The sequence below is a fragment of the Procambarus clarkii genome, chromosome 13, assembly GCF_040958095.1.
Source record: "Procambarus clarkii isolate CNS0578487 chromosome 13, FALCON_Pclarkii_2.0, whole genome shotgun sequence".
Lineage (NCBI taxonomy): Eukaryota > Metazoa > Arthropoda > Malacostraca > Decapoda > Cambaridae > Procambarus > Procambarus clarkii.
In genome coordinates, this window is record NC_091162.1 from 15,424,649 (window position 1) to 15,496,737 (window position 72,089).

Below are 72,089 nucleotides of genomic sequence, written 5' to 3' on the forward strand. Positions count from 1 at the left end.
AAGATATCAGTGCGGAAATGTCAACTATAGTTTCTAAACGGAACTATTAAATTATGTATCAAACTGTCAGCGGGAAAAAAGACTAATTTGTCAAATCTTTTTTTTAGCTGCAGCATACATAGGCGTTGTCCAGCATGATGAGGCTGGCTGGATAGGTTAGGATAAGGCCCAACATATAAGGATAAGGATAGTACGACAGTTTCTTGACGTTGGGAATGCTCGCGTTGGACGATACGCACATGCATCTGAAGATGCATGTACGATGCTGCAACGCATCCTTAATGCAAAGTGTAATAAGTACAATTCGTGACTGCTAGGAATAGTACATAATTACATTTACTTGTGCAGTTACATTTACCTCCTTATATATATTTTCGTTTTCTGTTAAAACACTCAGAATTTTAGGATGAAGTTTTTATGTTCAATTCTATATTCACAAGTTTTATATATAAAGAATTTCTTTTTCAGTTTTATTAAACAAGAGAGATTTTATACAAAATTTTAAAATATCCTGAGTTACTTTATAATTTATTGAAAGATTTTAGTTTTGTTTTATAAAACTGTAATATCAATATAGCTATAGGTTTAGTACTAATTGTAATTAAGAAGCAATAAAATGCTTGTCCTCATTCACTAAGGTGGTTAGGTTAGGTCGTGGTTTTCTATTCAGCTTCTCAGGTAAACTCAAATATTCACAATATTTTGGTGAGATTCTGGTGATTATTTGACAGTACGGTTTAATACTAAGTGTAATAAGTACAATTCCTGACTGCTAGGAATAGTACATAATTACACTTACTTGTGCCGTTACATTTACCTCCCAATATTCGGAGGATGGGCTGGCAATGCCTGAACTTGAGCTAGACCTCTGGTAACCAAACTCTGTTGTAAAGACCGCACTAATTAAGGAAAATTGGGGACGACCGAAAAGCAATAACCAACACTCAATAGGAATAAAGCGCAAGTATTGAGTTATGTTTAGAACCGATAACTATACGTACGGACCGTCCGAAACATCCACCCGACAGTGGGACATTCTACTTGACAGAATTAGGCTAGGATATCAATACCTATGACAGGCGGCTGCAGGTAGTGAATCCCCTGATGGAGAGTATTACAACGGTAAACTATGTGATCAAGAGCTAGGACACAGTCTCCACCATTATATTTCTGAATGCCCTGTTATCAACGACTTCAAACCAAATGGTATGAGATACTTTGAGATCTGTAAATATTTCACATACTCACGAATATTGGAGGACATTGGGGGGTAGAAATAGCCTAAGCTACTCTATCCCTTTGAGATGTATTTATTGCTTATCTCAATAAACATACTTGAACTTGAACTTGGAGGACATTCTTGTGCTCTACCCAGAGTTTGCTACTGCAGGTTAGTAGACTACACTCGCATGCAGACGATGAGTCACAATAACGTGGCTGGAGATATGATGACCAAACCACACGTCAGAAAATTAAGAAACGACGACTTTTTGGTCCGTCCTGCACTATTATCAACTCTCGTCTCATGTTTACTTCTGATTCCATGTATGACTAACCATCCAGTGAGATGGGTAGGGGGGTAGAAATAGCCTAAGCTACTCTATCCCTTTGAGATGTATTTCTTTATCTCAATAAACATACTTGAACTTGAGATGGGTACATTAGATGTGCTCATAGCTCGCATTTGATCTATACACTCTAATCCTTCATAATATAATAGGGTAGCAGTATATTGAGTGTGTAGCGTGAGTAGCTTGTTAAAAAAAACTACAACCAGACTGGGGCTTTAGCCTGCGGCAAGCCCGCTCTATAAAAGTTCCCCTTGAGGCAGAGCTGTCTCCATGGTGAGTGTTGATCAGGGTGATTGTATTAGGGGTGACAGCGTAACCGCCCTGGCTGGCGCGCCATGAACACGATCCTTCAATCGTTTTACATCTAGTTCTCCAATTACTGTCGGTGTATAGGAGCGAACAATTGAAGGAACGGTGCCCAAACGCCCCAACCTGCCCAGGGGTTACAACCCAGGAGTAAGCAGGTGAGTTAAAGTAGCTGTGCATTTTATGATCCTAAGAGACAGTAGTGCCATCGCATGAGTCTCGGCCAATTTTCGCCCTCCAACTAAAGGAATTTGTTGCCTATTTAGTATTGTTGATTTGGTTGTTATAAGTTCTGTATTTGTCAAAAAACATCCTTCTTTACACATAGATTTTCTTGCAGTATATTTATTGAAATAGGCTAATACAACAAAAAAAAAAACAATTTTAATTTTAAATTTTTTTTAAGGTGAATGGTTTTTGGCAATACAGTTCCTAATCCATTTTAACTGGATATCAATTATCACAATTGGTACATATTCTACTTAAATGGCTAGCAAACATATTTGTCTGTTAAGTAGTCATGTAATTACCCACGGAATAGTTAAAACACATAGAGCAGTGGGGGTTCTTAGAATTTAGTTTTTAGAGTCAACAGATTCTGTAACTTTATTTTAAAAAATCTTAGGTTATGTGTTTAGGAAAAAAAATAGAAATCAAATAGCTTAGCCTAGCAATGGGAGTCAATGGAATTTCCTGGAATCAATTTATTTTACAATAGTTAAATTAAGAATACTGTACATATAAAAATTAAAGGTATTAGGGGCTATTATTAGTTATAATAATGAAGGCTTAAATTTGATTGCTTAACTGGAAAATAAGCAATTGCCACTCATGGATAGCATTATAATGTTCCACTAGTGGCGTCATTAATACCAACATATCTGCCACCATATGAAATTGGTGGCAGGATGTAGAATGATATATGTAAGCCACCTGGAAACTGCTGTGATAATGTGTACCATTCTGCTAGACAATGTTTATTGATTTTATTTATTTATATACAAGAAGATACATTGAGTTATGAGAGTACATACATTCTTGCAAAACCACTAATGTGCGTAGCGTTTCGGGCAGCATATTTCTATATATTTCTCAGCACAAAAGTACTAGTTAGAAAATATGAATTACTAAAATATATCGCAGTTTACAAGAAACTGAATGTTGACACCTGATGACCTTCAATCGAAGGTAATCGAGTTACACCAATAGTTATTAGTGTGCCTTATAAATGTAATACTACAAGATCAACACAACCCACCTCAGCAACTATACAAGATCAACACAACTCCCCTGCTTATGTTTCCTATGTGTCTCATACAAGCAACTGTACAAGTTCAACACAACCCACCTGCTGGGGTTACCAGCGCCTGACACATGCAACACTACAAGATCAACACAACCCACCTGCTGGGGTTACCAGCGCCTGAGACATGCAACACAACAAGATCAACACAAAACCCACCTGCTGGTGTTACCTGCGCCTGACACATGCAACACTACAAGATCAACACAAAACCCACCTGCTGGTGTTACCAGCGCCTGAGACATGCAACACTACAAGATCAACACAACCCACCTGCTGGTGTTACCAGCGCCTGAGACATGCAACACTACAAGATCAACACAACCCACCTGCTGGTGTTACCAGCGCCTGAGACATGCAACACTACAAGATCAACACAACCCACCTGCTGGGGTTACCAGCGCCTGAGACATGCAACACTACAAGATCAACACAACCCACCTGCTGGGGTTACCAGCGCCTGAGACATGCAACACTACAAGATCAACACAAAACCCATCTGCTGGGGTTACCAGCGTCTGAGACATGCAACACTACAAGATCAACACAACCCACCTGCTTATGTTACATTCCTCAGCCTCCAGCCTCTGGTGGAGGTGGTGGTGCGTGGAGCGAGATGAGGAAGTAACAAGACCCAAGCTACTGGCTGTAGCTTGCGTGTGGAGGAGGCTACACACACACACACACACACACTAGTTACTAGTTACTAGCCTGGCTAGTCCTAGTTACTAGCCTGGCTAGTCCTAGTTACTAGCCTGGCTAGTCCTAGTTACAGCCTTGTTAACTTGCTTTCTTATATTAATCCCGTGCCGTTCATAATTTTTTTCAGCCGAAGTTTGTGTTCGTCTCTAGCCTCTTCACGTAAGCAATGTGGATGTCACAGGGTTCCAATTTTCAATGAGGAGCATAATGATCTATGGTTAAAGTTATGTACAGAGCTTTTGCATGAACTCCCAACGTTAACTTGTTACATAATTAAGATCAACCTCTTAATTTGCTAGCTTTCACCTAGCCTCTGCTAGGAAAGTGAACTAAAGAAAACAAAATTAAATTTCGTTAAACATCATAATAAACTATTTGCAAGGGAAGAACAATATACGTTAATCCTAATAATTATTGTCACTTTCCAGAGAAATAAATTACTGACAACGAAGTTTTGTTTCACAACACTGTATTTACTACAGTAATTTTCCTGTCAGGCACACTGCCTACCGTTCTATACAATTTCAAGATAAACTTTGTATTCTGCAATACTACCCCCCCACCCCTCTCCCCCTCATCTTCCCCAAAACCGACCCGTATATGGCAAATACCTCCATATAAAACTTCCCGGTTCCACGCCTCTCCGTTTTTTTTGTTTCCTTTAAGTCCTCCGAGCTTATGTTAATTAAATAGCTCATAAATAATATCAAACTATTGCATATAAACTGAACAAATGACATTAAACATAAATTACTCTAAAAGTATTCCTACTGGAAGTGTCAATGTGCGAGGCAAGAGTATATGGAGTCTACAACAGCAGGCGGGGAAGCTGTTGTAGTCTGTTAACACTACGACTCGCTAATTTGACTATTTAGTAGTTTTAATACTAAAGTTTATAGCCAAACCTTGCAGGAAGATATAACGCTTTATTACACTCCCCCCCCCCTTCCTTCCCCAGCCCAGCCCAAATGTCTTATCTTATCTACGTACTTCTTAATTAATCTTCCTACTCAGTGTCACTTCCGGCTTCATGCCTGGCTTAAAACGTTAAATTACTGCTGTGACTTCTATACTGCTCGTCACCTGCCTCAATCTTGTCTATATTGTCCTAGTAGAATATATTATACATGTCTCGTAGCATTTTATGGCGTAGCCTAGTGGAATATTAAATTTTATTTTATTTGCGTCCCGTTTGATTGCCTGCTTCAGTCTGTTATAATGCTACATGCATCTAACCTTGCCTAAGATAGAATCGGCTAGTCTTATCTAATGTACTATTATGTGCCTTAAGTCTATTCCTATATGATCATTTATGTGGCATCTAGGCCGTATTATATTAAGCCTGTGTCTTCAATAAGACTTTTTAAGTTTCTGTCTCTCACCTCTCGTCTACTTCATATAATTTGCGGTTACACAAACTTGTATGGAATTATCAATTATGCTGATCATAGCTCTAGCAACGGGTCCGTGATAGTCCTGGGACGACGCGAGTCCTCAGTACTTACAACACAGTGAATTACGAATAAAGTTGATGGGTAAATATGTAACTTTCAACACATAACGCAAATTATCATCACTGCATTGACGCAAGAGGCACTTGGCGAGATGAGTAGTTCCTTCCAGCACTAACCACTTCACTGACGTTAGAATTGATAACGCGTTGGTTGTTATATTAGGGACGACTCCAATCTATTGCGTAGCGTCCGTGACTCGGCGTATGTCAATATATAATTCACTTCATTGAGGCGAGGGAGAGGCGCCGGGAGCACACCTCCTCTCCACCACTGACTGTCAGCAACTGATCACTGTTTACCAGGCCGCGCGCCCCCTCCACATGCTCAGTTGCCAGCCACGGCTTTCTTTTTTCTCTCTCCTTAACCGCTTGAAAGAGAGCAGCAGTCAGTTTAATGCTTTATTACCTTTATCCCTTAATTGGTGATAACCCACCCCATATGGATCGTCAATTCTCTTGCTGGTTTGATCAATTCTTTGTAATGAGTGGCAGCATCTTGTAAAACAAAAAGCAGGAAGCTTATATAGGACCCGGCTTGGAGATTAGAGGGGACTCTGGAAACCGACTACGGGTAAACTACAGGTTATCATCGCTACTTGACCTTAACAACCGCATGATTACCATGTTACATGCGGTGGCGTGGCGTCACATGCAAGGGTCTTTACCATTGTCTGGGGCAGGAAGCCTGTTAGGTTGGTCCACCATATCCTATTGCTTGGTCCACCGTCCCCTGTTGTCTGGTCCACCGTCTCATATAGCCTGGTCCACCGTCTCATATAGCCTGGTCCACCGTCCCCTATAGCTTAGTACTACACCATTCCCTGTAGCCTAGTCCATCATCCCCTATAGCTTGGTACTACACCGTACCCTATAACCTGGTTTATCGTCCCTATAGCCTAGTACACCGTCCACTATAGCTTGGTACTACATCGTCCCCTATAGCCTGGTATACCGTCCCCTATAACCTGATCATCCGTCCAATTGGATTGGTATACCGTGCCCTATAGTCTGGTCCCACTAGCCTGGTACACCGTCCCCTATAACCTGATCCGCCGTCCCATAAGACTGGTACACCGTCCCATTAGACTGGTACACCGTCCCATATAGTCTGGTCCCACTAGCCTGGTACACCGTCCCCTATAACCTGATCCACCGTCCCATAAGACTGGTACACCGTCCCATTAGACTGGTACACCGTCCCATATAGTCTGGTCCCACTAGCCTGGTACACCGTCCCCTTTAACCTGATCCACCGTCCCATAAGACTGGTACACCGTCCCATTAGACTGGTGTACCGTCCCATATAGTCTGGTCCCACTAGCCTGGTACACCGTCCCCTATAACCTGATCCACCGTCCCATAAGACTGGTACACCGTCCCATTAGACTGGTGTACCGTCCCATATATATAGTCTGGTCCCACTAGCCTGGTACACCGATGTGGTCCCACTAGCCTGGTACACCGATGTGGTCCCACTAGCCTGGTACACCGATGTGGTCCCACTAGCCTGGTACACCGATGTGGTCCCACTAGCCTGGTCCACCGTCCACAATAGCCTGCTGGTACGCCACATACAAGCTCTAGGATGGGGAAAAAATGGTGGAGTTGAGACGGAAGAAAGTGTATGATTGTAAAACGTCAAAACAGCGAACGTTCGAGGGTGAAACTGATGCCTCTGTGAGTTATATTGATTTTTTTTAAAGAAATGGTCTGGATTAATGTCTTTCAGTTCGTTATTTTCTTCTCCAGCCTAGAGCTTGTATGTGGCGCACCAGCAGACTATTGTGGACGGTGGACCAGGCTATAGTGGGACTATGTATACCGTCTCCTATTGTCTGGTCCATCGTCCCACTAGCCTGGTACACCGTCTCCTATAGGCTGGTCCTACACACACACACAAAGATTTGCCACCAGACTAGTACCCGAGCTGAGAGGTTTGAGCTAAGAGGAGAGACTGCGGAAATTGAACTTCACTTCGCTGGAAGACAGAAGAGTTAGCGGGGACATGATCACTACATTCAAGATTCTCAAGGGAATTGATAGGGTAGATAAAGACAGGCTATTTAACACAAGGGGCACACGCACAAGGGGACACAGGTGGAAACTGAGCGCCCAAATGAGCCACAGAGATATTAGAAATAACTTTTTTAGTGTCAGAGTGGTTGACAAGTGGAATGCATTAGGAAGTGATGTGGTGGAGGCTGACTCCATACACAGTTTCAAGTGTAGATATGATAGAGCCCAATAGGCTCAGGAATCTGTACGCCTGTTGATTGACGGTTGAGAGGCGGGACCAAAGAGCCAGAGCTCAACCCCCGCAAACACAACTAGGTGAGCACACACACACACACACACACACACACACACACATACATACATACATACATACATACATACATACATACATACATACATACATACATATATATATATTTATATATATATATATATATTTATATTATATATATATTTATATTATATATATATATATATATATATATATATCCGCCAAGATAAGAATCCCAAATCCGCCAACAAAGAAACCAAATTCGCCGACAAAATAATCCAAATCTACCAACAAAAAAGTCCAAATTCGCCAACAACAAAATTCTAAAAAATCCAAAATCCGCGAAAAAATTTGCCAACAAAAACCTCCAAACCTGTCAACAAAACATTCAAAATCCGCCAACAAAGAAAATCCAAATACGCCAACAAAGAAAATCCAATTCCGCCAACAAAAAAAATCCAAATCCGCCAACAAAATAATTCCAAATCCTAAAAAAATCAAAATTTATTTATACTCGAAAAAAAGGAAGATGGTGAAAGGGAAGAGGTCCGCAGGAGAGGTTGAGGTTGACCCTCAGGACGTGAGGGAGAGTGAGGGTGCTGTTGGGACCATGCAACGTTTACAATACAATTACAATTACCAAGTTTGACGTTTACAATAATGGCCAAGACCTTCCTGTGCCCATGCATATTTTTTTTGTTATCCGATTTCTTTTTTAGTAATGTCTTATTGGACTTTAAAAATGCGGAGACGTCACTGCATAAATATGCATAGATAAATATATTTATATAGGCAAATATATGTATACTGTATTTAATTTTTCAATTGATGGAAGCTGAAAATCCGGACTTTTAGACTAATTGGTGGTCTGATCAACCAGGCTGTTTTACACAGCTACTCACATCCTTTGGAGATGTTTATTAAATTCTCTCTCGAATAGCATAAGAGGTTGGCTAGATATGCCCCTTATGTTTAAATGGAATGTTGGAGTCCTGGGCCCTTATGTTGATATAATTCTCTCTCGGCATTCCTTTTGCATCTCTTCTTTTCAATGGGGCACTTCCTACCACACTGTCTCTTGGAACCACTCTCTAATATTTTCAAAGTGTAAGTTATTATCTCTCCTGCCTGTAGGGAAGGATGGTACCCAACCACTTGGACTGGACTGTACAGCGATGGTCTCACTTCATGCAGGGCAGCATTCAAACCACTGACTATCCAAGTGGTTGGGCGCCATTCCCTTTCCCCATCCCATCCCAAATCTTTATTCTGACCCCTTCCAAGTGCTATATAGTCGTAATGGCTTGGCGTTTTCTTCTGCTAATTCTCTCCCTCTCCCGCCTGCACTCTAGGGAATACAGATTTCAAATTACTGTATATGCGATCCCAATAATTCAGATGATAATGAGGAGTCCACTGTATACAACACTGTTTCGACTGGTTAAATCGCAAGATTTAGAGTAAAGACAGTTTGAACAATTTATAATAGGTAAAATTAAATAAATGCAATAAAATATTATATATTTAATTAAACAATATATCTATACAATGATGTTTGTGAATCATGATACAATGATGGTATCATGAATGTGCTAATGCTTGTGAAAGCTAATGAAGGAGTCCTCTCAGAAAAAAAAAATTCACTTCAAGTTGTCATTACTTCTTGTTGCGACCTCTCTTCTTGCTACCCTTGACAACACCCTTTCTTGCTCCTCTCACTAGGCTGGTAAACTGTCCATCGTACTTGGCTTTCTTCCTGCAAGAGCAAATACAATGTCTTAGAATACATTCAACAGTAATTGGTATATATTCACACACTAAGATATGTTTATTCATAAATGAAAGTGTTGTACATTTTTAATTTTTTCAATATGACTTACTATACCATAATTTTTTTATCCACATAATTACCAGTTACTGCTGTTGCATAGTATGAGCAGATACCAAAAAAAAGGTCATAATTCCCCAGCATAGCAGAGGAAACGGCCTCTTCCTTTGTTATTCATCACTGCATATCACATATTATGACCGGTATGGAGTTCAACCCAGACAAATGTCTGGACACCACCACCAGTACACCCTCCACCCAGCCCGAGAGTCCCAAGCTGGCTGCAAGACCTGTCGGTTCCCTGTTACATATAGGTAAACCACCGGATACAGCGCCGGCTCATTGTTCCAAGCCTCGGTAACAAAAGATGCGACATCATCATCAGGGGTATAAATACCCATGACCTTGGTCACTTCATTAGTCCCATCAGGTGCTCAGGGGAATAAACGTTACTACCTCCGCACGACACTTGCCTCCCGCTTCTTTGTGTGCAAGTTTTAGTGTTATTATGAAAATACTTCAGTGTCACCCATATTTTTTTGTTCACGTAAGTTTGTATATGTATTTCTGTGATTATTATATGTCTTGTGTGTTAGCCAAGTATGTCAACTCCAGGGTGTTGTATATTTTTCATATTTGTTCATTTTGATATTAGAATAAATTGTCATAACTTTTTGCTTGAGTATTCCTTCACTTATGTGCAATTTTCACACTGTAAAGGCCAATGTGGCACTTTTTTTTTAATGTGAAGTGCGTGCCACATTCCATCTGCCTGGTATAGCCGCACTACTGGGTCACGCTACAAGTCTAAATATTGTAACACAAGCATAAAGAACATTTATTTATGACATTTTCCATCATCAGTAGATTCAGCACCTGGCCTAAATCAAACTAATTTTGTATATACAGCTTGTGTAACAGAGATCCCAATTTTATAGTAACTAGATACCTGGTTACCCAGTGGGCACAATATCCAAGATTAACATTAATTCAACACGGAACAGCATTATGAAGATTGAATTAATGTTACTCTTTAATTATACTGTGCCCACTAGGTAGGGGTTATCCCTACAAAAACAAGTTGATGTACAGGACCAGTTGGGTGAGAATTTGTCATCCACCTTACATCTCATGAGACAGCCACAGCATATAAGGAATTATTTCTAAAATGTTTGAAGTTTTCCTGCAAAGTCTGAGGTAGTTACCAATGGCTGAAATATGTTGACAACACTAGGTGAAGGCACACCATGAACAAGTCTACGGAGAAAACACTGTGCTAAAAAGCAGATAAGAGTATACAGAATGAGAATGATATTTAGCACCTAATTGCCTGTGATATTAGAAATTTGTTCAAAGAGAGGTTAGCAATTAATTTTTTGTTTTGTGGTAGACACACCAACATTTTTTTTATCATGAAGATGACGCCTTTAACATAAGAAAGATATCAAACACTTGTCTAATAAACTGAAAATTGTGACCATAAATCTGGTACAAAATTATAAAGATAAGTATGATGGAGTATTAATTCTGAGACCAAGAACTGGGATTTTATATTAATGAACTCTTTTGTACCATTGTACCTCATTACCATATTTTCTAAAATTTATACCTAAATTTATATACTTTATAGAGCATACCACATCCATACCTTTTATTTAGTCTGTCCTTTGAAAACTGCACATAGGCATATGGAGACATTTTGCCTTTCTTCATCATGTCACCGCCAGCCTTCTTAGACCGAAATTCTGATCCATAGTCGTGGCGCTTCTTGGTTGCCCTCTTCTTGCTGTCTGTGTTGGGACCTGAACTGGCAACCTGCATAGAAGACAACAGTAACTATTTTTTCTTGAGGTATAAAGAAACTACAGTAATACAAAGAACAAATTACTACCATGACAATGGTTTCCAATTACTTAATGAAGAACCTTTATGATGAAGTCACACCCAGGACTACTTAAGTCTATAATTAGGCAGATGTCACAATTACTGTACTCTAGCTAATACTAAATTCTAAAAATAAAAGCTGAACAAACCCCCAGGGTTGGGGGATCCCTGGGGGGGGGGAGCCCCTAGAGAGAAGGGGGGGGGGGGTGGTGTTGGGTGCAGAAGTGTATATTACCGAGAAAGGTGAGAGGGAAAGGAGGGGGGGGGGGGGATGTCGAGAGTTGTGTGAGAGAGCACGTGAGTGAGCGAGCAAGTGGGTGGTGTGTGTGAAGAAAGCAAGTGGTGCATACAGAGGCATGGGGAATTTGTGGGTTGGTACTTGAAGTAGGTGGTGGTGAGAATGGATATAGGTGGGGCAAAGTGTGGTGCAAGTGGGAGTTTTGAGATCACAATATATTTTACCTTGTTAGGAGGTTCTGTTTGTTCATCGGATCCGCCACTCAGTTTCCTCTTACGATTCTTGATCTTCCCGTCCTGAGCTCCCTCTTTCATGCCAAGGAACTCATCGATGTCCTCCATGAAGCTCATCTCTGTGAGAGCAAGCCATGCTATTATTCCTTCACTCAATATTTCTTATTTAAAGAGTTCATGTGTTCCAGACACATGAACTACACTTTCTCAATTCTATTCAACACAATTCATTATACACACATACAATTGTAGCTTAGATCAAAGTAACTGGTCATAAAATATTTGTATGTAGGACTGTGCCATCACATGACTCTCAGAAGGACTGAAACACATGTAGAAAGCAAGTAGCTTTGTAACATCACATACATACACACACAACATCCCTTACATTTCATCTACTGAAATATATTGTACCACACTAACAAACATTACTTGGATTTTGTAGTTTGCTATTCAAACATTATTATGCACCAACTTAACTATATTTCTCACACTTGGGTAAAAAGTAGTCTGATGAACAGAGAAAAGTGATATGCTGCAAAATGAATTTTTTCTTATGTTGAGAGTAATGTATGTGTTGATGTATATCACTCTCAATGAAAGGATTCAGAAAGCAACTTTTAAAATGGTCACTATTCGCAAATTTAGTTTTATTAATAAATTACATTATTCCCCAAATACACCAAAGCATGAGGATAATTATACAGTATAATTTTTTTTTTAATTTAACATAATTATCCAAACAGTTAATTTTCTACTTATTGTCAAAACTTTATAAATTACAAGAATCTAGAATTAAAACAATATTTATAAAGTAAATTTAACTTCCTTCAAACAGCAATATAAAATCTAATGAACACCAAAGAGTAAACAAATTTAGCCTAATAGAAGACCAAGAATAACAACACACTTACTTGTGGTGCCGTCTGTCTTCTCTACACTCCCATCGTCTGTAATGATCAGCTTTCCCGTGATCTTGTCCACTTTGAAGCCACCACCACCTGCATCACCCTTTGTGGACCTGCTATCATAGTTTGCCTTCATAACAGGACGCTTGGAGACAATAGACTGGCCAGCTGATGAGTCTAGGAAATCCACTATATCATCCTGCACCAAGAAACAGTGAGAGTAATGATTGAAGAGACCATAAAAACACTGGCAATCATGTAGACACACCAAGATGTGAACTGATTTTATAATGAAATAATTTACACCTTTAATGGGCTTTATAAAATATAATTTAGATTTGCCCTTACAGGCAAAAATACCTCACTGGTAATAAATTTTCTAATTAGAAATGCTATCTTTGTTTTCAACTGTAAATGGTTAAAAAGATGAATAAACAAAAAAATTGCCGGAATAATTCTCCTTTAATATATTTATAATAAGTGAACGAAAACTTGTACTCTATGGAAGCTCTAAATCTCTCATCATTTCGTTGTCTCAATTACACGCTTAGTCTCCACGACGCATTTGTCACTCCTTCAGCATACAGTATTTAGCACCACTCATAACCTCCATACTGGAACAATACAAGCCAACTGTCATGGTTTATCAGCTGCTTTTATTTCCTGCTCCAAACTTTTATTAGAGGGACCACGTTCCTTTTAACCATTACCTAAACCTATCCTTACGATTTAATACTACATAACAGTATAAACAAAACTGAGATTAAAGAAATAAAATAATTCTAGTAACAATAACAGACATAATGGCCTTACACTGTCCTCTTTTATCCAGGTACTCTTCTTATTGGCTTCCTCTCTGCCTTTACCTTTAGGTCTGGCTTTCTTCTTGCCTTTTCCCTCCTGCTCCTCCTCATCATCGTCATCATCAGTGTCTATCTCATCCAGCACTTCATCCAAACTACAAGGTGGCAAGAAAGCAATTATCACTATTTTACTTGTTGTTAGGTATTTGGAAAAACACACTTGGTACCAAAGGTAAGATAAGCCTATTCTGAAAGCAGGCTTCAAACCTCTAAGGGAAAAAAATAGGCTGCTGAAGTATATCTAAATGTGTGTATACAATGGTATCTGGTATATATATAGAGTGAACTAAGCTAATTCACATTGTTTTAGGTGCATCAACATAAAAAAATTGTGACAAAACTTAAAAATATCAATACAGAAATAATTTAAGTGTGAATGACCAGCTAACAAACTTTTTCACTGCAAAAAGTGACCCAGCCTCCTAGATATCAGCTCGCTGATGCACATAAATCTTTCGTATTATTTATGGCAGGAGAATTTTTGGCCCAGGGTTGGTTGAAGACAAGATTCTGGTCTCAAGCCCTATCGTTTCTACCCCTCCAGCCTATAAAGGTGAGGGTGGGGCTGGATTTCATGGTAGGTCTACCTCACTTCCAAAACCTGCATTATGCAGGGTGGCCTTGCTGTTGAACTTTGTAACAGCTTAAAAGACCAAGCATGAACTCATTAAATGGCAACTGCTTTAGAGCATGAGGAGACCATGACCAATGCCAAAGAGAAAGACTAGGCCAAAAAAGGTTGATTAGCAATTACACATCTGATGCACACACCCAAGGATTACCTTGAGGTGGTTCCAAGAACCAATGTTTTAATTTCCTAGTCTCTTCAGGAATGACTGAGGCAACATGGGAGACCTATTGACTTTGTGGTAGTTCACCTCAACTGTGGGTTATTCTTTGATCCCCATATGCTCCTCTGCCCTGTATAGGGGGAGAGAGGTGGGGGAGGTTTAGATATTGGTCCTTGCTCTTGTGGGTCAAGATTGTTACAGGAGCCTAGTGCATCAACTGTGGTTCAAGGGTGCCAGTGCTGTACACTCTAGGAAGCCATTAAGTAGGCTGACCCAAATATATGGTTGGGTTCAAGGGGACACAGAGGTATGATACTGCCACCTGGTGGTGGTCAGTGTAGGCAGCCAGGCACACAAGTAGTTAGTGAATACCATCGTTAGTGGTCCCAATGATGCCAAGGGAGGGATTGGAAGCACCTCAAGCGTTTATGAACTGCCTCTTTCAGTAATTCTGGGCAGGATCGGGTATTTCTTCAGTGCCTCTCTAACATGCAAGTTTGCTTGAAAATTTCTTGTAGCACCGATGCTAGTAGGTTTACCGACGTTCTGACTCTGCATGATCCTCCCCAAGGACACATGAGAAGCAAACCTAAAGTAGTAATCAAAAGTGACAACTCAGTGCCAAATGATACTAAAATGTTGGAACACTACCTAGCAGGGAGAGCCCGAGATTTGAAGTCGTCATCGTCACTCATGCCTTCGCTGTCTTTTCTTGCTTCCCGTTCTCGCTGCTTTCTTGCTTCTAATTTTCGAAGGTTTCGGATGCGTTTATGCAGTATAGTATCACCTGATGGCACCAGAGCTGGTAATGGAAAATGTTATAGTTAGATGTCAAGTACTTATACTATGGGTCTGTGTACATCTAAGGATGTGCATACATGTGTGTGTGTATATGTATATGTACGTTTGTGTGTATTCACCTGGTTGTGCTTTCGGGGGTTGAGCTCTGCTATTTTGGCCCGCCTCTTAACTGTCAATCAATCAACTGTCACTAACTACTAACAATTTTTTTTTCCACACACACACACACACACACCCAGGAAGCATCCCCCGTAACAGCTGTCTAACTACTAGGTACCTATTTACTGCTAGGTAACAGGGGCATCAAGGTGAATGAAAGACACTGCCCATTTTGTTTCTGCCATCACCAGGGATCGAACCCGGATCCTAGGATTAATTTCGACCAAAAACATATTTATAATCTTTCAAGTGTTCTGACATCAAGTTTCGTGTTACATCTTTCATTTTGGTATCAAATTGTGTGCACTCTAAAGGCGCTTATTTTGAAACTATCCCAAAGTCGATCGATAATAAATGAATTTTATACAAATATTTTTTTACCGGACGCACATCATGTCCGATGCTCGGACTTGAGAGAAAAAAAATCGGACGCGATGGTCATTCGAAGAGTGCGATAGTGCTAAATTAACATTTTAATGCAACAAATACACATTAACTTCTCAATTTCTTACACTTAGCCAACTGCTTTATGCAATAACGTACTCTTGTTTTGATTTTTTAGTCACTGTTTATTTTGGAGTGGTGTGTGTTGCTTTTATCATATCCATACTTTATCATATTTTGGATATGTTATATAGGGTACATATATATGTACCCTATATAGCATGTCCACAATGCTATATATGGTACATGATATAATGGCAATGAATGGACAGGTATTTATTTTTGTTCAATATATATACCACCACTTTCCACAACTACACAATATGGCTAATGCTTTCCCACCCCTGTGAGTAAGAAAGGGGATGATGATGGTGATGGTGATGGTGATGGTGATGATAATGATGATGATTATTTACCTGTTCTTTCTCCACAAGAAACATGACTTCAAATGATTCTGAGAAGAACAATTATTTACTCACCCGTTATGCGATCTGCACCAAACTTGCGCATCAATCTGACCAAGATGTCACGCGTTTTCAGCCTGAATTTTCTTTGACAATCTGGTATGATATTACAAAGAGCCTTAACAATTGTATCTATATGGCTGGACATGACAGGAACAGGGAAGATGATGAAAGCCGATTTGATGAAAGATAAACAGGAGCCAACAATTTCCCGGGAGTTGCAAAGCAGCTGGACGCACATGTTTTGCATAAGCAATTCAATCATATCATCAGATATGATATCTGTAAAGAAAATGAAGAATGACAATATTAATTATATAATTCAATAAAATCAGGCAAAACACACACAAAAATGTATTAGCAGTTAAAATTATTATTAACAGATCACATGGAAAGAAACAGTTTCAAAGTTTCTTTGATACAGTATATTGTTAAAGCCTCAGTTCAGCCTCTACATGGATAATCCTCCCACTCCTGCTAGTTTATCCGTCCACCTAACTACTATCATTATCCCGACTCTCACCATGCTGCTCCCACAGTCAGTATCTCACACCATCCACCCAAACACAACCACTATATTTCAACCTCACCCCAATTTCCTTATTATTATCCACTCATCCACTTCCCCCTTCCATTATCCTCACTTATCCCTATGTCTTCCCTATTACCCACTCATACACACCTTTCATTATTATCCACACACACACCCTAATATCTAACATCCTTATCCTCTCACCTTCCCAGATATACAATAATATTAATACTGTATTCTTAATACATCTGCACATACATGTTCTTTAATTTACAGCTGTTGAGTAAGAAAGAAAAATGCATATATATACCTTTATACTGGTATGTGAGTGAAGTGATGGCCAAGATAGAGTTGGCTGCAAGAACCGGTGAACCAGCCAGCCCCGCCAAGAGCAACTTCAGGCAGTGACGTACAGTGTCCTCCCCTGAACACTGCAACAAACCATTTAATTAATGTGAGGAAAATATAAATGTACTTGACATTCCTATGAGGGAGCACAGTTTTATACCAAGCCTCAAAGAACATGGAAGAATTTAGCCGTTACACTGGTTTAGTGTTGCTGAATGGATTATCTTTGGGTCTACCTCAGAAAATGAAGAAACTGACATTTCGGTCCATCCTGGATCATTATTGACTCGACTCGATAATGGTCCAGAACAGACTGAAATGTAATCAGAATAATAGTCTAGAACAGAAATGAAATGTGACCAGGATTTTGATAATAGCAGCATTGTACCTATAATTAGGAATGTGCATAGTATAAATTCTATGATACAAATACTAATATTACTGACAACCCAATACAACATTGTACTTGAAAAATCCATGGTAAAAACATTCAAAATACTAAGAAAATATTATACTGTACAATATATTCAATATGTACTGTTAGAATTTAGTGCAAAATATGCATGATTAGGATGAACTCTGATAACCAGTTATAAGATTACATATTACACTCGCCAGAAACACTATGATTCATAATGGTGCATGAAAATGTAGTTAGATATACTGTACAGTACTGTATATATAAATAGTGTATATGCAGCACAATAACAGCAAAAAGTTTTACTGCTCTATGAATATAATAATTGTACCACTAATATGCACACCATATTTTTTAGTATAGTGATGGTTCACACATTTTATTATATAAATTTATCGCATTATACACTAATGAATAATATTAATACAAAAGAACAGTGACAAACAATCAGACATTGAAATAACCAAGTAATAATTTCTTTAAAAGACAACCCCCAGCCACACAGCTTGGCTGGAGCAGACCAGCCCAGAGGTGTACTGACAGCCCCGGCCTCTTGCCACACTTCCTCGTCCTATCACAGCCAAAATATGTCACATACATTTTTTGTTTTTTGCTCCGTGATCAGAGAAAGCATTTTAACAATATCAGAAGGATTTTATTTATTTTCTTGCACACCAGGATCAGCAATTAATAGCTGTGCAGCCCAGGAGTTAAAACAAGTAATATGAGCTAAATGAGCATTTAAGATGAATATGAGACCTTTTTGGTTAGAATATGTGGCTGTGTAGAACATTTATGAAAAAAGTACAAGGTAGGTAAAGAATGTCATGTGAATACAGTACAGTATATGCAAAAGATAGAAAACATGACACAGTACAACACACAATTAATAAGGAGTCAATCACAAAGTTGATTTTGAAGATGAATGAAAACTGATGTTTAAAATATCATTAGGAAACTGAGAAAACTAATTGATCAGGATAGAACTGGAAAATGCACTTGAAAGGTGCATCAGTGTATCTTACCTGAAGATGCTTCTGGATTGTGGAACCAACTTCTGACAGAAGGAGAAAGGCTGCTTTACGTGTGGCTTCAGACATGCTCCTTCCACAGCACATGACACACTCCCCCACTACTTGGTTCAGGAGGGCATCTCTACTTGATGTTTCCATGTCACTTCTCAACTGCAGCACAACTTGTCTAACACATCTCAAACGTGGAGCACGTGAGCTAGGAGCTGCAGTGGAGAGCGATTCCAACAATAACTTACAAAGTTCATCCAGATTATTCATTATGAAATCCTGACCACCCTCTGATCCCACACCTAGAATTTCCTCCAGCAGTCTATATGCAGCTTTTTGCTCCTTGTGATCTTTTGCCGAGCCGATCAGTGGTTTTACTTTCTCATAGAGGCGATACAACAAACTACTGTCCAGGTAAGGAAGAAAGGCCCTGGCCAGGTCCAAAAATGCCTGTTTTTTGAAGCTGTCAGTTTCATCATTATACTTAGTCATGATAAGTCCTAGATATTCTTTACATTTTGCCATAGGGATGATCTGTAGATAAGTTCTGAGTGTGTAATGTGCAGCTTGTCTTTGACCAGAACCTATAGTAACATTCTCTGTAGCTTTTTTGCCTTTGTCCTTAGGTGGAGTAAGATAAACATTGAATAAAGCAGGGATATAATTTTTAGAGTAAGTGAGTAATCGTCCAGGATTTTCTATGTTATCGTTGATCATGTTGCGCAGAGCTAACATAATGTTTGACCTCGTGTCATCGCGGAATTTGATGTGGTCACATAAAATACGTGCAAACTTTTCATTGCTGAGAGCCTGTTCTACATCAGTTGCTTTATCAGCAAAACTTGGCAGCATAGCCCAGATCTGCCTTTCCACTACCTGGTAAGCCTTAGACAGAAGAGAATTTTCTTGGCCTTTTTCTTTGAGCGAGTTCAGAAGCATAAAGCATTTGCCCGCTATATGAACAAAGTAATCTTCAAAGTAACACAGCTGCGTATTCTTTACATATTTATTAAGAACAGGGAGAACCCAAAAATGTTTCTCATCTTCAGCAATATTGCCTGTCACCTCAAGCGGCACTAGAGCCATTAGTGACTTGGGTCCCAAAACACTCACTGCTGCACCTATGGCTTGCTCTATATACATGCGGTGAGGCAAATGCGAGTTTTCCATTAACTCTGTTAGGTTTTTAAGACAAGGCTCCACCATGGATGCAAAGTTTGGGCCAATTACTGTGAAACACACATTCAGGCACTTGAACACTTGATCCCATGCGGATTGGAATTGGAACGAGAGTCCCCCTTCGACAGCCCGCATGATAGTTGCCACGTGTCCCTGGTTGCTGGCGAGAAATTCCTTGCTGCAGTTGGCTACACATTCTTGCAACAATACTTCAAATGATTCAAACACCTGTGCCAATAAAAAATAAAAAGCAATTAAAATTCTGAACAAAGAAAAACATTTGTGCCTTACAATAATTAAATAAAACAATCCTGCATACATATACAATGCAGAACAGGAATGTATGTGCTGTACATTTTTTCAATAATTCAGAACTTCTAATTATTATTATGGTTCACAGTCCTATGGAAAGAGGGATATAGTGGAAACTAATGTTAGAACTATATCAGCTAGCCATAGTGAGAAATAAAAAGGGCACACTTTTCACGTACTGATGGCTCTCTTTCTTTGGCTACATGATGGCTCTTGGTACCATTTGGTGGTCTACCCATTTCTCTAGCTCCACCACTACCTATGTAATAAATATATATTTTTTATATTCTTTGGCGTTATTCCTTGAAAAATGCACTGTGTCCCCCTCTTTCCTGAGCTAGCTTGCTTGGTCTGGGCTTCAAGCGAGGGTTGACAAAGACAAAGACACCGTTATGGTAAAAGATGCTGCAACCTGATAGTGGCATGGATAACTTTGACTATTAAATGGTAGTTACTCAGCCTGTCTTTCTAAGGTTTCCCAACATCAAGAAAATGGTCAATTTAATGAAGTGTCCTCTCCTAACCTACCAGAGGACCCAAAACAGAAAACGGGACAGTACATCAGTTTCGTGAGCCGCTTCCATTTTCTAGTACAACAATTTTTGGCCTTGGGTAATGCATATGAGCAAAATGCAACAATCTTTGTAGGACAGGTTGAGTTACTAGTGATAAGTTGAATTCTTGAGTTTCTGATTATCACTTGCATCGGTGTTGACAGTATTGCTATCTCTTGAATCATAGCTAGCAGGTCCCTCAGTAAAGGCTCAAGTTAGATCATGTCCTTTAAAAAAATTTCTTGACAAGACCATTTGTAAAGATAATCATCATGATAAGAGTGTCTGGTGTGTGATATTAACCCTGGGTAGACCTCATAGGCACTGAGATTAGAGAGTATTCAAAGGGCCTTATCTTACACACACTAGTTAAAATAATGTGAAATTATGATGAGAAAAATAGTACCATAAAGTATACCCACCTTTGATTGCACTTCACTGTGGTTGCTCTTCCAGTAAGGGACAAGTTGCTCAAACCATGAGGCAATGAATTTCATTCCCTGGTCCTCATTTAATCTGGAAAATAATGGTTAATGTAGAAATACTAAGTGGACATATTTCAAGTACCTGTAGACAATCTAAAAGAGTAGCCATAGATCAGTTTATATGAGACTACAGTGGTGTAATGAGTACAGTGGGTACAATGTGTACCCCATACCCATCCAGTGAGTTAATGGAGAAAGGTTACAGAGGTACATAATGAGCTCAGAAATTGAACCCCATTTAAGGGGCCCAGTGCTCAGAAATATTTGTCTAAATATGAAATACAGTATAGTGAAAAATTTTCAACACATCTCCAACTTACTGGCTTCAGCACTGTGAAAGTTTCATCCCAAAATTTTCAGAAATGGATTTCGGACAAATTTTTTAAAAAGAACAATGCCTATTAACTAGAACTGAGGGATAATACAATAATAAAGAGATGCAAGTACCTGTTAACATCTGTTACTTTCATCAATGTCCATCAATTTTTTTTGAGGGGGGGGGAGGGATTTTTGTTATTTTATTTACATTTTTATATTTTAGAGGGATATTTTAGTTTTCTTCTTTGTTTATTATCTGATTTTACATCATCAGTGTACATCAACAACTGAAGCACTCAATAGTTCTGATAAAGGGCAACTTTCCTAATGATCCTTAAAAACTTACTGGAAGAGATTAATATGAGCTACTGTAAGGACTGTTATCCAAGCACTGGCTGGTTGTGGATCGTTCATCCCTGGGATTACTGCCAATGAACGACTGGAGGCACCAGCTGCCTCTGTTGTCAAAGCACTGATGAGAGCAGCGTTAATGTCGGCTGGAAATGCAACTGGTGAAGGTTTGGAAATGAAGAGGCTGTAGAGAGCTTGCATGGCACAGGTGTTGGTGAGGGATTTGCCCAGTTGCATGATTGAGAGAACACACTCACACACACACTGTTGGGTGAAATATATTTTGTTATTCACAATAAGTTGCAACAGTTTAGGAATGAAAATAATGCCAGAATAATTCACTGGTTAAATTTGAAAGACAACACATATGGTAACAATATAAAGCAATAAGAACATAAAGATTGATTTAGGAAGATAAATATGAAGGTATTAGAAGAGAGGTGGTGCATGCCTTTCACCATTAATGTATGGGTATTTGGTATCATTCTATATTTTGTTATTCAGTGGATAAGATGTCACTGAAGAAGACATGGTACACAACCAACAGCACATAAATGGCGTGAGACAATGAACAAGTGGAGGCATCTAGAGAAAACAGCTTGCTCCATAACTTTTTTTTGCTTCACTTGTGTTTGTGAAAATAAGTTACTAAATTTTTATTTGCTATGAACTACAATGCCCCCCCACAATGCCTCCAAAAAAGGGGGCTCTGTCCAAATTACTAAGTCCCAAGCTCTTGGCAAGCTCGGCCTAGAGTTGGAAAGGGAACAATGACTGATGAGCAAAGATGTTAAGAGCATCAGCCAAGTGTGTGAGAGAACCTAGGTTCATTCCTACAAGATGCTGCAGCAACCAAAGCTAATTTTAACACTGAGGAAATCCTCCATCAAATTCCACCTTTTAAGGCTCTGAGAGCAGGAAACCATGAAGTTGTAAACTTCTGAAAGGTCATGTCATCCAATCTCCCCCCTCCCCCCAACCCTCTTTCCCCAGTCCACAAACACCTAACCCCCACAATCAGGCAACAGGGGAAATGAAGACAAAGCCTTAGACAAGAAAACATCCCTAAACACAACCTGTGTATACCCACCAAGTGCACAAGACAACACCACCACCTCAGAAAAAATAAGCTACTGTAATTGCACTGAACATGTAGAACACTTATTCTGCAACAAACTTTGTGCTTTCAAGTAGGATATAACTTTACATTTAATTTACTTTTAACAACAATTAACATTTAAAACTGGCCTTTCTGCAATTAATAATTGTTGTATAAATGATCAAAATACAGAACACTCTGAACAATTACCTTTAACTGTTTCCTGGGAAAAGCCATTATGACTTGTCTAAGAAGGACAAGAATATGTAGAGTAGTTTTGGTATTTCCCATCTCAACCGCAGCTCGGAGTTGAGAAATACAGAACTCGGCCACTGCTCCTGCCCCTGGATGACTATACTTGGGCACATCATCACCCACCATGAAGGAAGAACCCTTTAGAATAGCACTCAGGTTATACTGTGCCGTTTTCCTGATCTGAAAATTGAAAATGTGAATAATTGTAAATTGGTTTGGTGAAAATTTGTGCACAAAAATTATACTGTATCTAGAATTTAACAAGCTTCACACTTAAGACCAAGAACAATTATTGGCAGCATAACTCTTTCATATACACCATGTGTTCAGTGTGTATACATACAGTATTTATGTAGCATACTGTACCAATCAAGTACAGAATGCACTTGATTAGAGAAGTGAGAATGAAATTGTGTTTTTAAGGGTAGCTTAGAGTATTAGATTAGTATGATACCTGCAAGTTATGGGAAAAAATTTCCACTACAAACCACTCGAGAATAAATTAATAGGTGGAACTGGTGTGTACAGAATAAATAACAATGGCTATAGACTGAAAAATTTAGGTAACGAGAGTACAGTATGCAGATTATGTACATTACCGGTAAATAGTAAGTAAGAAAAATAATAAAGTTACCCACATCATAATGAATGCACAAATGTGCTTAGGAAAGAAGAATGGAAAGACAGATAGGACTCAATAAGTGGGGCTGTTCTGGAATAATTGTCTGACTCTAGAGTGAGGATATTCAGAATTTGGAACAAGGATATCATCAGACTCCAGATAAGGAAGAGGGGGGAGGATTTTTTAATGCTTTCGACCAGAAGGAGGTGTAGGATGGAGAGGAGCAGTGGTCACAATGCAGTTCACAATGTCAGTAAATCTCAACCATTGGACAATGGATAGAGGGGGCAGGAATAAGGGTGGATGCATTGGTGGAGATGGAGCCTGGAGGGGCCTGCATTGGTATTGCAAGTGCTGAGTGAAATGGGAAGGGAAGGGAAGGTAGACCTTTCTTCCCTTGAGGTTATCTTGAGATGATTTCAGGGCTTAGTTTCCCCGCGGCCCGGTCCTCGACCAGGCCTCCACCCACAGGAAGCAGCCCATGACAGTTGACTAACTCCCAGGTACCTATTTACTGCTAGGTAACAGGGGGCATCAGGGTGAAAGAAACTCTGCCCATTGTTTCTCACTGGCGCCCGGGATCGAACCTGGGACCACTGGATCACATGTCCAGTGTTCTGTCCGCTCAGCCGCCGGCCCTGTGGAGGACAGTGGCCGAGAGAGGCACTCCCAGCCAGACTGTGGAGAGGCAGAAGACTTGAGTTCTCTCTCTTTGCCTACTAGCTAGGACCCAGCTGACAGAAGCAATTACAACAACAAGGACTGCATATCTCTCCTACAATTCTTGAACTCTTTTATAAGTTACAGTACTTACATGGCATTAGCAACTGCATACTTCTTAACAAATCTTATATCATTTAGCCAACGTTATATATTATAGTACAAAATTGATGGACTCATTATTTAAATTAATTTACATAAATGATAAACAAATATTTGTAGATCAAAGATTTACCATTAACTCATTCATTCTTACCTGCCACATTGCAATAAACATTAGAATTCAAGCGCACAATGAAATTCCAGTACATCCAAAAATATAACCTGATCATCCATTACACAAGACAGAAATATTAATAGCAAGTGAGGTTGGAAAATTAAAGGGAGAATAATGAACCCAAGGCCTTACCTTCGGTTTCTCATGGACTGTGTAGGCAAGGATTTTTTGCATGAAGTCCATCATGTATGGATTTGTCCACTGCACCTTCTCTTGGGCTCGTAACAGTACTGACATAGACCCAATTAACTGAAAAAAAAATCAAGCATTTAACGTAATGAAATGCACCGTTTTATACCTAGGGTAGACACGTATATCAACCCATCCTCTTGTTTAGATAGTACCTATTGTGACAGTCATCAATAGTCACAAATTTGTACGTTCTTAGTTTTTAAATATTGATATACTGACTAGTAAGGAATACTTTAAAATAAATGAAACTGAAAAACAAACTTAAATATTCTAAGGCCTAGTATAGTTAGGTTAGGTTAGTTTGTCAAAGCAACACAAGTAAAAAATAGTTTTCTGGTTTGTCCAACTCAACAGTGCCGATTTCTACTTTCTAATTTCGTTGTACGTCGGTATATATTCTATGGTCATCATCGTTACTATAAGTACTACCAAAACAGAAGGATGGGCTGCAAATATAGCATCACTTCCAGATTTCTTAGCTCAAATAAAAACATCATGAAGGCTATTTGCAAATTACACCACACCATTTCGGCAAACGTCAACGCTGCTCTTATGTATAAATGTTCAAAATATTTTTCTCGCTTCTGGCCTCGTACAGTTATCTTAACCATGTAATTCAATTTTCATTTCTGCAGCATATTTATATACCGTACAGTGGTCTGAGGCACGATCCAAATTGGATATCCAAAGCACATTCTTTTTTACTTAGCTTGTTGGTGAGTTGTCTGATGGGTTGGCTTTGATGAGGGGTAAGCAACGTTTGTTCTTTTCCTCTTAGTCATTTTGGATGATTATTTTCTCTCAGTATTATGTACTAGTTGTTTGGAACCAATTTTACTGTTATATTTTCATTTTGTATTTTCAACAGTCTGATGGCAACTGTTTATTTGATCTAACTGGCATTGTATGTTCTGAATGTTTTTCTAATTCATGCATGAATAGGCCCCCCTGCACCAATAACAATATTTCACAGGTTGGATTGTTTTCTTATAGTTTGTCCATCTCCTGAACTGTTCTTGTAGCCACCGAGAATGTATGGTGTTTTGGACCCCCTTTCCCTTCCACCAAGCACCTTATATGACAATACACAGGTGTTTCAACCTTCCATGCTACCAGTGCCAGAATTTCCTCCTACCCAACTGTTTAATGATCCTGATCAATAGCTACAGCAGATCGTATCTTAGGAAGTAACCAAATGTGATAGCTCAGAAAAACACACAAATATTACTTACATTAATAACCAAGGCACCAGATGTGGATAACTGATACTTTGTGATGGTATTATCCAGGACCTTGACAATGTCACTGAACTTGGCACGAAGGACTTCTATACTGACACGTCGAATCACCTTCACCATCAGCGACAACGTAGCTGCCACATCGTCTTCACTATCACTGATTCCCTCCAAGCTAATCATCTGCAAATTGCATGAGGTCAATTATCATTTATATTTTATCAAGTCGCCTAAATAAAATTGTGTCAAACAAAAGCAAATGAGCAAGTTACAGATAGAAATTATCAAGTAGAATATTGACATTTTAATCTACATTAAGAAGGTAGATGAACATTATGCATTTATATATATCATCAATACACAGCTTTCCACTTTAATGAGAGACATCAGCTTATGGGGAAAAAAGAGAGAGAGTGAGAGTTGATCATTGCAAAAAACTTTTGAGGCAATCCCTTGGATGCTCCCCTTGAGCCAGAAGCCTCGGGACCACCAGAACACTGTCATTATCAGGAATACGAGAAGGAAAGGTAGACAATAAGAACTTCAACTTGATCCACAGAGGAACCAGCTTGCTATGTCACACAGCAAAGAGCAATCCCACTCAACACTCCCCCCTACAATACACAAGGAGATTCTGCTTGTTATGATGTAATTCAGGTTATTTATTATACTAGAATAAATTAAGTTACATTAGCTTAGGAAAACTCAGGTTATGTTAAGTAAGGTCATATATTCTATTTAATTAGCTTAGGCTAGATTAGCTCATGTTATGCTTGGTTCCATTACAGTTACTACAGTAACGTTATGCGATATAAATATTTGTTTATTCACAAGTTATCTACATGAAAATGTAGAAATTACAAGTGCAGAAACCAGGTGAAATTCCAGCATTAGGAATATATGATTGAAATGAAGAGAGTGGCCTTTATCAGTGTTATAAAGCTCTATTTTTTAAATTCAATACAATCTCTCGGGTAAGTGCCAAACAAGGATAAACACTAAAATAAGAATCTTACGAGGCTGCAAAAATATGAAGTCGGTGTCTCAGGCATGCCAGCTTCTGTCATATACTCTTGTGCTGCAGCATGAATAGCCAACATGCGGGTTTGCAGTTCAGACGTGGTACTGAAATTCTTGAAGAATCTATTAGGATAGAGTAAAAACAAAATATATTATAAATTGCTCAGAATATTAATCTGTTTTACATGTGAATATTTGGAAGCCTCAATGAGGAATTTTATATGTTTCTGATACAATATACAGTAGATGATGATCCTATACAGTATAATACTGAACTGTTATAATATTAAAGATTTTGTATTTACTTTTGCTCTACTCAAGTTTTGAATATATTTGAATTTTTCTAATGTTTCATATAGTTCCCTGACACCCCCCTAAAAAACTGGAATGAAGTTCCAGTAATTAATATAGGAATGCGAGTCATTCCAGAAAATAAAGATAAGCAGGAAAAGTTAAAAGCAAAGGTACCATGGAAAACCTTAAAACAGAACTATTCAGAAGCTACACTGCAATAAAATAATTTGTTCTATTTTTATGAACTTCTGTACAATGGCTAACCATAAGAGAAACTAAGGGTGTGCCACAATGGTAAAACTGGCTGATACATAGCCAAAATATTTAACCATACTTCCCAGAACTTACTTATCAAAGGCAGGAATAGTACAAGTCGTAAAATTGGTTGCAAAGGTGTTGAAGGTCTTCCCAGCACTACGTAGATCTTCAAAATCCACACTGAGCTCTGACATCTGCTGCTCAATGCTGCCAAGTGCTGCATTATGTTCAGCCAGGGCAGTCGTTGTCAGGCCACTTTTCCCTGTTTACATTATTCTGATTTAAATGGCAATAATCTCTTTAAAGCACAATATACTTAAGACATACTGCTCTTCTTTCCTGCCAAACAATACATTTACACTGCCTATCCCATGTTGGCAATACAGTAACAAAATGTCTGTTTAATACCACTGCCAGCACAAATTACATACAGTATGATACTTGTTCAAATATCCCTTCACCCATATCTAGGAAACTATTGTTCCTTCTGGAAACTCTACTCTTCAGACATTAATTGTCTTCATTTAAACATGGTATCATAGTTCACGCAAGCATTTGATGAAATATTTCTATACTGTATATTGATTTGACTACCATGCAACTAAAGCAGTCACTACTTGCAGTGAGCAACTAATGTGTGGAAGAAGGAAAATATGTCATTACCTCAGCAATCATACAGTTTACATAAGAAATATATGAGAAAAACTCAGGATTGATTAGTTAATATATAACGTTGCTAGAACTATAATGATGAAGTAACTGGAAACAAATACAGTACAATATACAAAGAATTTATGTGATCAGATATTAAAATCTCAAATTATGAAATAATTTTTGTAGGACAAACCTGGCAAAAATAACAAAATATCCATTCTAAAACCAAATATTTAAATCAGATTAAAAACAAATAAAATTATATATGTGGAGGCAGCCATCCTCTGCAATAAAAGGGAATAGGGAAAGCAACTTCACTCCCAGTGACAAAATACTGTAGGAAGTTCTCATTTTTCACAACTACTTAATTACAATATCAAACCTACAGAGTGATTAGAGGCAATTCAAAATGTAGAGGCATGTAGGCAGGTCAGCAGGCCGGCATGCAAGCAGGTTCATTTGGTGTCATGATCCTTCCTTTGAAATAAGCTTGACCTCAGCCTTGAAAAATAAGCTTCAAGACTGGACCTTGAGAAATTCTGGCAACTAGAATGAAACCTCTTCACTGAGAGGTTAAAATTAAAATTTCACTTCAAGAAATTCACCCATAAAGCACAAGAAAAATTACGGTATGAATGCTAATTCCTTTAATATGGCTCCTATCACATTTTAAACAAATTTGTAGTGGAAAATAACACTAGGAAAAATAGTTGATATCTTGGGAAAGCCACTGACTAAACCAAATGCATTTAAAACCAAATTATATTATTAGTTTTAATTTTGAATTGCTGTGGTTTTCATTTACTCGGTCGGTCGACCCAAACGTGTACCAACAAATATCATTAGTCGACGACACTATCCAAGTCTAGTCACATTTTTCGATGAAATTTACATCGTAACTCGAAATTATCGTAAGTCGGGGCAATCGTAAGTCGAGGTGCCACTGTATTTACAACAATTTTTCAGTTAAATACAATACCAACAAAACATTCATACCCAAAATAATAAAACAATGAATCAATTTCTATTCTGCTCCTTGATATTCTATGACTGTTCCTCACTTTAGCTACTTAAATAACATCATACATTTAAAGGAAAATATATTAATCCATCTCAAATTTACTTTCACATTTTAAATCATTAAATCAGTCTTAACTAACCTTCTACTTTTTGAAAGAAACATCCTCTGGCTGCTTCCCTGTACTTGGTGTTCTGGGAATTAGACACACAGCTGTGACCCTTCTTCCATTTCTGCCCTTTACCACTTATCCTTTTGAACTTCATCTTGCAACAATACTGAAAATGTAAACATTATTATAAACTAAAAGAAAACTTTTGAAATACATTAAAAAATTTGTTACAAATAATATTATTTTCTTAATTTATCATTGCATTTGAGTACAGTATAAAGTTAAAAACTATCCCTAATAAATGGCCAGCTCTCCTAAATATAGTATAAAAATAAACTACAGTTCGTACAATTTACTGGAAAAGACAATCAAGGCAAATGGAGGGGAGGGGGGCCTTAAACAAGCTGCCAGCTTCCTGTCCTCACTGAAGCCATTAGTGTTAGTGGCCCCTCAGGTAAATTCAGTTCTTTATGTATCATATCATGAGTGGTACAATATTGCTAAGTTGTACTGTCTAAATACACAATTCTAAATGCACAAGTAAGAGTTCACTATAACCTTGGATGGCCTGATGGCCTGAAGCCTGAAAAACAATAATACATGAAGAACTTTAACAAACCCTTGTAGAACCGAGGTGAAGATAAATTTATACTAGAAATTCCATCTTTCATCAATCACACTATCATGCAAGAAGAGCCACATATCTATGCATCATCCATCAAAATCAGCAGACTCTTAGTTGTTACTACTGCTCAATTTAGACTCGGTTATAAGTATCTCAGGGAGTTTGCATTACCTGTTGATGTAGACTTGACCAAATGCCAACTGTCAGCAAAATTATTCTGACACCCTGCATCACTAGGTGATGGAGTGTGAAAAAATTAACGAATTCAAGACAACTATATTAAATGCTCAAAAAATGTGTAAATATTTCATTCAAAATGATCGACTACCAGAAACTACTGTCCACTGCCCCTTACTGCATGTGGGGTGGTGTGCATGATGAGTAGATCAAATTATGAAATAGCTCACTGCCAATATAAGTTGTTTAACTTAAGAGACTGTACTTGTGGTCATTCTTGAATGCATTGTCAATACATATATTAAACTGCAACTGGCTTATCAAGACCAACTTGCTTAACTAATTGAATAGTTTTGGGGTTCAGTTCCAAAACCCATCCTGTGTGTGTAACATTTTCCCACTACTGCCCACAGGATGTGTATGGGGTACATAAATGAATTAAACTCTGGCCATGAAAAAGAGTGGTATAATGAGTACAAGATGCTATAATAAGCAGACTTATAGGGAATATGAGTGCACAGAGCATAATGAGCTAAAGCTTGTGTAATAACGAGCACAGTCTGATGTAAAGATGATACAGTATGAAAGGCTGTGGCAATGTTCAATTGTGCTGTGGTATTGAGGAAGGTGGGATGAGTGTTAATAAAAATCTTCAATCAAACTTATGACATACAGTACATTATGAACATGTAACCAGTGTGCATTTGATAAGAGTATGGTGAAATTGTAAATGTTTTAAAGCTTATTTTCTAATTACAATATTAAAACTATATAGTATTATTAGATTAAACTTGGTATGTTAGATTGGGTTGGTTCACAGGTTTTCAAATATGTTGGCAAACCATACTGGGTATAAAGTGACCTGTGTTTAATATCCCTGTGTTTGGTATGACCATAATTGATTAGATCAGGTGAGAATGAGTTGTGTAGGTCTAGGTTTTAATGTGCACAGAAGACTTTTGGTGCAGGACGGGACGTATGCTTACCTCACAGTGACTAAAGGGAAGCGAGATCTCCCTCCTCATACCCTGCCAACTAGCTTGTACAGCCTGCCAACTAGCTTGTACAGCCTGCCAACTAGCTTGTATAGCCTGCCTACTAGCTTGTATATTCTGCCTACTAGCTTGTATAGCCTGCCTACTAGCTTGTATAGCCTGCCTACTAGCTTGTATAGCCTGCCTACTAGCTTGTATAGCCTGTCTACTAGCTTGTATAGCCTGTCTACTAGCTTGTATAGCCTGTCTACTAGCTTGTATAGCCTGTCTACTAGCTTGTATAGCCTGTCTACTAGCTTGTATAGCCTGTCTACTAGCTTGTATAGCCTGCCTACTAGCTTGTATATTCTGCCTACTAGCTTGTATAGCCTGCCTACTAGCTTGTATAGCCTGCCTACTAGCTTGTATAGCCTGCCTACTAGCTTGTATAGCCTGTCTACTAGCTTGTATAGCCTGTCTACTAGCTTGTATAGCCTGTCTACTAGCTTGTATAGCCTGTCTACTAGCTTGTATAGCCTGTCTACTAGCTTGTATAGCCTGTCTACTAGCTTGTATAGCCTGTCTACTAGCTTGTATAGCCTGTCTACTAGCTTGTATAGGCTATCTACTAGCTTTTATAGCCTGCCTACTGCCCTTGTATACCTCACCTACAAGCCGTGTATCACATGTGGGTCCTGAAGACTCACCTAGCGACATACGTCTCGGGCCGCGGTATCACCAGCGTTTCCTCGAATCCCGAAGGTTTATATGACTGTGTATACCAGTACAAAGCAGAGTGAATAAATGTGAGGTAGAACACTTTTTTTTCACACCAGCCCAGCCAGATGCTCACAACACAACGTGGACGGCCTCTCCTCCTCCCTGCCCGGTCAAGACTCCTACATAACTCCGGGTTCTGTACGGTCGCTCAATATATTAGTTTATCAAAAGCTTTAGTATCATTAATGTATTTATATATATATAATTATAGAAGATATTATTTATTAGAAAAGTAGTATATAATCGTTGCAAACTCATGTTGAATATGCTGAGTGATTGGTATTTACCGTCTTTATGATCCGGATAATACAATTTCAGTGGTTTGGGATTTTTTTTTTTATATATACACAGTTTTTTTTATTTAATTTTGTTCATTTATTATGCACCCTATGTTCACCGTGTGGGCAGTAGTAGATAAGATTACAGAGGCACATAATGGGCTCAGGAACTGAATCCCAAAATTCTTTTAGTTAGGCAGGATATAACCTGGATAAAATATATAATTATGCTGATTGATAGGGTGCATACGCCCTTCGCTCCAGTGCCAACCCGTCCTCAGATCAAACAGAGGGTTACCGAGAACCCACCCCCCAAGCCCTACCGAGAACCCACCCCCCCAAGCCCTACCGAGAACCCACCCCCCCAAGCCCTACCGAGAACCCAGCCCAAAGCCCTACCGAGAACCCAGCCCAAAGCCCTACCGAGAACCCAGCCCCAATACCTACCAAGAACCCATCCCAAGCCCTACCAAGGACCCACCCGAAGCCGGACAGACACCCACCTGGAGCCCGAACAGTCACCCACCCGGAGCCCGACCAGTCAAACACCCGGAGCCCGCCAGTTTAGTAAACCGGAGCCCGCCAGTTGAGTGAACCAGAGCCCGCCAGTTGAGTGAACTGGAACCCGTCAGTTGAGTACCTGGAGCCTGCCCCGAGCCCTACCGAGAACCCACCCTGAGCCCGACCAAGAACCTACCCCGAGCCCTACAGAGGTTCCCCAAGCCCGAGAGCCTATCCCGATCCCGAAAGAGCCCACCCCCCAAGCCCTACCGAGAACCCACCCCCCAAGCCCTACCGAGAACCCACCCCCCAAGCCCTACCGAGAACCCACCCCCCCAAGCCCTACCGAGAACCCACCCCCCCAAGCCCTACCGAGAACCCCCCCCCCAAGCCCTACCGAGAACCCACCCCCCCAAGCCCTACCGAGAACCCACCCCCCAAGCCCTACCGAGAACCCACCCCCCCAAGCCCTACCGAGAACCCACCCCCCCAAGCCCTACCGAGAACCCACCCCCCCAAGCCCTACCGAGAACCCACCCCCCCAAGCCCTACCGAGAACCCACCCCCCCAAGCCCTACCGAGAACCCACCCCCCCAAGCCCTACCGAGAACCCCCCCCCCCAAGCCCTACCGAGAACCCACCCCCCCAAGCCCTACCGAGAACCCACCCCCCAAGCCCTACCGAGAACCCACCCCCCCAAGCCCTACCGAGAACCCAGTCCCAAGCCCTTACCGAGAACCCAGCCCCAAGCCCTACCGAGAACCCAGCCCAAAGCCCTACCGAGAACCCAGCCCCAATACCTACCAAGAACCCACCCCAAGCCCTACCAAGAACCCACCCGAAGCCGGACAGACACCCACCTGGAGCCCGAACAGTCACCCACCCGGAGCCCGACCAGTCAAACACCCGGAGCCCGCCAGTTTAGTAAACCGGAGCCCGCCAGTTGAGTGAACCGGAGCCCGCCAGTTGAGTGAACAGGAACCCGTCAGTTGAGTACCTGGAGCCCGCCCCGAGCCCTACCGAGAACCCACCCTGAGCCCGACCAAAAACCTACCCCGAGCCCTACAGAGGTTCCCCAAGCCCGAGAGCCTATCCCGATCCCAAAAGAGCCCACCCCGAGCCTGACCAGGAGCCAACCCCAAACCCTACCAAGAACCCACCCCCAAGCCCTACCAAGAACCCACCCCCAAGCCCTACCAAGAACCCAGCCCTAATACCTACCAAGAACCCACCCCAAGCCCTACCAAGACCCCACCCGAAGCTGGACAGACACCCACCTGGAGCCCGAACAGTCACCCACCCGGAGCCCGACCAGTCAAACACCCGGAGCCCGCCAGTTTAGCAAACCGGAGCCCGCCAGTTGAGTGAACCGGAGCCCGCCAGTTGAGTGAACTGGAACCCGTCAGTTGAGTACCTGGAGCCCGCCCCGAGCCCTACCGAGAACCCACCCTGAGCCCGACCAAGAACCTACCCCGAGCCCTACAGAGGTTCCCCAAGCCCGAGAGCCTATCCCGATCCCGAAAGAGCCCACCCCGAGCCCTACCAAGAACCCACCCCCCAAGCCCTACCGAGAACCCACCCCCCAAGCCCTACCGAGAACCCACCCCCCAAGCCCTACCAAAACCCACCCCCAAGCCCTACCAAGAACCCAGCCCTAATACCTACCAAGAACCCACCCCAAGCCCTACCAAGAACCCACCCCCAAGCCCTACCAAGAACCCAGCCCTAATACCTACCAAGAACCCACCCCAAGCCCTACCGAGAACCCACCCGAAGCTGGACAGACACCCACCTGGAGCCCGACCAGTCAAACACCCGGAGCCCGCCAGTTTAGTAAACCGGAGCCCGCCAGTTGAGTGAACCGGAGCCCGCCAGTTGAGTGAACTGGAACCCGTCAGTTGAGTACCTGGAGCCTGCCCCGAGCCCTACCGAGAACCCACCCTGAGCCCGACCAAGAACCTACCCCAAGCCCTACAGAGGTTCCCCAAGCCCGAGAGCCTATCCCGATCCCGAAAGAGCCCACCCCGAGCCTGACCGGGAGCCAACCCCAAACCCTACCAAGAACCCACCCCCAAGCCCTACCAAGAACCCACCCCCAAGCCCTACCAAGAACCCACCCCCAAGCCCTACCAAGAACCCACCCCCAAGCCCTACCAAGAACCCTGCCCTAATACCTACCAAGAACCCTGCCCTAATACCTACCAAGAACCCAACCCAAGCCCTACCAAGAACCCACCCGAAGCTGGACAGACACCCACCTGGAGCCCGAACAGTCACCCACCCGGAGCCCGACCAGTCAAACACCCGGAGCCCGCCAGTTTAGTAAACCGGAGCCCGCCAGTTGAGTGAACCGGAGCCCGCCAGTTGAGTGAACTGGAACCCGTCAGTTGAGTACCTGGAGCCCGCCCCGAGCCCTACCGAGAACCCACCCTGAGCCCGACCAAGAACCTACCCCGAGCCCTATAGAGGTTCCCCAAGCCCGAGAGCCTATCCCGATCCCGAAAGAGCCCACCCCGACCCCTACCGAGAACCCACTCCCCAAGCCCTACCGAGAACCCACCCCCCCAAGCCCAACCGAGAACCCCCCCCCCAAGCCCTACTGAGAACCCACCCCCCCCAAGCCCTACCGAGAACCCACCCCCCCCAAGCCCTACCGAGAACCCCCCCCCCCCAAACCCTACCGAGAACCCACCCCCCCCAAGCCCTACCGAGAACCCACCCCCAAGCCCTACCGAGAACCCACCCCCCAAGCCCTACCGAGAACCCACTCCCCCAAGCCCTACCGAGAACACACCCCCCCAAGCCCTACCGAGAACCCACCCCCCCCCAAACCCTACCGAGAACCCACCCCCCAAGCCCTACCGAGAACCCAGCCCAAAGCCTTACCGAGAACCCAGCCCAAAGCCCTACCGAGAACCCAGCCCCAATACCTACCAAGAACCCTGCCCTAATACCTACCAAGAACCCATCCCAAGCCCTACCAAGAACCCACCCGAAGCTGGACAGACACCCACCTGGAGCCCGAACAGTCACCCACCCGGAGCCCGACCAGTCAAACACCCGGAGCCCGCCAGTTTAGTAAACCGGAGCCCGCCAGTTGAGTGAACCGGAGCCCGCCAGTTGAGTGAACTGGAACCCGTCAGTTGAGTACCTGGAGCCCGCCCCGAGCCCTACCGAGAACCCACCCTGAGCCCGACCAAGAACCTACCCCAAGCCCTACAGAGGTTCCCCTAGCCCTAGAGCCTATCCCGATCCCGAAAGAGCCCACCCCGAGCCCTACCGAGAACCCACCCCCCAAGCCCTACCAAGAACCCACCCCCCAAGCCCTACCAAGAACCCACCCCCCAAGCCCTACCGAGAACCCAGCCCCAAGCCCTACCGAGAACCCAGCCCCAAGCCCTACCGAGAACCCAGCCCCAAGCCCTACCGAGAACTCAGCCCCAAGCCCTACCGAGAACCCACCCCCAAGCCCTACCGAGAACCCACCCCAAGCCCTACCGAGAACCCACCCCCAAGCCCTACTGAGAACCCACCCCAAGCCCTACCGAGAACCCACCCCCAAGCCCTACCGAGAACCCACCCGAAGCCGGACAGACACCCACCTGGAGCCCGAACAGTCACCCACCCGGAGCCCGACCAGTCAAACACCCGGAGCCCGCCAGTTTAGCAAACCGGAGCCCGCCAGTTGAGTGAACCGGAGCCCGCCAGTTGAGTGAACTGGAACCCGTCAGTTGAGTACCTGGCGCCCGCCCCGAGCCCTACCGAGAACCCACCCTGAGCCCGACCAAGAACCTACCCCGAGCCCTACAGAGGTTCCCCAAGCCCGAGAGCCTATCCCGATCCCGAAAGAGCCCACCCCGAGCCCTACCAAGAACCCACCCCCCAAGCCCTACCGAGAACCCACCCCCCAAGCCCTACCGAGAACCTACCCCCCAAGCCCTACCAAAACCCACCCCCAAGCCCTACCAAGAACCCAGCCCTAATACCTACCAAGAACCCACCCCAAGCCCTACCAAGAACCCACCCGAAGCTGGACAGACACCCACCTGGAGCCCGAACAGTCACCCACCCGGAGCCCGACCAGTCAAACACCCGGAGCCCGCCAGTTTAGCAAACCGGAGCCCGCCAGTTGAGTGAACCGGAGCCCGCCAGTTGAGTGAACTGGAACCCGTCAGTTGAGTACCTGGAGCCCGCCCCGAGCCCTACCGAGAACCTACCCTGAGCCCGACCAAGAACCTACCCTGAGCCCTACAGAGGTTCCCCAAGCCTGAGAGCCTATCCCGATCCTGAAAGAGCCCACCCCGACCCCTACCGAGAACCCACCCCCCAAGCCCTACCGAGAACCCACCCCCCCAAGCCCTACCGAGAACCCACCCCCCCCAAGCCCTACCGAGAACCCACCCCCCCCAAGCCCTACCGAGAACCCACCCCCCCAAGCCCTACCGAGAACCCCCCCCAAGCCCTACCGAGAACCCCCCCCCAAACCCTACCGAGAACCCACCCCCCCCAAGCCCTACCGAGAACCCACCCCCGCCAAGCCCTACCGAGAACCCACCCCCAAGCCCTACCGAGAACCCACCCCCCAAGCCCTACCGAGAACCCACTCCCCCAAGCCCTACCGAGAACCCACCCCCCCAAGCCCTACCGAGAACCCACCCCCCCAAGCCCTACCGAGAACCCACCCCCCCAAACCCTACCGAGAACCCACCCCCCAAGCCCTACCGAGAACCCAGCCCAAAGCCTTACCGAGAACCCAGCCCAAAGCCCTACCGAGAACCCAGCCCCAATACCTACCAAGAACCCACCCCAAGCCCTACCAAGGACCCACCCGAAGCCGGACAGACACCCACCTGGAGCCCGAACAGTCACCCACCCGGAGCCCGACCAGTCAAACACCCGGAGCCCGCCAGTTTAGTAAACCGGAGCCCGCCAGTTGAGTGAACCGGAGCCCGCCAGTTGAGTGAACTGGAACCCGTCAGTTGAGTACCTGGAGCCTGCCCTGAGCCCTACCGAGAACCCACCCTGAGCCCGACCAAGAACCTACCCCGAGCCCTACAGAGGTTCCCCAAGCCCGAGAGCCTATCCCGATCCCGAAAGAGCCCACCCCGAGCCTGACCGGGAGCCAACCCCAAACCCTACCAAGAACCCATCCCCAAGCCCTACCAAGAACCCACCCCCAAGCCCTACCAAGAACCCTGCCCTAATACCTACCAAGAACCCTGCCCTAATACCTACCAAGAACCCACCCCAAGCCCTACCAAGAACCCACCCGAAGCTGGACAGACACCCACCTGGAGCCCGAACAGTCACCCACCCGGAGCCCGACCAGTCAAACACCCGGAGCCCGCCAGTTTAGTAAACCGGAGCCCGCCAGTTGAGTGAACCGGAGCCCGCCAGTTGAGTGAACTGGAACCCGTCAGTTGAGTACCTGGAGCCCGCCCCGAGCCCTACCGAGAACCCACCCTGAGCCCGACCAAGAACCTACCCCGAGCCCTACAGAGGTTCCCCTAGCCCGAGAGCCTATCCCGATCCCGAAAGAGCCCACCCCGAGCCCTACCGAGAACCCACCCCCCAAGCCCTACCAAGAACCCACCCCCCAAGCCCTACCGAGAACCCAGCCCCAAGCCCTACCGAGAACCCAGCCCCAAGCCCTACCCGAGAACCCAGCCCCAAGCCCTACCGAGAACCCAGCCCCAAGCCCTACCGAGAACCCAGCCCCAAGCCCTACCGAGAACTCAGCCCCAAGCCCTACCGAGAACTCAGCCCCAAGCCCTACCGAGAACCCACCCCCAAGCCCTACCGAGAACCCACCCCAAGCCCTACCGAGAACCCACCCCCAAGCCCTACCGAGAACCCACCCGAAGCCGGACAGACACCCACCTGGAGCCCGAACAGTCACCCACCCGGAGCCCGACCAGTCAAACACCCGGAGCCCGCCAGTTTAGTAAACCGGAGCCCGCCAGTTGAGTGAACCGGAGCCCGCCAGTTGTGTGAACTGGAACCCGTCAGTTGAGTACCTGGAGCCTGCCCCGAGCCCGACCGAGAACCCACCCAGAGCCCTACCGAGAACCCACCCTGATCCCTACAGAGAACCCACCCCTAGTCCTACCATGAAAACACCCTGAGCCCTACAGAGAACCCACCCTGGGCCCGACCAAGAACCTACCCCGAGCCCTACAGAGGTACCCCAAGCCCGAGAGCCCATCCCGAACTCGAAAGAGCCCACCCTGAGCCTGATCGGGAGCCAACCCTAAGTCCTACCAAGAACCCACCCCGAACCCCTACCAAGAACATACCCAAAGCCGGACAGACACCCACCTGGAGCCCGAACAGTCACCCACCCGGAGCCCGACCAGTCAAACACCCGGAGCCCGCCAGTTTAATAAACCGGAGCCCGCCAGTCGAGTGAACCGGAGCCCGCCAGTTGAGTGAACTGGAACCCGTCAGTTGAGTACCTGGAGCCCGCCCCGAGCCCTACCGAGAACCCACCCCGAGCCCTACCAAGAACCCACCCCGAGCCCTACAGAGAACCCAACCCCCCCCGAGCCCTACCAAGAACCCACACCCCCCCGAGCCCTACCAAGAACCCACACCCCCCCGAGCCCTACCAAGAACCCACACCCCCCCGAGCCCTACCAAGAACCCACACCCCCCCCCGAGCCCTACCAAGAACCCACACCTCCCCGAGCCCTACCAAGAACCCACACCCCTGGTTGATACCTGGTTGATGGGGTTCTGGGAGTTCGTCTACTCCCCAAGCCCGGCCCGAGGCCAGGCTCGACTTGTGAGAGTTTGGTTGACCAGGCTGTTGCTTGGAGCGGCCCGCAGGCCCACATACCCACCACAGCCCGGTTGGTCCGGCACTCCTTGGAGGAATAAATCTAGTTTCCTCTTGAAAATGTCCACGGTTGTTCCGGCAATATTTCTTATGCTTGCTGGGAGGACGTTGAACAACCGCGGACCTCTGATGTTTATACAGTGTTCTCTAATTGTGCCTATGGCACCTCTGCTCTTCATTGGTTCTATTCTACATTTTCTTCCATGTCGTTCACTCCAGTACGTTGTTATTTTACTGTGTAGATTTGGTACTTGGCCCTCCAGTATCTTCCAGGTGTATATTATTTGATATCTCTCTCGTCTTCTTTCTAGTGAGTACATTTGGAGGGCTTTGAGACGATCCCAATAATTTAGGTGCTTTATTGCGTCTATGCGTGCCGTATATGTTCTCTGTATTCCCTCTATTTCAGCAATCTCTCCTGCTTTGAAGGGGGAAGTGAGTACTGAGCAGTACTCAAGACGGGACAACACAAGATACGAAAATCGGTAGGGAAATTAATTCGGAGGAGGACTCACTATCACTTCAAGTTGATCTAGATAGGGTTTTGAAATGGTCAAAGGATTGGCAGATGCAGTTTAATGCTGATAAATGTAAAGTTCTGAGGTTAGGTAATGATGATAGAGTTACAAGATACGAGCTAGATGGTGTTGTGATTGCGAAGTCGGATTGCGAAAGGGATCTGGGAGTTATGATTAGTAAGAATTTAAAACAAAAGGATCAATGCATAAATGTTCGTAATAAGGCAAATCGGACACTTGGATTTATTAATCGCAGCGTTAGTAACAAGACACCTGGTGTGGTTCTCAAGCTATATCTTGCTCTAGTTAGGCCCCATTTAGATTATGCAGTTCAGTTTTGGTCGCCATATTATAGAATGGATATAAATTCACTTGAACGTGTCCAGCGTAGGATAAGAACATAAGAACATAAGAACAAAGGTAACTGCAGAAGGCCTATTGGCCCATACGAGGCAGCTCCTATTCTATAACCACCCAATCCCACTCATATACTTGTCCAACCCGTGCTTGAAACAATCGAGGGACCCCACCTCCACAATGTTACGCGGCAATTGGTTCCACAAATCAACAACCCTGTTACTGAACCAGTATTTACCCAAGTCTTTCCTAAATCTAAACTTATCCAATTTATATCCATTGTTTCGTGTTCTGTCCTGTGTTGATACTTTTAATACCCTATTAATATTCCCCCGGTTATGTCCATTCATCCACTTGTAAACCTCTATCATGTCACCCCTAACTCTTCGCCTTTCCAGTGAATGCAACTTAAGCTTTGTTAATCTTTCTTCATATGAAAGATTTCTAATTTGGGGAATTAACTTAGTCATCCTACGCTGGACACGTTCAAGTGAATTTATATCCATTCTATAATATGGCGACCAAAACTGAACTGCATAATCTAAATGGGGCCTAACTAGAGCAAGATATAGCTTGAGAACCACACCAGGTGTCTTGTTACTAACGCTGCGATTAATAAATCCAAGTGTCCGATTTGCCTTATTACGAACATTTATGCATTGATCCTTTTGTTTTAAATTCTTACTAATCATAACTCCCAGATCCCTTTCGCAAAATGACTAAGTTAATTCCCCAAATTAGAAATCTTTCATATGAAGAAAGATTAACAAAGCTTAAGTTGCATTCACTGGAAAGGCGAAGAGTTAGGGGTGACATGATAGAGGTTTACAAGTGGATGAATGGACATAACCGGGGGGATATTAATAGGGTATTAAAAGTATCAACACAGGACAGAACACGAAACAATGGATATAAATTGGATAAGTTTAGATTTAGGAAAGACTTGGGTAAATACTGGTTCAGTAACAGGGTTGTTGATTTGTGGAACCAATTGCCGCGTAACATTGTGGAGGTGGGGTCCCTCGATTGTTTCAAGCACGGGTTGGACAAGTATATGAGTGGGATTGGGTGGTTATAGAATAGGAGCTGCCTCGTATGGGCCAATAGGCCTTCTGCAGTTACCTTTGTTCTTATGTTCTTAAGTGCCTTGAAGAGTACAACCATTGTGATGGGATCCCTGGATTTGAAAGTTCTCGTAATCCATCCTATCATTTTTCTGGCTGTCGCAATATTTGCTTGGTTATGCTCCTTAAACGTTAGGTCGTCAGACATTATTATTCCCAAATCCTTTACATGCTGTTTTCCTACTATGGGTACATTTGATTGTGTTTTGTACTCTGTATTATGTTTAAGGTCCTCATTTTTACCGTACCTGAGTACCTGGAATTTATCACTGTTAAACATCATGTTATTTTCTGATGCCCAGTCGAAAACTTTATTAATATCAGCTTGAAGTTTTTCAATGTCCTCAGCCGAGGTAATTTTCATACTGATTTTTGTGTCATCTGCAAAGGATGATCCCCCCATAGGATCATAGGATTAAGGACTTGCCCGAAACGCTACGCGTACTAGTGGCTGTACAAGAATGTAACAACTCTTTGTATATATCTCAAAAAAAAAAAAAAAAAAACATTGATAGGCATTGTTCGAAGCAAACTCCATACGCAAAACCCCATTATATTATATAATTCTATATACTGTGTATATATAAGATATAAATATGTCAAAAAGAATTATCACTCTTACCTGGAGCAATGTTGCTGATGTCGGAATCAATCAGCGGTACATGTTGTCGCGTTGGCGTCAGCGACGATACTGACCCCCTGAGCCTTCAACGACCAACCACCGTTTGAACGCCATTTTGAAATTCCAGGCGTACTACCCGAAAAGTGCGTAAACTAGTATTTGCGTGCATTATAGGCCATTCCAAGAAACCTTATTGCTATGAATATCTTGTTATCTAACAAACGAATTATTTATGTTAATATTTTTAGCACATATGTTAAATTAGGCCATTTTTCATTTAGAGGGGGTATATATATATATATAGCTATTTACATTTTAAGTTTGAAAAATTACCGTACAAAATTGAATGCAAAGATAAGATAAGATTTATTTATACAACCCTGTTTGGAAATTAACTCCTTTTACAATGAAATAAGACGCAAATAAGAACCTCAATTGTGTAGTGAATTTTTAGTTTAGTTCATTTATTATGCACCCCATACCCATCTTGTGGGCGGTAGTGGAAAGGGTTACAGAGGCACATAATGGGCTCAGGGACTGAACCCCACAATTCATTTAGCTAAGCAAGTTACAATCTTGATGAGCTAGTTACAAAATTCAATATAAGTCATCACGTCAACAATGGATTCGCTATCGACCTCAAGTACAGGTTCTAAATTAAGCAACTGACATGTGGAGAGATAGTGTCACAAGTTATATGTTTGTCCTGCACACCGCCCCCCATCCAGTGGGCAGCGGTGGATAGGTTACAATCACTTAGTTACTACCTACAGTTAGCAAACTGGGGATATTTGGCTAAAATTTCTGGTAGCAGATCATTTTGAATGAATTTATGCATTTTGTTTTGATTAAAAGCTTAGGTAGTACAATGTACTACTTCTACTACTAATACCATATTATATATGAGGGGCTACTAAATAAAATTAAAGCACAAGCATGTTCACCTAATATCATTAGCTGACAGGTGAAATAATATGAAAGTCGGAAACTATTTGATTCTCTCTTAGAATTTCTACTAATCCTTTCTTTCGTCGAGACCAATATATGTCAGTGACCCCTCAGATAAATTTCATTTGCAGAAATCAAATTATTCGTTCAACCCTGGATAGGAAATGTATATGTTTATCTCTCAGAATGTTTGGTAATATGTTTATTGTTTGTGATGTGTGTCTATGTATGTATTAACACGATGTACTGAACGGGGTGAGAATAGCTTGAGCTACCTCATCCCTTTGTGTATTTTACCTCAATAAACTTATTTCAATTTCAATTCAAACCCTGGTGAGGGGGGGAACCTTGATATAAGCCTAAAGTATAAATATCCACAGACTTCTTGTCCCTCCAATAAAATGAATTATTATTAATAATAATTATATGACCTGGTACTCTCTTTAAAACACGCCCACTTAAAAAAAATTATACACTCCCCATTTTGTTTAAATTTAGTTGTAAAATAAAATAAAAAGTCTCTTAATATTAAACACATAAAATATATATTTTATAAGATGTTTTAACGAAGCAGGATATATACATAAGAACATGAAGTGGCAAGATATAAGGTGACCTTTGGCTGGCCGGGAAGTGAAAGTGTCCGGGGGAGTGATGGGGGTGTAAGCGAGCCAAATAATCTGTAATTATCAGATGGTGGACCGCGCTGCCGGGGCGTCGCCAGGAAGCTCGCTCCCAACCCCACACACACATACTCTAAAACAGCTGTGAATTTGTTAATATATTCAAGAAGCGGCTAAGTTGCAGCAGCTGACTTTGTTGCTCAAGGATCTGAGAATTATTATAATGGTTAGTCTCCTATCTTGGAAGTTGTTGAAGTATTTTATTCCCCAGCATATATTATAGTGTACTACTCTATACATACATACATACATACATACATATGGAGTTCACGTTACCTTGAACATTTCGAGCAATATTATAATGTCATTACAATAGTTTAAGTGTACGACTCCAGTGTTATCTAGGATTAGGTAAGTCACACGCGGTTACAGGGTGTATTTTGACAGCTCATTTAATTGTCAAAACAGTATATATCTTTAGGATGTATTGGTTATGGAGGGAAGAAATAGCCTAAGCTACTCTATCCCTTTCAGATGTATTTTATTATCTCAATAAACTTAGTTGAATTTGTATTGGCTTAGTTTATGCTTGGGGGGAGCCGGTCGGCCGAGCGGACAGCACGCTGGACTTGTGATCCTGTGAACCTGGGTTCGATCCCAGGCGCCGGCGAGAAACAATGGGCAGAGTTTCTTTCACCCTATGCCCCTGTTACCTAGCACTAAAATAGGTACCTGGGTGTTAGTCAGCTGTCACGGGCTGCTTCCTGGGGGTGGAGGCCTGGTCAAGGACCGGGCCGCAGGGACACTAAAGCCCCGAAATCATCTCAAGATAACCTCAGGATATGCTGTATTACATTGTTAGGTTATGTTGGGTATTGTTAGGTTTTTAAACTCCAATGGCAAACCATGTTTTGTACGATGTGACTTGGATCCACGTAACCCAGCTCTGATATTTACAGGAAATTTAGGTTTGTTATGTGAGGCAAAAAAAAGGTGGTAGCATATCAGACACCTATCCAAACTCAGTCTTGGTGAATAGGCTTATATTCTGATTATAACCCATAACCGAACTCTGGCGCCCCAAAACATAATCATAATTATGTTCTCGGACAGATCAGCAGCAAAGGAGTGATATTTAAAACAATTCCTTTTGAGCTGTACCAGGGACATGTTCAAAATATAGGTGGCAGGAAATATGTTGCATGCCAGCCACTCTGGTTCCATTATCTGCCTTGGAGAAAATATATACAACATAGGACTCCAAAAATCATCCCAGAATTTAGTTAACTCTCATACCAGGAAAGAGTGAGAGCCACAGGACTAACAACACCCCAAACCAGACATGACAGGGTAGATTTTATTGAAATTTAAAATAATAAACAAAATGGAGGATTGTCTGTCCATCTGTTCGTACTTGTATGGTCATTAGCATGCAAAGTTTTTCGGGCAGGTCCTCAATCCTAATTTTTCCCCAGAATTCGACCCGCCAAATCGTTTAAGAACCAGGTACCCATTAACTGGCTGGGTGACCAGAGGCTACAGTTAAGGATTGGCACTCAATCCTCCCAGACCAGGATACGAAAGTTGGAATATACAGCAATTATATAGTGCATATCTTAAGAAGCACTTCAACAATTTGGGAAAGGTGCATGCAAATAAATGGCTTCTAGAATTGAAAGACAAGAGCTACAAGGAGAGGTTAGAAGCATTAAATATACCACAGCTGAAAGATATAAGAAAAAGAGGCGATATGATCACTACATACAAAATAGTAATGGGAATTGACAAAAATTGATAAAGCAGAATTCTTGAGACCTGGCGCTTCAAGAACAAGAGGTCGTAAATTTAAGCTAATTTAACAAAGCTTCAAAAAAAACATTAGAAAATTCACTTTTGCAAAGTGGTAGATGGAACAAGTTAAATGAGAAGGTAGTGGAGGGCGAGACCATCAGTGGTTTCAGAGCATTATATGACAAAAAGTGCTGGGAAGACGGGACACCACAAATGTAGCTCTTATCCTGTAACTACACTTACGTAATTACACACTAACACACTCAAGAAGTTAAATCACTTGGATTTAAGCTAACTAAACAAAGCTGCTGGAAATCATTGGAAAGTTCACTTTTACAAACAGCGTGGTAGATGGTTATGGTGTGTGGATAATTGTCATCTTATATACTGTACTGTATCTTTAACCATCTTTTCCTATTCAGTATTGCTCTTGTATCTTCTCTATGCAGATATCTCCCAACTCCATAAAAGTGGGAGATATGGTAATGATGCTGATGATGGTACTCCATCCATACTATACTTTGGTACGTTTGTGTTTGTTAGGGTTGCCACAGCGCACTTGCCTGTTTGAGTGTCCTAACAATTCACTAACATACGAGTATGTTGTCATTGCCCTTTGTCTTTAAGAAAATTACAAATCCTAATCAAAGAAATGTAGACCAAAACAAACATTGCTGTATTAACTTCTTTCAATCTGTAGATTCACTTTGGATGATTAACATTTGTATACATATAAAATGTTAACAATTCTTTATTCCTCATTGACAGTAGTTCATCGTTATCAAAAACAGCATCAACCCCGGTTAATTTGTGTTTTAGCAATGATGGTACTGTACTTCTAAATGATGCTGATCTCTCAAATTGACATTGAAGATTTTCTGAATAAACAATACAAGGATCATTATTTCCCAAAATTTTTGGATTCTTCTAAGTACAGTACTGTATCTGGTTTTCTTATTTAATTCTTATCTTGATAGCAGTAGAAGGGTTCCTGGTTTCCCATTGTCAGAGATAAGAAGCCCGTTAGGCTTATTGAGGACTATTGCATTGTGAGCTGACTACATTGAGCACTGCACTACCAGTGGCCTAATATCAGACTGTAAGAAAACATATTCTCTTGTTCAAGTTTATATTAAATATTTAATGCTAGGAGTATTACATTATTGTCCAAGGATTAATCGGAACTTTAAGCATGCTGTCTAACTTCTGTCTCTCAGCCTTTGACTACTACAAACTGTAAATTGCTTTTCTTTTTATCTAGCCTGTTCAAATTTCTGAAATAAATATTATATAACTATAATTTGGCATGGTTTTGCTGTAAAATAATTCTGCAAAAATTATCTTAAACTTAACTGTTTACAGTTAAGTTTTGGTTCATGTAAAAATTTCTAATTAAATTATTGTTTGTACTGTTAATGCTAATTGTATATGTTTCCTCAGAGTCTGCAGTTGTGTACAATAAATCCAAGCCTGAAGGAACTTCTCCGCAAGTTCAGATTTCGTCGTGCTACAACAAATGCTGCTATCATAAGTAAACTATAGCTTGTTTGTACCACTTTAGTGTATTGTTAATTTTATCCTTTAGTTTTCTTTCGTCTGTGCACTGCTTATGCTAATTTTGATGACAACCACTCTTGTGTATATGAAAAAAAAAATACTGAAAATTTTGTTTCCAGGATAATTAACAAAAAATTGTGACTTTGGTTTTGGTAATGCGACGAAATGTCACGATGGTGTCACAATTCAGGAGTGTTCATAGGGCACTCATTGGTGGAGATCACCTCAGGCCAGGAGTGGGCCAGGAGTTGCTGTGAAGATGTTTTTACATATTTCAATGTCACTAATTTGTTTAATTGCTGTTTTTTTTACAGTAATATTATTCAATAGTGTCATTTGAGAAATTTATAATAAAATGTGTGGAACATTGGTATGCTGAAATATATTCATGTCACTAATATGTACACTAAATTATATTCATAAAACCATAAAATATATTGAGAACAAAGATGAATTATAATAATTGTAAAAAAGATTGTAAGGAAAATGGTTAATAAATAAAAAGGTAAAGGAAGAGTAGTTTGATAAAAAGTTGAGTGAGGACCGAGTATGAAAAATGTAAACTCATATCTTTCAAAATCGTTATAAACATACATTCATCAAAAATTTTGCAGTGAAGGTAAACCAGCAGTCCTCCGAGATAATCTTAGAGGAGGAGTTGGATAACATTGAGGATGTGGATGAACTACGAAATTCTATCCCAGACACTCAGCCTAGGTATGTCCTCATTTCTTGGCGCATTGAGCATCAAGATGGTAGAGTCTCCTATCCAATGGCTTTCATCTTTACCACACCGAGAGGTATGTATCTAGTTTTTATGAGTTCCATTTACTACTTTTGACATTTTTACAAGCTGTTGACCCATGTATATAGGATTTGATAATGGTGGAAATACTATACATACTGCACTACATTCAAAGCCTGGACTATTTTCCTTCTGTTAAGATTTTTATTGCATATTTTATTTTCCTGGCAGGTTTTTATTGCCCCTATTTTAACCTTCAAAGTGTGGCTATCATCACAATTCTCACCCTGCATGTGTGCAAATGTATCTGTTTTTCTCTTGAAATTGTAGATCTATGTTAAAAAATATGGAAAATACACACACAATTACCATGTATATATCACATAGAAATTAACACGTGATAAATAATGTGACAATGTCTAACCACAAAGGAAAATGAGAGAGGAGATTCCTTAAGTACTGTGCTTTCATATTAATCAATACATTTTCAGAAGGATAAATCCTTCTGAAGATGTATTAATACTAAAGTACTTAAGAAATTTCCTCTCTCGTTTTCCTTTGTGGTTAGACACCATCACATAGTTACGTATCTAACCTTATTTTGGTCTAGGTTGTGGTCAACATTCCTTCTGGGAATCATCAACAGTATATTGGGATCAAAGTCAGGACCAAACAAAAAAAATGTTCGATTTTTCATATGAAATATATTCAGAACTAAGGAATCTGTATGCAAATACAAATTCTTTGCATTCTGCATACAAAGAACAGTGTGCAAAGATACTATTTCCATACTTCTTTTGAAGTATGTGGTTCTTCCCAGAACCACACACTAAAAAAGTCATCCAATTCTTTCATTGCATTAGACTGTCAACCGCAACTGCAGATGATGTATGCTGGGAGCTACAGTCACATGATTAAGGAATGTGATCTAACCAAGGTGTTCCAGATACGTGACTTGGAAGAACTGGATGAAGAATGGATCCAGACCAATCTTGTAAAGTGAAGGAAGATAATTGGAAATGCCTCAGGAGCCTAAGTGTATGATGGATTATTAATTCACGATTTTGACATTTTCAGATAATTTATTTGTAGATTTGTAAGAGCAATAATGTATTTATTTAATGCAGTCATATGAGAATAGTTTTTCTGGAGATATATAAGATTGTTGATGCCAAAATTTTTAACAAATTTCCTGAACAGTTTAATCCCTTTGGTCATAAGCACACTGCAACTTTTACAAATCAGTGAAACATTGCAAAATAACATTATTAATACTGTATCTGTTGGTAAGATTTGACGTGTGTGTGTGCCTTTGCTTAGGCTTTCCTGGTTTACTCTCTCACTGATGAGACTAGGGTCAGCAGCCATGTCCACCATAATTTACTGTTGTTCCCACTCCCATTGATAGAATGGTAACACCTTTTAGTGCCACCATTATTCCCACTCCCATTGATTACAGAATGGAGGTATTACCACCATTATTTAGCTTTAATATTATGTGTTATCCATTATTTTCCACAAAACAAGTGCTTTGCTTCTATACAAGCCAATCCATCATACAAAATACTCTTGTAAACTTGAGTTTGCAGGCCTCCTGGTACTAAAATTAACACACAAAAGCATGAAGCAAAGCACAGGGTAAAACTCTACACGGGGGCAATGGTGCTGGAGGAAGATAGTTTTGTGTCAGAAAACCAGGTCCAGTTAGTTATTAAAATTTGTGTTGCCAAGTTCTTGTATGGACTGTTATTGTATATTTAGGAGCACATGACTTTTATTAATAGAGTTTTACATATATTTTCTATAGATTCACTGTATTGTAGTTAGGTATCATTTTCTGAAACTTGTGTATAACAAATACTGTATAATTCAATATTGTAGTACTAAAATCTGAATTTTGCTCTTAACACATTAATTCTGTGATATGTAAGACAATAGAAGTACTGTATAAAGATACTACAGTGGCACTGTAACTATAACTGTATTTTATGTGAAAGCTTTTATTTAGTGGCAAGTTGAAAATGATTATCACACTTGATTATTCACCTTTTCCGAGATTTCTTAGCTACAAGGAATTAGAATAACATTTAATTACTAACATTTCCAAATGCAGTGGTAACTCCGTTTTCAAATTTAATCCGTTCCCAGAAACAGTTCGAAAACCGAAGCAAATTTTTCCATTAGAAATAATGTAAATTGAATTATCTGTAATCCGTTTCACACTCCCAAAAATATTAACTTAAAAATACATTTTATACATACTACTACAGTACTTGTATTTTGTACTACAGTATGTGCAAGTATATCTTACCTTTATTGAGGACTCTTGTTGGCGTATGGAAGACAGTGAGGAAGGGGGAGAGGTGTTAGTGTTTGGAAAGGGAGTCCCCTTCCATTATAACAGCAGTGATAACATTTCTGGGGTACTCACTCTCCCTTACGTTTTGCAGGCATACCACTAGGACCTGGTTAAGGTTCACTGCTTGCTTGTCTGTAGTGAGAATCACATTCTCGCTATGAATGATTTCTTGTTTTTCCTCTTTCATCGTCCTTACAACTATTTTCTTAAGTTGAACTTTCCCCACTGACTTTCTTAGAACCCATGGTATGATATATAATGAGAACTTTTATGTTCAGAAACCACAAAAAAGCACAAAAACAATAAAATTCTTGATAAAGAATTCAAGTGTGGCCGTCAGTAGGCAGGAGACACTGGTAAACTGAAGCGTGCCACTCTCTCCGTCGGCCTATACGTGTATCAACAAACTCGAGTACCAAGTCAAATTTTTTTAAGAAATTGAGCTCGAGAACTGAAAAATTTGAAAACGGGCATTCGAAAACCGAGGTTCCACTGTATTCCTTTAATAAATTTTAATGTCTTTAATTGTACTGAAATGAGTTGTATCTTATAAAATATTAAATACTGTAATGAACTTTTAATAACAATATGGTATTTTAGGAAAGAAGCTTATAAGGCTTTGTTTACTTTCTGATTTGTATATATAGTTTTGATTAAAATGCAGTTATATGTAAAAAAGACAATGAGCAACATCTCATTCCTCTGTGTACCCTTGTTATTAGGAGACTGCTTATAGAATGTCCACTCTACAGCGGCTTTATTGCTGTTGTGGTACAGTAGTACATGCGAAATGTGCTAGAGAACTCTTCTTATTTAATATGAACCTGTTCAATATAGTCCAAAAGATGAGGCCAAAGCTGGTGTGGATTTGATGGAAGTACAAATGCATATCCTTCATTTTGGAACTTTAGTGTGAATTTGTAATACTGTATAGCTGGCATTTATAAATGAATTTATGTATTCAGTATACATATTAGTTATTATCATGTGTTTGAATTAACAGTTTTACTATTGTGTATTACGTTAGGGAGTAGTAGTTAGTAGACATGGACTGTTTTTATTATTATTGTTTTCAAAGGTAGACAAGTGAAGAATAAATTTTTTTCAAGTACTTTTCTATACACTATCTGAAGTTGGTGTATTCAAGTTTGCTTTTCTGGTGGAAAAGTAAGTTGTGCCATAAACTACACTTTAAGTGAAGGCATACAAGAACCTTCAGGCTTTGCTTGCTTCCTCCTCCTCAAAATCATCTGCCCTGAAGGCTTTCTGAACGTTTGCCAGCTTTGAATATATTGCTGATATTATCGTGCATATGATTTACTTTGGCGGTAGACTTGGGGTTATGTTTTCAATTTTTTTTCCTTATTTGATGAAGCATATGTCTTTCCAACATTTTGTATTGTTGCTGTGGCTTCCTCAACCCCATACAAATCTCATCACCATGCACTTGCTTGGCTTAAAATTGAGTAGTCATTCTTGAGACCATCTAGTTTGTCCAGGTCCTCCTGTAGCATTCTGTAGTCCTCCTCTTTTCTGACTGGTTTTGTCAATTTTGCATCATCAACAAACATTGACTTTTGGATTCTACTTCTTTAGTTGAGTCATTGACCAAACCTGAGAAACCTAGTACCTTACTGAGTCCTGTGGTATTCTACTTGTTACTCCCCTTTCACTACTACTTTACTTCCTGCTGGATACGTATTCTCCCTCCCAGTTCAGTATACTTCTAGTTACTCTAACCTGTTTCTTGGTTAGAGTAGGGGGTCTCCTGTATGGTAGTCTTAAGTTAAAGGCTAATTGGCATTTCAAAAGAAATTAGGCTAGTTTATCTTCCTCTTTCCAGTGTGATCATTGACTTCGTGTTCCAAAACTTGAGCAAGTTTAGCAGTCAAGTCTTTCTTTTTGTGAATTTACATTAATGTTTTGTTAGAAAATTTGCCTGTTCTAGGTGTTTCTGTAGCTTCTATATTAGCCTGTAGTTTAGCACCTCCTGTCTACTGTATTGCCTTTCATACGACAATAGCTGTCTTCCATCTGTCAGGTAGCTGTTCCCTTTCTAGTGAAGTATTGAAGATTTCCCAGAGCTTCAGTGTATTCATCATCATCCACGGGAAGACTTGTTTGTGATCTTGCTGCGTTTATTGTACATTGTCAAGCTGCTGCTTTAAAAGTGAACCATAACAATTTTCCCTTCAGTATAGGCTAAGCTTTGTTGAGTGTATGCTATTTAATATAAAAGGGTTGTACAAGAACACCACAGTATAGGCCTATCTTGACCCTTTTCAGTTTGCTAATCGAGTACTGTGGAGGTTTGTTAAGTTTATTTTTCTGAACCTTCTTTTTGTTCCACAGATTTTTTTGTTTCCAATCCTATTTTTTAAAACATTTGAGTTGTAAATTTCTTAACCTTAGCATTAGTTTTTTATTTTCCTCAACAATTGCAGATTTAGGTTTAATGACATACAGTTCTAGTTGTTTTATATCTTTCATGTTTCTTGCTTCAGTGATGACGGTTAGTTCTGCCATTAATATTTGATTAGCTTCTTGGTGTATCGGTTGATGTTCACCATGGATGATGTAACTGTAAAACCTGCACAAGTTTTAAATTCTCTTTTCCAGTGAATTTCGTGTCATTTTTTTCTGTCATTGTCATATTATGTGTGAGTGATATGAATCATATCGCATATCAATTAAGAGTGATTTCCGCTCTTAATTGTACCTGACCTCCTAGGTACCTGGTACACTCTACCTTGATTGTATGTTCCCCTACATTATCTTGTTTGTCCTTGGCTCAATTTCTAGCTTGAGCCAAATTATTCTTGAGCTTACTCTAGTGGAGTTGTTGGTTACTGTTGTATATTTACCGCGTGTTACTTGTATATCCCACTTTACCCCTCGACTACTCCTTGTCCACTACCACAGGTGTGTGACCAGTATTATTTGAAAATTACAGGTGATTAGGTCTCCTCTTTTATGATGAATATTTTAGTTGACCATTAGTGAAGATTTTTTTGTTTGCTAATGATATTTTTCCCATGCCCACTGTTCTTCACTCACTTTTAGGATAGTGGGGCTTGAAAGTTTATTGCAAACATTCTGTTACGAGGTAATCGAGCATATATTTTTATCTAGTGTAAATTGATTTGCTTTCTTTGGTTTGCGCTTTTTATTGTGAAAAGTTATCTTAAATTGCTCTCGGATATTTTTCTCTCCAGATGTTACCAGTTTTAAGTGTTGGAACTTGCACATTACCAGTTTCTTCTTTCAGTTTGCTGGTAGAACAATAAAGTCCACCATGGAGAAATTATATACACGTATAGTAGACTACTGCTGTTTTTCACCCTCCACTCATACTTAAGGTAAAACATTAACTCGTCAGTATAATGTGGTTCTCTCACTTGTGTGCTTTGTTGCAAGTTACATGTATCAAGAATGCCATATTTTGTTCTAATTTTGTTATTAAAATGACATAAATGCTTCAATACAGTATTGATACAATATTGAATTTAATTGAAGTTTTAACTCCAAAAACAAACTATTGTATACTTGTTTGCAGAAATCCAGCTACACTCTGCACAGCTGATGAGAATTCAGTTTTGAAATTGACAGTCAATTACAGTGTATTCATGCATCACTTTCCTTCCTTAATGCTCTGTAATTGTTTCATACATAAAGGCTTCCAAGCAGTTTGTTCAGTTGCCAACATGCCGTAACAATCAAAGAAATGCAGTTTGTGTGTTGAGGATAGTTGACCTTTTGTGAACATTAATTATGAAGGATAAGAGACAGCCAGACATTGTTTGCTTTGGTAGCTCAGAGTCACCGACTCAACTGCCAACCAGGAAGCTACATGTATTATGCATCCAGTATTTTCTAGTCAGTTACACTATTTACCTTTAATGTGTATTCAGAAAAGCATTTAATTGTGTTGGGGTCCAATTCTATGGTTTATTAATACAAATGATTCCAATATTGACACTGTATATCATTGAAGACTTAGGGGAAAGAGTGATGGTATTCCGGGGCGAAGGGGTTCACTCATCTCACTCCATCCAGCCAATTGCAACCCCCTTGCATATTTAGTTTTTTTAACCTAATGAATGACTAGAGGGTCATAAAGCTCCCATATTGGATATCAATCTGTGGCACATGCTTTGTTTCATTAGCTTGCCCTTCACCACTGGCTATCACTCACTCACTCACTCACTCATGTTTTAACTGCCTAATTTACTGTGTATTTTTTATGGTGTATTGTATCAATAAAACATTTTTTACATTACATTTATTAATAAAACAATTTAAGTATTAAATACCAGTCCTAGAACACATCCTATTTTTCCCCATAAGATGTTTAGCCCTTAATCTGCAGGGTTCGGACAGTAATACAGAGCGACCTCCCAAAGCTGGACCTCACTCTAACTGCTCCTTCTAAACAACAGACCATATCTGGCCACCAGATATCATCTTCAAAACTCGTATTTCTAAAACCAAAACAAATTCTGGAAAGGAGCGCAGTGAAATCTAGCTTAATGGTTCATTGCTTGATTCCATAAAATTGTATGTTTTTTGCTAATCATACTTTTTTCTGTGGGGAGCCCCTACGGCTCCCTGGAGCTTATCGGGCTAATGTATGTTATATTAGACCGGGACATTAGCTAAGGAGTTCAGACCTACCAGGGACCAGCACCAGAACCTGTCCCCTTCAGAGAGGTTTCAGGGAGCAATGGCCCTGGAAAACCCCCTTGTGATTGGGGTTTTCCTTATCTGCCATTGACCGGGGTCAGGCACCCAGAAAGGTAGGCATAACAAAACAAACCCCACATGGTAAAAAACTAAAGCAGAAAACCGAACAGAGAGGTAGAAACTCCCTACAATCCCAAGGAAACAAGGAAACAAGCAAACATCACACTTTACTGCCACGCCGATCGTCCGAGCAGCCCTCCCCGCCCCGAGAGGGGAAGGGGGTGGGGCCCGGACCTCGCCGTTCCTGCGAATGTGTTTTATATACACCACATACTGTATATAGTCTTCCATCTGATGTTGTGTTGACTGTTCCAATGATGAGTCACGAAACTAATCTCGAGGAATGTCAAGCACCCTGTGTATTATCAAGTACGTATGATTAATTGAATAATCCCCATTTTATTATTACGTGTGTGTTTAATACTTCTGCTGAACCACTGTATTTGCTCTGGTGTCATCATTACTTTCAGGTCCCTAATTTTTCTCAACCATTTTATTTTGTTGTGCTCATGCTGTCTGGTATTTTATTCTTCTAGCTTTTGGGTTGATCTCCGATCCCTAAAATAACTAAACATGCCTTAATCTGAAGGTTTGCCAGAAGCATTGCATATATTTAGTGGTTTATAAAACTATAAATACTGTGCCTATGTAAACATTGTAATTAGACCTTATGTAATATTTTGTATTAATACTGTGTGTAATATATATCATAGGGCAGGTTTTCTTGTCCATCTTAATTGCTGGAGCAGTTTGGGTGCTGGGATGAGTGGTGCTCATTTTGTTAGAGTTCCAGCTGTCGTCTACTACTGCAACCCAGATATGTTATCTCTTAGTTTTAGTTTTATGTATGGTTTTATAATCTTTTAATTGAGGCTTGCCATACGGAACAATTGTCCTTATGGCAAGGACAAGGATAATTGAGCAGCATAGTTCAGAAATCAGTACAGTAATGAAAAGCATTTTTCTGAGCAAGTTGTTTGGTTGCTTTCAGGTCCTTTTCCCTATCCCTTCCTTCCTTCTTGAGATTGAGAGGTATGCTTGGGTTATGTGATTTAGATAATTCAAGACAGGTGACCCCATGTTATTTTCAGGTGTTGCCACCTGGAAGGGCAACCAATAGTTGCAAGAATACTAATTGGCTGTCTTTGGATGGTCAATTACTGATTGAAAGGGGATTTGAATTTTGTTGGAATGTGCTCTCTGACATTCTGAGTCAGATACTGTAGTCTCGTGTCTCTCTTTTTAGGACAAGCTAGGGCCAGAAGTTCTTGCTCATTATCAATTACTGATTTCTGAGGGGAGCCCTTTGTGTCTCCCTGAAACTGATGGTACACTATCACTGATAGTGTACTACCTGCCTCCTGCCCCAAAGTGTTTGAGGGTTTTGGATTCAGGGCAAGGGTTAGTTTGGGATTTGGTTCAGTGACCTCTGAGAGTTGCCTTTCTGACATAAGTGTGAAGGCAGTCAATTCAGCTATTCCCACCAGGGCTTCTGGATATTTTTAGCCAGCACCTTCTTCCTCTGAGGCCTTTACCTCTATCTCGTGCAGTGGGCGAGGATGCTGACTGCCCTGGGGCCCTCCACTGCGGCTTCTGAGGCATGGAGTGAGTCGGAGTTTGGCCCTTTGGACCCCTTCGACCTTCATGGTTCTTGGTGCCCTCTGAGGTAGGGGTCATCTTGCAGGGGGTGGGGTTTTTGTATCCTCCTTCCCTATATGAATATGATTTAGGTGAGACCTTTCCTAGGGTTTGGTTCCATGTACCTTTAGGTTTGGTGGTATTGTCTTTCCGGAGATTTCCGTTCTTGAGGCATTTTCCAGCTCTAGAGGCATTATTTACATAACTCCTATGGGACCTGGTGTACACCTTTCAGATGTACCCAGCCTCTTATGAGTTTGGATCCACTTCCCAATATTGGATGCATTATGAGGTGTGCGAGTCCTCCTGGTTAGTGGATAATCCTTTGTTTTTGCTTGAGGCCTGGTGTATTTTCGGTTATACCCATATGCCTGATTGGCATAAGATGTTGTTTGTTTAAGATGTTTTTAGAGGGGTGTTTCTTTTGTGCCCTCATTGACTGCCTATTTGCTCCTGCTCTTGAAGAGTGTTTCATGCAACTCCATGCTCAGGTTGCCTTGTTGTTGGTGGCACTGGTGGCAGATGACCTTCCCACCTGTCATCACGTGGGTTCTGTTGGGTGCTTCCTCCCCCTACTCAAGCTTCATTGGCTCTCGGAGGATGTTGATGCACTCAGCAGGGCTTCTCCTGTGGGCTCTTTAGCTTCTACTGTTGCGGCATCTGCTGCGCTTCCCAAGTTGTTTGCTCCTGTGCTCTGGGAGGCAGTTGCCACAGTCTTTGCCAGTGTCAACAGACTGTGTTGGCTCAGTCTCTTGACTCAAGTGTGGGTCCAGGCTCTGTTGTCCGCCTCTCCGTTTTCTCCATTCCTCTTTACACAGGACATTGTTACGCATTTTCTGCTCTTTGTGGTTACTGCCTGCTATCCAATCATGTACTTCCTCTTTGTTCAGGCCTTCCGGTCTAGGACTTTGAGGCAGTCAAGTAGGGCTCAGGCTTTGCCATCATTAGGTCAGGGTTGGCCATCTGTGGAACCAGCGAACAGTTTGCAAGCACCTCCCCAGGCTGGTTCTTCACTGTCTGGTCAGTGCTGTGCTCACTCTGTTCAGAAGGAAACCTCTCAGTTTGTGCTGGCCCTTTCATGGTTTGCCCTTTTGATGCAGAAGTTGGGGGAGGGTGACTTGCTTGGATTGCCAACTCCTGTTCTCATGAATTGTGGTCTTATTGGGTTGTTTCTCACAGTCTGTACTGTAGTTGGTTGGGCCTGTTATCCCTTGGGGGGGGTTGGGTCTTTCTGGACAGGCTTCCTCCTCTTGTCTTTGTTAGGTCATCTTGGAGTGGGTGGAGTCTGGCATGGTCGAGATGGCTTCGTCTCTTTGCTGGGTCTCCCGCCTTTTTCCAGTTCTGAAACGAGATTCTCCAGATGATAGATTCATCCTTGATCTTTCCAGGTTGAATTAGTTCATTCATTGCCCCCTTCTTTCAGATGTCCACGTTATCCCAGGTCCATCTCATACTCTAAGCAGACATTTGGATGATTTCTCTAGATCTCCGGGATGCTTATTGGCATTTCCAGATACATCCAAGGTTCAGGATAGGTTGGGCTTTGTTGTGGAGCATCAGGCCTACCACTTTCAGATTCTTCCCTTTGGGCTCATTCTGGCTCCAAGCATATTCACACACTTGGGTCTTCGTTATCCGTCTTCGGTTGTTGAGTGTTCTGGTCTTGGCGTACCTTGATGACTGGCTGGTTTGGGCTCCCAGTCAGTCTGTATGTCTGCTACTTCTTTCCCAGCTTGGGAGGTTTGGGTTCCAGGTGAACTGGCAAAAGTCCCAGTTGGTTTTGTCCCAGGTTTGGACTTGGCTGTGTCTAGTTTAGGATTCTTGGTTTACACCTCTTCTTGCCTTTGGCAGCCTTGACCTGGCTGCAGTATCACCATCTGTTGGTGTTTAGTCGGCACTTGGTGACTCAGCAGTTGCTCGAGCATCTGTGCAAGGACCTCGACCTTGCCTACCTTGTTTTTTCTTGGGCAGAGTTTGGCTTCAGAGGCTGTTCTGGTTTCTCCAGGGGTAGCAACTTTCATTGTTGCTACAATCATTGGGTGCGGACCCCGTGTGTCCCTGCAATACAAGGCTCATGTGGTGGATGCCTTTTGGCTGGTTGAGGTGGAGGATCCTTTACCTCTTTTCCCTGGTCCAGCTGTTATTTTGGGTCCTGTCCAGGTTGGTGTCCTTTTTGGGAAAGGGTTCTCCTGGCTCCCTGGTGGCCAGTCCAGCCTTGGTGTCAGGTGTTTCTGGCTCAGTGTATGAACCTGGGTGATCTTCCGCGACTCCACTTGTTTTAGAGGGTCGGCCCAGTGATGTACTTCTCTGTTTTGACTACTTCCTCTCTATGCGTGTGGTTTTCCTGATACAGGTTTATTGTGCAGACAATGAGTCACAATAACGTGGCTGAAGATATGATGACCAAACCACAAACCAGAAGATGAAAAGACGACAATGTTTCGATCCATCCTGGACCATTATCAAGTCGATTGTGGTCGATTTATTCTCGTTGTTTTAGATTCAGCTATTCGGAACGAAAAGTCCCAAGCAGCATGGGCTATGATGAGCCCGTCGTACTCATCTGGCATAAGCGATGTGCATGTGATTTATTATGGTTGATAAATGATTTATTGTCATTTATATGGAGATTAGGTGGCAGAGTTGGTGTTCCACCTGCAGGTTTCCTTGAGGCAGCAGTATGGGGCGTCTTTGCACTCTTTTTGCCACTTCCTTACATTGTTCTTCTTTCATTTTTGGAGCAGGGGGTATTCTTTCCTGGCATCTTGTGCTGAATATTGTTGCCTCCAATTATGCGGTGCTGGCGGAGCTGCTGCAGCTTGCATTCGGTGTCGGTACTTCCTCGGCCCTGTTTGCAGGCTGTCTAGCGCCTTCTTTCACCTCTGGGCTGCTCATGTGCCACCTGAGTCTGCTTAGTCTTTGGACTGTGGTGTTTAGTTCTTTCTCCTTGATTCATTGTGTCCACTTTGGTTCGAGATGGTTTCTTCAAGGTTTGCTTTTTGGTTCACTCGCTTCCGGTTGTAGGGGTTGTACTTGGATGCTTTGTGGGTTGATTCGGTCACCTTGGTCCCGTTCCAAAGCTTGTATTTCTCAGGTTATCCAGTGTTATTAAATCCAGCCATCTTGCAATCTACCCTCACGCTCATGATCCATGATGTTCGGAAATACCTTGTCAATGTTCCTGGTGTCCTTGTGGCTTTGGGTCGTGTCTTGCGGCCTAGTGTCTCTTCTTTGTTGGGGACCCTCTGGTGTTTCCTCCTCCCTGGTAAGTGCCCTGTGTCTCCTCTTTTGGTAGATAGCTTCAGGGAGCCACAAAGGATTTCTTCCAGAAAACCAGCATTGAATGCAATGAAACGCCAATTTCTAGGTGAGCCCCGGTGGCTCCTTGACACCATCCTTTATGGTTGTCAGGGAAAATGGGGATTTCTCACATGTACCATAGAATTGAAGGGAATGTCATCAGCTGATCACGAGCTACCTCCGCCCCCCCCCCAAAAGAGCAAGGAAGGTGGAGCAAATGAGCTGATGCTGTTTTGAAACCTTTCTATCATTTGATTATTGCTGTAGTGTTCTGGCAGTTCATGAGGCTATGGTCTCCATTATAGCCAGTTATAGTTTGTTTTGTCTCACTGACTTTCTGGATGTCTTGTGCAGGCGATGAGGTGGATGCCTTCTCTGAGGTGGCATAAATAGACAAATAAATAAATAAAGGCTACTGCTACTGCACCTCTATGAGGGGGGCCAGGTTCTGGCTCTATCTCCATTAGTCCAAATAGAACTCTGCGGCTGATGATGCAGAGTTGCGCAGAGATGCCACAACCTGGCTCTCTTACAGAGCCAGTAGATGATACACTATCAATGATAGTAGCTTCAGGGAGTCACTGGGTTTAACCCAGAAATTGCCATTTCATTACATTCAACACTGGCTTTTTATCTGATGTACTGTATATTATTTTAAATATAAATTATAATATTCCGAGTAAAAAATAAGGGTAGGATAATAAAAGTTTCCATTTAATTTCATATATATATATATATATATATATACTGTATATATATATATACAGTTTTATATATATTTGTACATTATCAAACTTACCCGTTCAATACATCTGTAAAGGGCGACATACAAAACCTTGTCCGCTTCTCAAGTCTTCTAAAATGTTCCCAACAAACAACAATAATAATCCAAAACAGACATACTATTAAAGTGACAAAGGTAAAATATTTTACATTTTGGAAAGGCTCGGAACAAGGTCGATGGAGTGACAAATCCAGCAATTGATAAGCCACAAAAAAGATGTTCAATATGGTTTATAATAATTATCTCGAGTCAACAACAGAACCATATTGAGCGTCATTTATTAATCCAGATTCACTGGCAGCGTCCCATATACTGTATAGACTGAATATCATGAGCAGCAGTCTTGCGTGGTCCATACCTACGAATCAAGTAAGGCACAATAACACCTTTTTAGTGAGGATGATAGACAAATGAGTAAACATAAAACATCACATTTCAGGTTTTAGTTTTATAAATTACATAATTTTCAGCAGCTTAGTTTAGCTGGTTATGCATTTTTGTTATTGTTTAATAAATATTGCATTAACATATTACTGTCAGTTGCTAAACATGTTCACATTTTTGTAGCTGATAATATTCTCAAAGTTTAAAAGGTACAAACTTTAATAAATTACTACAAGCAATTCCATCCTAATTCAATATTTAAATTATTTTGACAAGTGTAACACTGCTTTATATTCAAAAATTTATTGAATAACAAACTCAAATTTGAAGTGATATTCTCTAATACTATATAAGGGAACTTTGAGTAACAATCAACAGTACATTAAAGACGTGTATATATTAAAAAAATTTTGATTAGATCCGAGTGTGCAACAGCAAGTCCTATACTGTGCACTATATTAAAATGGTCGGTACAGTATACAGATACAGTACAGCACTGTAATTGTAGTTAAAAAAAGAAATTCATATTTAATACTTTTCTGTCCATCAAAACATTATTGTATGATTTAATACTAAATTATATATAACTTTCCTTAGGATGTCAAAGTATAACATCCTAATACACACACACACCTGAAGCAATTTAAGGTTACTTTCAAGTTGCAAAATGCTGTTATTATCAGAAAATTTTAAAGACTGTCTAAAAACTGAAGTCTTATCACTCCCCCTACACAAATACACACATACAAGGTTTCATGTTTCCTTTCAGGGTCCTCAAGTTGATAAGTAACAAGAACAATAAACCCATAATTACTAATGCAGATAATAAGTCGCAATAACATGGCTAAAGATGTGATGTCCAAACCACACATTAGAAAATGAAGAAACGACGATGTTTTGGTCTCTCCTGGACTATTATCAAGTGTTGTAATGGAAAGAGAGTTGAAGAGATAAAGTGCATGAGGGAAGAAAGTGAGATGAAATGTAGGATGAAAAAGATGAAGATAAGAATAAGATGAGATACCTTTCATCTCTTCCACTCTTTCCATTACACAATAATGGTCCAGGATGGACCGAAACATTGTCATTTCTTAATTTTCTGGTGTGTGGTTTGGATACCATAATTACCAATAAATATACTTACTAATGTTGGAAGTCGACTTATCACACGTGCCAAAAATAAATTAAAAAAATAATTCGGAGCAGTGCACTGGTTGTAATTAGTCAAATGTTTAAATAGTTTAAGAACAAATCTAAAGGCAGTCACTCACTTCAGGTTGTAAATATGTTTTAAATAATTTTCAAAACAAAACTTGTTGACTTTTCTATTTATTGTATTCATAAAAGCAGTGAACATATTACTGTACAAGGTACCAACTTGCTGCTCTGTGTGATTTGTTTTAGTGCCATAGATGAATACTGCAACCTTGAAATATTTGACTGATAACAATAAGGGTCACCAACATCTTAATCATGTGTGAATGTGTGTGCTTGTGCATTATCTCAACCCATCATCCAAAAATGATAGTATATATTGCTACTAGGGATGGCAATACAAAAGTGTTTTCTGCAACCAAAATAGTCTACATTTTGTACCAGAAAGTCTGCAGAGGGCTTGAGATAGAAGATGATAAAGATAACTTTTCCTGAGCCTTGTATAGTACATATTTGTACCATATTAGGCCTAGGATTGCTTATTTAAGTCTAGGACAGGTTAGGTTTATGGTTAGTCTAACTTTTTGGTGCGCCCTATAGAATTCCAATACAAAATTTGAACTTTTTTTGTGTCCATCCATAGTAACTATAGGTTATTCTTAGAGAATGGGTTAATATGTCTGCATGAACAGCAGCAAAATAAGCTATGAGAGACTTGTATGTTAGCCGAGTAAAATAAATCCTTGACAACACACGTTTGTTGCAGTAAATTCTCCTTACTAGTGGCTTGGTTGGCTACCATTCATTTGTCTGAACTTTACATATCAGTCTATTACTAATTAACTCTTATCTGGAAAGTCGAGAAGACATACATAAACTTGTAGCGTGAAACTATAATATAATCTCCATTACAGTTAATTTATATTGTATACCCTTTCCCTATATAGGATAGTGATACCATGATGCAGTCTTGGTACACTAAAATGTTGGTGGGCATTAAAGCATACTTTGATATTTTTATGGAGACTTTGCCCTCTTGTTACTTTTACAGTAGAGTATTCTTTACCCAGGTCCCAGATACTGACCACAATGGTAGAATGCTGTGGGTCAATACCTTATAATCCCATCAATTTACAGGCTGAATTACAATGCAAAATCTGCAGATTAAGGCAGTTTTGTAAACTTGATGAGATCCCTCCCTGATTTTAGTCATTCATGTTGAGGTTAGATGTCAAATTTTAATATAAATGAAAAAATTATATTTAGATAAAGCATAAACATTGCTTTCCAATTTACTTTACATTGCTAAATTAAAACTGCCAAAGGTAGAGTATGGGTATTTTTATCATTAATCATATTGGATGGGCATTTTATGCCAAATACTGTATTTGGTAACCACTATTATTTACAAATTTTTTTTACCAGATTTGTGACTTGGAAATCTTATTTCTCTGACATCAACATCCCTGCCAAACAGCATGAAAATCCATGAATATTATTTTAAGGTAATTGGCATTGACCTGGTGACAATTGGGTATAGTAATGTTCAATGGAGAAAGCACAGGAATACTACTAAATGATTGATGGACATAACGGCATGTATACTGTATATTTAATACCAAAATGTAGCATTACACTCCTGTCCTATACAGTATTAAAATATAATGATAATCCAGATTTTAGCTATTGATTTTTGGTAAAAAAAATATAATTTTTTTTTAACTCCTTAAAGGATTTTGGCAACATCAGAGGAAAGTACTGAACACATTGAGCCATTCGGAGTCTAGAAAGTGGCCCAAAGGGGAATACTGTACTCAATAAATTCTCACATAATTATTATTAAGTGCCTGTACCACAACAGTAATCAAAAGACTGTATTACAAATTCTGCACCTAGTAAACAATATATACATTGAAACTATTGTTAAAATTGGTTTAATACTTTGCTTTATAGAGTATATAGCAACATTTAAAGCATAATGTTATTTTTTTATATTAAAGTACTGTATTAAAAAAAATAAAACTTGTATATTAAAAAATTACTTTTGGTACAGTTACAAAAATCGTGTAGTCCAGTAAATACGACACAGATGAAGTCATGTGTCACTGCACCTTTTTTTTTTTTTTTATCAAATAGTCATTGAAAAAACAAGAACTGAAATACCATACTAATCAGCTTCACAATACAAAATGCAGTATGGCACATTTAAAATTGTGGAAGATAATTACAAAAAAATTGAAATAATAATACTGTACATATTGAATGAAATGAGATTTGTAAATAATGTGGTACAATGTTTGTTGCTACTTATCAATCAGACAAGCTGTTTAATGCATACACAGCAACAGCTGCAGTAGCAGGCACGTGTTTATATATAAATCACATGCCATTTACATAAAAAAATATTTTTACCTCCGTGATAAAAAAATGAAGATGAATGATTGTAACATTGAAATATGGTGATGCTGTGATACAGTAATGGTGAAAAAATCATCTCATCCCTTCAGTTAGAAACTTATCTGACATCTTTCAATATTCTTGATGTCTTTATAATATACTGCTTTCACAAAATCAAAGTGATCAAGATGCAAAATCAAAGTGATCAAGATCTTTGCTAATTATATGTACTGTATTGTTATTACTAAATATTTTAGCATTTGAAGAAACATATATAATATTGCTTTTTACATTATTTGCCAAATCAATAATACACTACTAGTATCTCTGCCAGTAACAAGCTGATGGTGCAGTACACAGTCAGCAGCCTGATCTCCAAAAGTCATTACCTGATTCCCCTCATGTCCATCAATCCACTTTATAAACCAGTAATATTATTATACAATGTAATTTTTCAAAGCCAAAGAAAAAAGATATTTGGATAATAGTATTAACAATAATACTGTACACTTACACCAACTTCCTTATCCAATACCTGGTCAACTTGAAATCATTTATCCAAGATTTACATTTTTGTATTTATATTTAAAAATATGTATGGAGTATAAAGGTGTCCAGAAATTGATAACATTGAGTATGCAAAGTAGACATTGGTGTTACCCATGAAGTATCACACTCATATACAATACAATAAATATTAAACAATTGGTAAAACACACTTTTGTTGTTAGCTCTACTGTATCTATTAAGTGTTTTAGTCCTTTCACATTATTTTCATTTTTAATAATTGTAGAATTGTGTTACAGAAAATGACTTTAACATTGGAAATGGTGCTATTGGGTTTTCCACACACACTAATGTATATATCTAGAAAGAAATATCAACTGTCTATAGAAAAAATTGATAAGAGTAGTGCTACTGTGAATGCTATACAGATAAACAGGAACAATTATGAAGTTAAAATATACAAAGATTAAGATTAGCATGAAGCAGCCCCTTCCATCTTCAGTTGGTCTCCTAATTGACAACTTGAACTTCTCCTCTTGGAAAGAAGTTAATTTTATGTCTTAACACTTAACTATCACTGTATCAATTATCTAAACAGAAAGGTATAAAGGAAAGTCTGTCCTGCAAATCACTGCCTTAGATATCTATGATGTATTTGTAATTAGCATTACTTGCACATTACAATTGTTCTAAAAAAAATAATACCCAACCATTCTGAAATGTATGTGTATTTACAGAGGTGAAGGTTCAGGAGATTAATTGGCAATTATTAAACAGACAAGATTTTCTACGACCTAGATAAAATTTACATCAGGCATTAAAGCTTAAGTGCTGTTATAATGTGGACGGAGGAGAGTGATTCGTGTGAGAGTTAGTAATGATAGGAAGTGCAATCTCACTTGACTGAACATTAGTAATGGTTAATGTATGAACTGTTCAAGAAAGCAATAATAGAGCAATTTTGATCAATGATGAATTGCATACTGTTACCATAAAATAAGCAAAAACAGATTATAATTAACAAAAAACTTGACAGGCACTTTTGTAGATACAAATTATAGTATATTATATTTGAGTCATTAACATTCAAAATCCATCTATAAATTATTAATTCTAGGTACTTGTAGTTTACTTCATAAATATTAAAAGTTTTGCTGAATGTTATAATTTAAGCACAGTACTGTATATAAAAGTAGAAGTTAAATAAATAGCTGTTTTACACATTCAATACTTCCAAGTACAACACTACTAATCGGCTTCTAAATTTAAAATAAAACAAAATTAATGTATTACTTCAGGGGTAACATACATGAATACATCAATCCCACCAAAGTTAAGTTTAGTACAGATTTAAACAGTTTGGTAGGACACTTAACCTGTGCCGGGCAGAGTTCAGACTATCGTACATGAGTAACCCAGAAAAAGTTGTGCCATACAGTAATGGTAATTATTTATTTCTGAATAAAAAATGTTTCTTCAGTGGTAAGAATCATGCAGTAATGAAATATAAATTGCTATATTAATTTGGTCAGAAAAGACTAAATCCAGTAGCAAACTGTATTGCTGTTTGTATTGTTACTATAGGTAATACACAATCACCTGTATAGGTGATACAGCTAAAAGTCTTAAGACAGGTTGTATGCCAGGCTGCATTTTGAATATTTGGAGAGTAAAGACACCCTTTAGTGGGCCCAGAGGTAGAAGTGAGCAACTGTAAACAGAATGGGTTATGGAGACCTGGATGAATGGAAGATGCTAAAACCAAAACACAGGAAAATGTAAAGAAATATCTAGAATAGGTTATAAACCCAGAAACTGATCTCTAGGCCCAAAGAATGACCAAGGGATTCTTGTGGCACTGGCTGCAGACCAAATATAGAAGACAATATCAATGGTGTGTGACTAAGTAGCACAACGATAAAGAACTGTAGCCAACAAAAGCATGCTGTGGCAAAGAGGACTACCGGAGGACAGCAGAAAACCAGCGAGAGGAAGCAAAAACCATCACCAAAACTAGAACATAAGCATTAAAGCCTGGTTGAGAACATGTGCAGCACCAAAAGAAAATTAACCAGATTGTGAACAAAATCTCTGAAGAGTCAGTAGCTTCACAGGCCACTGCCAAATGATAAATTAGGAGATAAGAGGTGCCCCCTTATCGCACCCACAAAACATAAGGGAGAAAATTAGTCCGCAATGAACCACCAACCTAATGAGAATAAGATGCTATGTAGATCCATGCTTCCAGTTAGAAAATCTATGGAGTAGTGGTCAACCATGAGACCACAGACCCACTCACCTCCCCTACATAAGGGCAGCATAACAAAGCCCTCGCTGAGAGATGTCACAACCATAAAAGGCTGAACTGGATTACAGAGCAGAAAAAGACATACAAGATCTAATAAGGTTCGCTGGGACAGGTCCCAGAGTTGGGATGTGTATTCCACCACTGAAAGCATTAATAAATACTATCAAACAGGCCATCATGAAATGGTACGCTGGGGATATGTTGCAGAAACCCCAAAATAGCTTGTAACTTAATAAAAAAAAAAAAAAAAAAAAAAAAAAGAGCCCTGGTTAACAGACTGGTCTGTAGTCCAGTGGTACCACTTCCTCCTCTTGGATATAGGTATCCGGTATATTGAGCTCCTGCTGGGACAGATTTGTACCTATTCTACTATGACCAGAATCTCATTACATCAGACACATGCTATTGTTTACTATTTTATGCCAAATATTATTAAGGTTGTATTAGTGCAGATGATTAAACACTTTTATACACATTTTTATATCGCAATCGCATGAAAAGTATTGTTTTAAATGCGTTTTATTTTTGGGGCTATATTGTCTTGGTGCAGTGAATGAACAGCCACACACTATCAAAAGACTCATTATTTTCCATTGTTAGTGTATGTAATGAGTGTACTACTGAAACATGCCTCAGTTCCATCTGTTTTTCTCATACAGTATTGTCATTGCCATTTAAGTTGGAGTCCAGTGTATCATTTTCTGTCCATCTTTGTTATGTTAACTTTCATTAAGTATATTCTGTTCCTTAAGGTCTACTGAGAGTTTTAGCTCAAAAATACTCCCAGGAACCTATCATTTAATTCTGTATAAATCATTTAGTCATTTACCATGTACAACCCCCCACTTTTTTGTCCCATTTACCAATACAGTATTTTCCTCATGTTGCTAAGCAGAAGAGTTGGTTTTTACCTTGGATCCCATTTCATTTTCATATTGCTTATCTGCATATTTTCTTATTCTTATATATTGTCTCATTCCTCTCTTAATAGTTGTTGTAGCTTCTTCAGTTCTTCATTTTTGCTTTAGGCATTGCCTGTCAAAACATAACTATTTTGTACTTTTTTTCTTGAGTATTATTGGGTAGGAATTTATTCTCTGCACCTTTACATTTATTATTATGTAGTCCAATTCCTGTGCAAATTTATCCCCGAGTTTTCTTCCTGTTGCAATTGCTCTAAGAATTATCTTGGGTAATCTCATTTGTAATATTCAACTTTTTATCTTCTACTCTCTTCCCACTTTTCTTGCTTTTAATTTACATCATATATTCAAAGAGTGTGTGTGTATAATTACATATGTGTGTGTATGTATGTATAGTGGTGTCTGTTGTTGAAAATACATGTATGTTTGCCTTTGTGAACACACACACATTTGTGTATGTATATACATAAACAAAACTACATAACCATTAGGGTGCATGATTGGTCTGCAGACAACTTTTCATGTTACCAAACTTATATAATGCAACATACCTGTAGACAAACCCACAGTAAGGATTTTGATAGTCTGTGCAAAGAGTAACATTTGATGTACTTAAGCCATTAGTAATTATAAGTATTAAGCTAATGGCCTCACCATATAGATTATACCATTTAAAAGTGCATGAATATAAAACAGGCATCTTGTAGGAAAATGAACTAACACGAACTAGAATCTTGGACACTGTCAAAAAGTTTCCAATAAGGATGAAAATGAATCATACTCTAATAACAATATAAATTTTACAAGTGATACATAGGACTGCTATCTTGTTGTCCGAGCCTTTCTCTTATAGTTCATTGTATCGAATCTTTATAATAGTTTATGGTAGGTGAATATAGATTTGTAATATTATAATGCAAGCTGAGAAGTGTGCAAGATTATGAAGCTGATGAGGCTGGCATTGCTGTAGGCTAGATCATCATCTGCTGCTGCCTGCCACAACTGATCTTATTTACTGGGGTTAACTTTGATTTAGAATAGTCAGGATACATACTGGAAAGAGTTTTTCTGTCACAAAAATGGAATTGGTAGGCAGAAATCTTACTAATTTTGTATACTGGTACTAGGAAGGTTCCATATTTGTTTCCAGAATTTTCAAAAATCCAATTAAAGGACAGCATATACTTTAGATAATTCTAAAATGATGGTTCAAAGCATGTACATATTATGATCAAATTTTCAGACTAAATAAATATGGGTTGATAATGTTTGTCTTGCCGAGTAGGTAGAGATTTTTATTTACAGTACTTTTATCTTTGCTGAAATTTGTACAAAAACAGTCTCACAATATTGACATACTGTACTAAAATGATTACTCAAGTTATTATTTAATATTAATTGAATTTTACTTTATGTAAGCAATACTCAGTATAAATTGGCCTGTTTTGGTTATATTACTTAGTTTGGTTCAAAATAAACAGAATGCATCTTGTAAGTCTTGTTGAGCTGAATGCATCTATCAAGAAATAAGAAAAAAAAATAATAAAAAAAGAGGATTTAGCTTATTTGGTAACTGTGCCTAAATATATCGTACCTAATAGCCAGAGTTGTCTAATAAAAAAAAACCAGCGTTGAATGTAGTGAAATGCCATTTTCTGGGTGAGACCCGGAGGCTCCCCCGGAGCTATCCAGGCTGATATGTATATTATTAGACTTTGACATCAGTCAGTGTGAATGGAGTTCTAGGCCTACCAGAGACCACGAGCCAGAACCTGGCCCCCTCAGAGAGGCACAAGGAGCAATAGCCTATAGAAATGCACATGTGTGTGGAGCATTCTATGTCTGCTATCAACCGGGCTGAGTACCCAGAAAGGTAGGCGCCCCAAAACAAACCCCTAATCTGGTGAATACTACTACATAAAACTAACAAGTAAACAGAACTCCCCAATTGAAAAACGAGCATGACGTCACACTTGCTGGGCCGCTTGTCTGCGCAGCTCCCTCCCCTCCCTGGGAGGGGGAAGGGGGAGCCCCAGTATCCACCTGTCAGTTCGAGGTTGGATGTCAAAAAACACAAAAAACCCCGCCAACCAGAAGAGAAAGGGAGGGAGGGTTGCTGGGGAGCCTCTGAGTCTCGCCCAGAAAATGGTGTTTCATTACACTTAACGCTGTTTTTTTTGAGGGGAGCCCATTTGGCTCCCCGGAGTTACCTACCCGAAGCCAAGGACAAAAGAGGGACAAACCTAGGAGGCAGAAACCCTGCATCTAAAACACGAAAGCAAGACAACAGGCAACACCGAAAGGACCCAGCGTAGACCCGAACCCCAGAACAGGGTCGAAGGGAACCCCATGCAACTCAAAGCGCGTCCAGGGCCACAGAGGCCATGGCACACAGGCAATGGCCGAAAGCCACAACCGGACCCAAGAAGATGCACCCCCCAGCCAAAACCAACCAAGCAATAACCCCAGGGACCCCTCCGGAAAAACAGCCGATCCAACCTCGCCAGAAAAAGAATGGCTGCAACAAACAAACCTAGCACCAGAACCGAAAGGAGAAGAAACCTCTGAGAAACAATCTGGAACCAAAGGCTACAACCAACCGAGGGGTAAGGGATAAGAGCAACGTGTCCAAAGACCAGGACAGCTCAGGCTGCGCATGAGCAGGCCGGAAGTGAAACAACGCCCTAGACAGCTTGCGAAACGGTGCAGAAGGAACAACAAAATCGAATGCAAACCGTAGCGGCTCCGCCAATGCCGCACGAGACAAGGTGACAGAATGTAGCATACGAAGACGGTCCTGAAACTCCCACTAGAAAAAAAAGACAAAGGGAAGGGAACTATCAAGAGAAAACACCAAGCCATTACAACTATACAGCACTTGGAAGAGGTCAGCATAAGGATTTGGGATGGGATGGGGAAAAGGAATGGTGCCCAACCACTTGGACGGTCGGGGATAGAACACCGACCTGCATGAAGCAAGACCGTGTCTCTACAGTCCAGCCCAAGTGATTGGGCTAAAAAAAGACCACCTCAACAAAACCAAAGTATACCTATGAAGAGACAAAAAGAAAAAGGAAGAACTGCCATGAAACCCCATACTGCCGCCTCGACGAAGCACGCAGGTGGGACACCATCAATGAAGCCACATGATCACATTACCAAACAGGTGGTGATAGACTCAAGTCAAAATCGAGGAGGAAACCAAACTGGCCCCGTAAGGGACTGGATCGAGCATCTGAAAGAGGTGGAGGCGAGCCGTGGGAAAACCCCTGCGCAGTACCCCGCACCACTACCAGTGCAAAAACTACCACTTACCCCAAGGTAAACAAGAGAGGAACCCCCAATACACTTGGGGCGGTCAATCACCGAGCACCAAAAGACCAACAGAGGTAGACCCCAAGGTGACTTTTGGAAGATAACCCCAAGGTCCAAGGGCAGTACTTACAGGGCACTCAGGGAAGGGAACCCTAAGCACATGCAGCCCGAGTACCTGAGAATGTTACTCCCATCTCGCACGCCACCGTAAGAGCAGTACTGGACACAAGGCGCAGTACAACACAGAG

General features: G+C 40.8%; 3 protein-coding genes across 18 annotated transcripts in view; 1 reads left to right on the forward strand and 2 right to left on the reverse strand.

The window, feature by feature from the left end:
* The window catches only part of LOC123757117 (protein CBFA2T1), a 186,407-nt gene extending 180,723 nt beyond the window's left edge, over positions 1–5,684 (reverse strand). For 4 of the 12 annotated variants that reach the window (XM_045740506.2, XM_045740510.2, XM_069323695.1 and 1 more), the window contains exons 1-2: positions 5,513–5,684; positions 3,736–4,211 (exon numbers count right to left, since the gene is read on the reverse strand). The gene's annotated coding sequence lies outside the window, so the exon portion shown is untranslated. Of the gene's footprint in view, positions 1–3,735; positions 4,212–5,264 lie in introns of all 12 variants that reach the window. The other 8 variants (XR_011228374.1, XM_069323691.1, XR_011228376.1 and 5 more) reach the window with 5 other exon arrangements.
* Positions 5,685–9,191: 3,507 nt separating this feature from the next.
* LOC123757116 (RRP12-like protein) lies at positions 9,192–42,472 on the reverse strand. Of its 4 annotated transcripts, none has more exons than XM_045740501.2 (18): positions 42,365–42,472; positions 29,601–29,736; positions 27,877–28,048; positions 27,231–27,357; positions 26,212–26,397; positions 24,920–25,036; positions 23,124–23,348; positions 21,810–22,078; positions 21,083–21,176; positions 18,619–20,022; positions 17,138–17,258; positions 16,311–16,577; positions 15,079–15,229; positions 13,587–13,731; positions 12,780–12,972; positions 11,857–11,984; positions 11,159–11,325; positions 9,192–9,438 (listed from the first exon to the last, which is right to left on the reverse strand). In XM_045740501.2, exons 2-18 carry the CDS (start codon positions 29,722–29,724, stop codon positions 9,339–9,341), a joined length of 3,990 nt encoding a protein of 1,329 aa, XP_045596457.2. In that variant the 5' UTR covers positions 29,725–29,736; positions 42,365–42,472; the 3' UTR covers positions 9,192–9,338. The 4 variants fall into 4 exon arrangements, with proteins under 4 accessions (XP_045596457.2, XP_045596456.2, XP_045596458.2 ...); XM_045740500.2 differs by lacking the exon at positions 42,365–42,472 and adding an exon at positions 32,054–32,249; XM_045740502.2 differs by lacking the exon at positions 42,365–42,472 and adding an exon at positions 32,200–32,240.
* Positions 42,473–43,925: 1,453 nt separating this feature from the next.
* GMF (Glia maturation factor) lies at positions 43,926–54,663 on the forward strand. Of its 2 annotated transcripts, XM_045740498.2 has the most exons (5): positions 43,997–44,161; positions 46,176–46,250; positions 47,167–47,257; positions 47,898–48,083; positions 48,892–54,663. In XM_045740498.2, exons 1-5 carry the CDS (start codon positions 44,159–44,161, stop codon positions 49,029–49,031), a joined length of 495 nt encoding a protein of 164 aa, XP_045596454.1. In that variant the 5' UTR covers positions 43,997–44,158; the 3' UTR covers positions 49,032–54,663. The 2 variants fall into 2 exon arrangements, with proteins under 2 accessions (XP_045596455.1, XP_045596454.1); XM_045740499.2 differs by lacking the exon at positions 46,176–46,250 and having other exon boundaries at positions 43,926–44,161.
* Positions 54,664–72,089: the final 17,426 nt, after the last annotated feature.

Coding starts and splice junctions, on each gene's coding strand:
- LOC123757116 (XM_045740501.2), bottom strand. CDS start 29,724: ATGAAGTTCAAAAGGATAAGTGGTAAAGGGCAGAAATGGAAGAAGGGT. Junction 23,349..24,919: donor CAGTCCATGAGAAACCGAAG/GTAAGGCCTTGG, acceptor TTCAATTTTCAG/ATCAGGAAAACGGCACAGTA. Junction 11,326..11,856: donor AAACAGAACCTCCTAACAAG/GTAAAATATATT, acceptor TCTTCTATGCAG/GTTGCCAGTTCAGGTCCCAA.
- GMF (XM_045740498.2), top strand. Junction 46,251..47,166: donor TCCATCCATACTATACTTTG/GTACGTTTGTGT, acceptor ATGTTTCCTCAG/AGTCTGCAGTTGTGTACAAT. Junction 47,258..47,897: donor AACAAATGCTGCTATCATAA/GTAAACTATAGC, acceptor AAAATTTTGCAG/TGAAGGTAAACCAGCAGTCC.